This window comes from Mustela nigripes, chromosome 1 (assembly GCF_022355385.1).
Source record: "Mustela nigripes isolate SB6536 chromosome 1, MUSNIG.SB6536, whole genome shotgun sequence".
Taxonomy (NCBI): domain Eukaryota; kingdom Metazoa; phylum Chordata; class Mammalia; order Carnivora; family Mustelidae; genus Mustela; species Mustela nigripes.
In genome coordinates, this window is record NC_081557.1 from 202,113,412 (window position 1) to 202,184,612 (window position 71,201).

Here is a 71,201-nt window from a genome sequence, read left to right on the forward strand (position 1 = left end):
CAGGCACTACATCTAAGTAAGGGACAGGCACACATATACACCCAGATGGCATGGGTCAGATCATTAGCAGCAAATTGAGGCCCAGAAAGTGAGGACACAAGCCAGACATGAAGCAGTGGGAGAGAAGAATGATCATAGGCTGAGGGCACAGCAAATAGAAAGACTTGGCATTGAGCTTGAGGCATAGATAAGACAACCACACCCCACAGAGGGCAGGGCACAGAAGGAGAGGTAAGGCTAGAAAGGATGGACAGGAGGGGAACAGACCACAGAAAGGCCCAAAGGAAATGTTCCAAAAAGATCACTCCAGTTACTGGAGGAGAATGGGCTCTGTGCAAAAGAGGACAGGGAGAACCTAATCCTAACCCAACCCTAACCCTAACCTTAACCCCTAACCCTCATCCTAATCACTAACCCAACCCCATTGAAATCATCACAAAATCAGCAAAACACATTCCTATACCTTTCTTAAAACAGATGTAAGAAGCCGCCTCAGGAAAAGTTAAAACCAAGAGCTCTTTTGTGCACCATAAATGTAAATATATTGTGCCCTATAAGCAAGTGTGTCTTCACAAACATCTCAAACATTGTTCAATAGAGTGATACCAAGCAATGTTATCCACCATAGTAAGTTTTCAAGTAAAAACATGTGTTCATATCAACTGATGCAGAAAATGTTCTAACCAAAATCCAACATCTGTTGCTGATATAAACACTCATGAAAGCAGGAACAAGGGGTAATTTTTTTTTTTTTCAAGAAATCTATAGGAAACACCATGCTCGGGTCTTAAGATTGACAGCTCTACTCTGAAATCAGGAACAAGGACAGGATGCTGGTTTTCGCAGAAGGACAGATACTGTATGATTCCACTTGGATGAGGTGTCTGGAGACACAAAGTTGGATGTGGCTGTAGGGGCTGAGGGGAAGGGGAATGGGGAGTTGGTGTTTCATGCATACAGTCTCCCTCAGGGAGAATGAAAAAGGTCTGGAGAATGATGTACAACCATGGGAACTCAGCTAAGGCCAGAGAACTGTACCTGAAATATTTGAAGTGGTCAATGTTATTATGTTTAACCATAAACATATTAGTGAAAAAATGAAGGACTGGTGCATGTCACAACATGGAGACACTGAAAACAGTGCAAGTGACATAAGCCATATAGAAAATACCATTCAGATGGTGCTGAAGCCTTGGAACACCTGCCAGCGCGCCAGAGAAAGCGGCCTGAGCGCAAGCCCCACAAAGGTAGTGAGCGGGAGTCGGGCGCCCCCCTGCGGGCGGTGGGAGCGGCGCAGCATGCGGTGCGGTGACTCAGGCGACCCCTGAGAAGGCGGTGGGGGCGGTGCAGGATGCAGTGCACTCAGTTCAGGGGAGGCACCTGTTCCTTCCGGGGTCCAGCTGAATCCATTACATTTTGGAAATTGAAAATGAGACGGAATCCAATTGCCCCCTGACTTCTCCAGAAATAGAAACAATTAATTAGAAATCATACGGAATTAAGTGAAATGCAGACACAAGCTTTACAACTTACACCAAAATTGATTCAAAATTGTAGATAACTTTAAAATGTAAACCTATCAAAGTATCAAAAATAAAACATAAAAGAATATCCACATGACCTTGAGTTCGGTGGTGAGTTTTAACTCACAAAACCACAAAGAAAAAATCCACAAAAGAAAAAAATTGGTAACATGAACTTCCTAAAATTAAAACTTCTACTCTGTGAAAGACCTTGCTCAGGAAACCAAAAGACAAGCCCCAAAATGGGAGGAGATGTTTGCAAAACACATACTTGGCAAAATATTTGCATTCAAAATACACAAAAAACTGGGGCGCCTGGGTGGCTCAGTGGGTTAGGCCGCTGCCTTCGGCTCAGGTCATGATCTCAGCGTCCTGGGATCGAGTCCCGCATCGGGCTCTCTGCTCAGCAGGGAGCCTGCTTCCCTTCCTCTCTCTCTACCTGCCTCTCTGTCTACTTGTGATTTCTCTCTGTCAAATAAATAAATAAAATCTTTTAAAAAAAAATACACAAAAAACTATCAGAACTCAACAATAAGGAAACAAACGTCGTAATCGATAACAGGTAAGGATCTGAAAATGCTTAGACAAAGAAGACATACAAATACAAAATAAGCATACAAAAATACGCTCTACCTCATTACTAGGAAAGTGCAAATAGCAATAGGTACAAATAGGTGTGCAGTACTGCATGTGCACACCTATTACAAATTATAAGCTCTAAAAACAAGAATATTAATTGCTAGAAGGTGAAGGATGGCAGAAACTGTCCCTTCAGAAGACAGGCTATTTTTTCCAAACCTAAGTAAGTCTCATATTAAGATCCAACAATTACACTTCTAGTATTTAGAAAACTGCTTTGAAAAATCATTTCCAAACAAAAATTCACATGCAGTTATGCACAGTAGCTCTATTCATAATGGTTACAAACTTAAAGAAACCAGAATGTCCTTCCATGAATGAAGCAAACTGAGTGCATCCATGGGAAGGAAGCAGAATATGCCACCCATAATATGCCTCTTTAGCACAAGGGTCATTTGGGCTGATTAATTTTAAGAAACAGCAGACACGAGAGAATCTTTGAAAACTTTGCCATTTGGTGAGTGAAATGTACACTCATAAAGGAACGCTCCATTTGTAAGCCTGTTTACTTCTGTATCATGAACATAATGACTAAATCTCAAGGAACTCTTACCAAAAGAGAAGGCACAGACTTAAGTCTGTGTAACAACCATTCCCTCATTTACAGGGCTCACTGATAACATCTCTTAACTGGACTTCCCACCACCCAAAAATCTTTTGGTCTTTAGTTGAAGATAGCATTATGCTGAGGGCTGGGCCACCTCACAGAGTTATTCCGTTTACTTGTTTTTCTCCTGTTAATCTACCCAACAATAAAAAGAAATGAACCATCACCCTATACAAGGACATGGAAGAACTTTACATGTATTTTTCTAAGTGAAAGAATCCAGTCTGAAAAGGCTACATGCTTGAGTGACCCCATTTGTAGGAGATTCTGGAAAAGGCAAAACTGGAGATGATAAAAGGATCAGGGGGTGAATTGCATGATATTTTAATGATTTGTACCTGCCACTATGCATTTGTCAAGACCCAAACACTTTGGTGCACCTGACTGGCTCAGTTGGTGGAACATGTAACTCTTGATCTTGGAGTTGTGAATGCAAGGCCCATGTTGGGTGTGGTGATGACTTAAAAGTAAAATCTTTTAAAAACATAAACATTTTTATATCCCAAAGAGTAAATCACAATCTACTGAAATTAAGTTATTTGAGATGTGGGAGTGTCACAGGATGGTATAGGGGCCAAGGGCAGGCTGCCCCAAATCTGCCACTTTAACATATAGATCACTTTAATAAAAGTTACTTAAGAGACAGACTATGCAATGAGGACACCTAGACCCTCCTCTTCCCCCCTGGAAGCAGGAAATCTGTCTCCCATGTGAAGATGTCCTTGTACCAGAAGGTAGAGGATTTCAACATCATCAGAGATGGGAGATCTGGAGTCCATAAGGCTGTATAAACAACCCTTGTTACTTCTCACTAATTTACTACCCCAGCCCAAATTCTGTTTAGAATCCCCCAGTGATTGAAGCTCCCAAGGTTAAGTTTTCTTTGTCCTGTGATTTAATCACAGTTTTATTTTCTCTTTGATCAAAAAGTATGAACCTGGCTTCCTGGATCATTTCTTTAGACCTCAGTTTCATTATTGGGTCTCTAGGCGCACATCATTACACTTCGGTTTTTTTCCTCCTATTAATCTGTCTCATGTCAATTTCATTCTTAGCCCCAAGGTTAGAAACTTGGACCAAGGAAAAATTCTTCCTCCCCTTCAATGGAATACAGAACGTGTCATATAATCTAACTGTATTAGAAACATATGGGGAAAAAAGACCCTCACTGTAGATTGCATAACAAAAAATGCTGACCTAAGTAACTTTGGAAATGAGTGGAATCTTTAGAGTAAAGAAAAATGTACTGTACGTACACAGTGGGCTCTATGTGATAAAGTTCTTTCCCTGAGGAGTGGTAGCTATCAGTTCTGAAGACGTCACATCTGTAATCTGGAATGGAGCAATGAATTAAATCAATGGCAGGTGGGGAGAGCCAGGTTTGTTCATGTTAGAGTAGGAAGTTACAGATCAGCAAAGGGAGAAGATTACTATCTCCTCATGGTGATGGACCATGTTGGAGACATCAGTGTAAACTCGTCTTTAGCTTGATATGGACACAGACAGTTGCACATAGAAACCTTTATAACTAGGTGTGTCAGCGTAGGTGGGAATACATGCATATATTGCCTTGCATTGTCCGCTGAGCACATTTAGACTTTTATACCATCCTCTACTAACCAGGGCTCCTTAAAGAAATTGCTGACACTAGAACTGAGACAGGAAGTATAGGAGCCAGGATAATCGGGAAGTATCAGAAAGTAAAGAAGTTCCAGGAAAAGAGCCACAGAGATGGAAAGATGTCAACAGAAAACAATAACCAGTGGAAAGTGCTCCCAATCCCAAAGCAGGAATGAGACAGCGACCAAACACTGTAGTGCTGGAGCATAACCTGCCCTGGTGTCCACACTGGTAAAAATAAATGATTCTTTAAAGATTTCATTTATTTATTTGAGATAAAGTGCATGAGCAGAAGGGAGAGGCAAAGGGAGAGGGAGAAGTAGGTTCCCCGAGGAGTAGGGAGCCCAACATGGAGATTGATCCCAGGACCATGAGATCATGACCTGAGCTGAAGGCAGCTACTTAACTGAGCCACCTAGGTGCACCAAAATAAATGACTTTTTTAAAAGAAACCACAGGCCCAAAATGGAGTCACTTGTGTCAAGAGATGCAAGCCAGCAAACCAAGACTTATTACCTGATCTAACTGCAGTTTCACACACTCTCACCTCTGTGTAAATTTTAACCAGTCAGGCTGGAAAATGAACTGAATGGCCCCTTCTGCTGCCCTTTGGAAGGAGACATTGCCTGAAATAGACTGCATCCTTTTCTAGTAATTTCTTTTTTTTTCAATCCCTTCTCTGCCTTTAAATCCCTTCCCTTCCCTGCAGCTAAAAGGAGCTCCTTTCCATTTGCTAAATGGGATGCTGCCCAATTAATGAACTATTCAGTGAAGCCATTGGGATCATTTAAATTACTCAGTTGCATTTCTACCAACAGATTATATAGTTGTTGTTTTTTACAAATGGAATTGAATAGACCTCTCCTATAAGAATTCCAAATAGTAGATGTAGGCACTCAGCCATCCATTAAGGAAATGGAGCTAACTCCCTTCTCCTAAAATTTGGGCTCAGTGCAGTGTTTTCCTACTTATGAAGACACGCTGTATGCTCATGGAAAAGAGTAACTTCATGGTGGGGAACCCTGACCATCACTGCTTCAGCCAGGTGACCAACATTAACATGGACAGTGACAAGCGTTCCCTTATTATAAAATGATGACAGAGCACTTCCACTTGCTGAAAAAACAACTTTGCTCTTGGTGGGACTCAAGGCTCCTGCATCTCAGAGATGGGAAGGCACACGGACCTCACCTGTGTCCCTGTTGGGCTCCATGCTGGTGGAGCCTACTTTAAAAAAAAATAAAATCAATTAAATAAAAATAGAACAACCTCTTCCATGTTTGCTATAACTTGCTGGTCTTGCATTACAATTCTCTGCATTGCAGGTAAAATAACGGGCAGTTTTATTTTTAAAGTTAATACCTTATTTTTACTTACGTCTTTAAAAGGTATCTTTGAATACAATCAGATTCTGAAGTACTGAGGTTTAGGGTGTCAACATAATGAATTTTTGGAAGGATAAAACTCAGCCCATAACAAAGACCCCTGTAAGGGAGGATGTAATCTTTGGTTTTGTTTTGTTTTTTGGGTTTTTTAAAGATTTCATTTATTTATTTGAGAGAGAGAAAGCATGAGCAAGGAGAAGGTCAGAGGAGAAGCAGACCCTCAGCAAAGCTGGGAGCCCCATGCGGGACTTGATCCCAGGACTCTGGGATCATAACCTGAGCTAAGGCGGTTGCTTAACCAATTGAGGCACACAGGCGCCCTTTGTTTTTCTTTTAAAAGTCAACAAAGTGTGGAGATTCAAAGCACAGGCTGTCAGACTGTGGGCTCTAAATCTTTGTCCTGTGCCTCTTTAGCTGTGTCACTTTAGACACGTTACTTCATTTCTGGGTTTGCAATGAAGAATAATGACTACTTTAAAGGGTTCTTGTGATCAAATAAAATAACTTCAAGGGCTTGACCGGGTGCCTGGCAGGTGATAACTAGAAAGTCCAGCTGTTGTTCAGAGGCTGTTATTAACACTCAGGGTGAGTGAGTACTGGGAGGTGGTGGAAACCAATAACCGCCACAGCCTGAAGTCGCAGACTTGTCCTAGGGCCACATTTAAGGCCTGCAGACACCCCTTCGAGCCCGCCTCGGCCTGGGAACGGGGCTCGGGTCCAAGAAAGGTGCGGAGGGAAGGCTGGTGGAAGACGGGCGTGACCCCAGCTGCTGTCCCACGGCATGACAGCAGCGGAGCTGCGAGCACAGAGCACCGGCCAGCCCTGGAGCGGGAAACCGCGGGCTTCTCTATTGCAACCGGTCAGTCCCGGGCTCCGGAGTGCGGCGGGCAGCCGCCTCCACAGCTCAGCCCGGCGCGTCAGCCTCCCGCGAATTCCTGGTCCCAGCACAAGTCGAGGCCGGGGACAGAGGAGGCGTTCAGGGAAGGGGTCGCACGAGATCCCAACACGGTACTGGCGTCTGGTCTGCATACGGACGCCTTGACCTTCTCTAGGTCACCCCGCAATGGGACAGCGGCGCAGCTTAAAGGGTCCGCGGCACACACCTGCCCACGACAGGTGAGCGCTCGGAGGCGACGGCACCTTACACAGCAGGCCGATGCTACACAGCTGAGAGCTCCTAGCAGGAGGTATGGCACAAGACAGCCTCCCACCTCCCGAACCAGACCCGGCGGGACCCACTGGGACGCGAGGGAGGGGCCTCGCGGGCGGGAGGGAGATCGCCCGTGCACGCGCCGGAAGTATTGGCAAGGGGTTCGGGGACTGTGGGGACTGCCGGCGCCGGCAAGCGCTGCCCTTTGCGTATTTCCGGCGCGACGGCGGACGTGATGACACACTGAGCCGGCACCAGTTATGCGGGCCAGTTCACGCTTGTTCGGCGGCAGCTCCCGGAAGCCGCCCGTCGGGGCGAGGCTCGTACTGGGGTCAGGGACCCGGGATCCGCGCCCAGCGGTTAGGCACGATGCGGCTGGGCTCCGGGACCTTTGCCGCCTGCTGCGTGGTGATCCAGGTGCTCGGGGTCGCGCTTTTCCTTCGGGGATTCTTCCCGGCTCCGATTCGTTCCTCCTCCAGGACGGAGCACCAAGCAGAGCCTCCAGCGCCCGAGCCCTCAGCTGGTACGGACCCCTCCCCGGCCGTCTCCGCTCCTCCCCACCCCTTTCTCCAAAGGAGCCTCCTATGAGCATCGCCTCTCGCATTTCTCGGGACTTCCGAGTGCTCTCCTCGTTGGGAGGAGAGGACTCCACGCCCAGGAGTCCTCTCTCCACCGCCCCAGCCCCTTTCTGTACGCCACAGCGTGTGGCATCCACCACTACCAGCCACGCTGCAGTCTCCTCCCTGGTCGCCGCAGAGAAAGCTCTGCACACCTGCTCTAACTCGTCTCCTGACGTCGCTCGTCCCGTCACAGCCCCGCCCCCTGCCCGAACAGTCCGTTGTGTCACTCCCTTTCCCAGGCACCCTTTCTGCTCAATAAGACACAGCATATAAGATTCCGCTGACCCCAAGCACTGCGTTTTCTTCTGTGACATTCTTTCAGTGAATGTCCCCCTTTTCCTGCCAGTGGCCCTCACTTACCCAGTAGTACGCACTAGGTAAAGGCTCTCCCGTGTTTGACTAGGTCCCCACAATACCAGCCACTGACCGTGTAGACAGTTTGTAGACGTTTGCCCATCCCCTACCCGCTGCACTGTGTTTTGAATCAAGCTCCGCAAACGTCAGATATCCAGGGTTCTCACGAAGGAACTCTCCTTCCCCAGTACACACCATGCATTGGGCAATTCATGGTTAATACGGGGGCTCCTTCAGCTTCCTCAGTATCCTCGCACTGTCCAGTAACCGGTCCTTTTCTTTGGCTTGGGTTAGGTAGATATGACAGCATATGTGCTAGAGAAGTGGGCCAGAAGCAGATTATAAGGTGCTTGGGGGCTAAATACAGTTTAAAAACTTAATTTCCTTTTTCCTTTCATTTTTAGGAGACCGTTCCAACTGGACCAAGCTCCCACCACCTCTATTCAGAAAAGTTGTTATTATGCTGATAGATGGCTTGAGAGATGATTTTGTGTTTGGGTCAAAGGGTGTGAAATTTATGCCCTACACAACTTATCTTGTGGAGAAAGGAGCATCTCATAGTTTTGTGGCTGAAGCCACGCTGCCTACAGTTACTATGCCTCGAATCAAGGTAAACAGTTTGACTTAATGTGTTGTAAGTCATGATTTGGCTCTTTGGGAGGTTTGGAGGGGCTCTCTGTACTCTTTTACCTAGAGTCCCAATTTTAACTTGGTGGAAATTAGTTGAGTGCTGTCCACTTGGCTGGGGCAATAAAATGCTGACGAAGCCGCACAAGATAGGGTAGAACTGAGACCCATGATTTGTGTCTCTTGTCAAGTAGCCCCAAGTTCGCACTTCATGGAGGGCATAAGGTGTTTAGATCCAGATCAGTCAGGTTAGCCTAATCCTGAAGATAGTGTCCTCCTTGCTAATCTGGTCTCTTCTTTAATCATCAGTGGGTCACTTACATTCCAGCCTTTCACGTTAATCTAGTTCAGTCTCTTGACTTTTAGATCAGAAACTAACTCAGGTAAGTTAGATGGCTTGTCCACAACTATGATATAAATAATGACCAAACCTGCATGATCTGGCCTCAATAATTATCACTGTTTTTACTATATAACTCACCTTTGAGGTGCTCAGCCTAGTGAGTGTGGCTTTAAAGTACATAGTGCTTTACCCATGAACTATGAGTTTAAAAAAAGAAGAAGAAGAAAGGGTAAAGCTGTATTGATTGGCTCAAGAACTATTTATTACGCAACTACTGTAAAGGGTTTGCAGTTAGGGCAACATAGTATCTGCTTTCATGGAGCTTTTCGTCACCTGTGAGAGACATAGCCATTAAGCAAATGAGCAGACAAACTGATTTATAGTTTAAAGTGTGATTAATACATGATGATGAGAAAGAGCAGGATGTGATGCTCATTACTGGGGGGGTTGGGAGGCCTCAGTGTAGATCGAGGGTCAGAAAAGCCTGCCTGAAGAAATGACAAGTTGAAACGGAAAGGGTGAGTAAAGGAGAGGAGGCAGAAAGAGACAGAGGAGCTTAAAAGTTTGTGACTATGTGGCTGGTACGGTAAGATAGTCTCTGGTTGGAGCCTTCCATCTATGGCTGATCATGTGACACCTTGTTATTTGGTGAGAAGGAGCCACTACTTGATTCAGTATTTGGTAGGTATTCAGTAATTGTTTACTGGATGAATGAAACCTTCTGGGATTGAAAGGGTTAATACCACATATCTCTCTCTCTCTCTTTTTTTTTTTTTTTAAGATTTTATTTATTTGACAGACAGAGCTCACAAGTAGACAGAGAGGCAGGCAGAGAGCGAGAGGAGGAAGCAGGCTCCCTTCGAAGCAGAGAGCCCAATGTGGGGCCCGATCCCAGGACCCTGGGATCATGACCTGAGCCGAAGGCAGAGGCTTAACCCACTGAGCCACCCAGGTGCCCCACCACATCTCTTCTTGACCTATTTTCTTGCGTTTCCCACTTTCTGCAACTTTGGGATGTAGTGTGTCCTTCACTCAGCAGTATTTCCTGAACATCTTTTGTGTATCACACAGTTTTAATTAAGAGAGATTCAATGAAGAACAAGTGTCCTATCGTCATGGAGCTTAATTTCTAATTGAGGGGAGAAAAGATATGTAATTATATAAATAAATAATTGGGATAGTTTCAAAAAGTGATAAGTGCTGTGGAAGGAATCAGGGAGGAGAGTATGACACTGATGAGAAACGGAGAGAGTGGGGCACCTTCAGTCAAGAAGCTCAGGGATGGCCTCTCAAGAATGTTCATTCTGCTGAGGCCAGTCTTGTTAAAGCTGGAAGAAAGGCATCCAGGCTCCTCACCATCAGGAGCACTGATTTCTTCATCTGTTCTATTGAAGGTGTGGAAGGAACCCATTCCTTCCCCCCTGGTAAGGAATCTGAGTAGGTTTATAAGAAAGCATGTAAGTGGGTGTGCAGGCTTCAGACTGTGTCCAGACTGCATGTCAGCTACTGTGGTTCTTGGGGCCTCCCGTTTCCAGCCTGTTTGTGTCATTTCATGGAACCAGTCTTGTGCTTCATTTTATTTGCTTTCAGGCCTTTGCAGGTTCTTGCCTCTCATTTCCCAGGAATGGAGAGCTAGAACCAGAAATACATATTGGAGTTAGGGTTCACAGCTCTAGAATTTGGTAGGATTGGGTAGTAATTGGCTAAGGAGTGTGTCCCCTACCCTGCCTCCTGTTAGGGAAGGGATATATTAATCTTGAGGTATTGATGCAGTTGTCACAAAATGCTGATCTTAGTGATTCAGACTAATAGCACTTTCCTAGCACTTTCTCGTGTTAACTAATTTGTGAATGCTTTTCCTTTCTTCAGCGAATTTATAGTCATCATAAGGAGCAGGTACTGACCAATTGACTGCAGTGAGCACAAAGCACAGATGTTATGTCATGTGCTGTCACAACAGCCCCATGACCTAGGCTCCGTGAGGCAGACACTGCCGTCTTCTTCATTTTCCTGATGAGGAAACAGGCTTGAAGTGGTAGAACCACACAGCTGGCATCAGAAACCAACCCTAGCCTATGTGTGTCTAGTTCCAGAGCCTCTGTTGGTCACTGCTGAATAGGGTGACCAGGCCACATCTTCTTCCAGTAGTTTCTGCAGAGCTCTCCTTCATTCTCAGAAGGGAAGAAACTACTGTTCTCAAGGTCACAACAACTGCAGGATGACCTCCAAGGTGATGGCAGACATGGGCTCTCACTTAGACTTCCTAGGGCTCCCAACTGCCTGCATGCTTCCTGGGGTGAAGTGTACCAAGTAGTCCCTGCCCTCCTCAAAAATGTCAGTGGGAACACAGTCTAATATGAGAAGGAGGCAAATACCTTATAAAATCCCCTGGGAAAAGGATGGACAGATTAGACCACATGGAAACCAAAAACATTTATGTGGTGAAAGACACAAAAACCAAGTCAACTGACAAATGATAAACTGGAAAAATTATTGACAGTTGACATCACAAACAAGATATTAAGCCCATGATGTGTAAAGAGAATCTGACCAAGGACAACAATCCAATGGCAAAGGATATAAAGAAATCCACAAAGGAAGACATTGAAATGGCAAGTAAACATATGAAAAGATTCTGTACTAGTAATCAGGGAAAGGCAAACTAAAGCAATTTATAAGCCCAGTTTTTGTCTGTCACACTGTAAAAATGTAAAGATTGATGATGACCTCTTCTTTATACGAAACAAGGTAGACAGTACTGTCAACACTGAGCCAGCCCCTGCACTCTTGCTACCCTGGTCCAGTCTGCTGTGGTCTCCAGCCAGGACTGTAGAAGTCTCAGCACCTCCTAGTGCCCAAGCCCCTGCAAACAAAGCAGGTCGTGGTGCTCTTCTTCAAACCCTGCACTCGTTTATATCTGCCTACTAACCCAGGCCTCGAGTCTGCATGGTCCTGTTCCCATTTACCTCATTCTCATCTGAGCTGCTTTCCCTCTTCCTGTGTCATTCATCCACATAGATCACACATACCCCAAGCATGCCGCCGTCTCTCAGCCTTGGGGCTTTCACAGTTTGCTGTGTTCCGCCTGGGAAGCCCCACTGTACCTCCCTTCCCCTCCCCTAGACAACAACATGTCAGCCTTCAGGTCTCAGCTCAAATGGCACTTGCATTGCAAGCTTGTTAAAATGCATGTCCATTAAAATGGTCTTGGTCCAAATACTGAGTACTTTGTAGCTGAGTTTTAAATAAATAAATAAATAAAGTAACTGTGAGTTTTCTGGGGAGAGAAGTTAGGGATATGTTATTAATTGAAAAATAAAAGCAAGTTGCAGAATTGTTTATATAGTTTATTACCATTGTATATTTGTGATTGTACACATACAGGAAAATATATGAAAGAGTACTTACCCAAAGTAACTGGTTGCCTATAAATAGTAAAATTCTGGGGTGAAAGAGAGGCTCACGTTTTTAAAAAATAATTTCATTGAGGCAGAATTTTCATACAGTGCAGTGCAGACATTCTTATGTGTACGGTCTGGTGAGATTTAACAAATGTGGTCTGTCCGTGCAACCCTCACCTCAACTCTGGATCCTCATCCTCCCCCCCCGGGAGTGGTGGTTCTTGCTATCATTTTGCTGGTTTGTCAGTGAGTTACTTGCCTAAACTCATTCTGTAGAGTCTTTCTCCTGGAGTGCACAGTAACTGGCATCTGCTTGTTTTTGTTTTAAATTCTTGTTTTTATTTTAAGCTGGTCTTCCAAAAGGTCACCCCTGAATGAACATAGTTAGTGGTTAGCCAGTGACTGGTCGCAGGTTGTGCTTAAACAAGTAGGCCTTCCCCCCTTCCCAGGGGTCTATGTGTGGTTCGTACTCTCTGTTCAGGCACCTAATAAGCCTGCCCTGTCACTTTCTGTGTAGGGTCTCCTGTTCCGCTAAAAGGAGTGGATTATAAGGCATTATCTGTTCTCTCCTGAGTGCACAATCAGCCCCATGTGTGCACGCAGCTCAGTGGGCACTTACAGAAATCTGCTATACCTGTCTCATTCCCTAACCCCCTTTTTTTTTTTAATTTCAATTTTTTTTTTTAAGTAGACTCCATGCCCAGCATGGAACCCAATGTGGGGCTTTAACTTATGACCCTGAGATCAAGATCTGAGCTGAGATCAAGAGTCAGACGCTTAACTGACTGAGCCACCCAGGCACCCCAACCTAGATCCCGTTTTTTAAAGATTTTTTTTTTTATTTGAGAGAGAGCACATGCGTGCGCACACAAGCTGGAAGAGAGGCAGAGGGAGAGAGAGAAGCTCTCTCCTGGCAATGTGGGGCTCAATCCCAGGACCCCAAGATCATGACCTGAGCTGAAGGCAGAGGCTTAACCCACTGAGCCACCCGGGTTCCCCCCAGATCCCATTTCTGAGTGTTGGGCTTGTCTGTTACCAAAAACAGCACTGAAGGCTTTGGCAGCTGTGATGTTGGCCTTCCCTGTTTTCAACACATCCCTAGCGTGGGACTTCTCCGTGCAGTTCCAGGTCAGATGGACCCATCCAGGTCCATGGCCACGACATGGTGGGAGTAGGGGAAGAGGAGCAGCCTATGTTAAAACACCACAGGTTACTCACAGCTCTTATTGAGATTCTGTAGTTTGTCTTAGATAAGAACTTCTCAATTTGTTATAAATCCTTGGTAAGTTTTCTAAGTCTTAAAATGGTTGTTTTGGGCAGTTCTGTCCCATTTTGTCATTACTCTTAGGGGAGAGGATTTGCTGAGTTCCTCTGGCATTCCAGAAATCAGGTTAATTCATATTTGGTTTGTTTGGTTGGTTGGTTTTTTGCTGTTAAAGACCTGGCAAAATTGGGCCTATTGTCATTATCCAGATTTCTGTTTATTTTCATTGCACAGGTAGGTCCCTAAATGCCAGGGCATGGGTTGTTGGATAACTCCAGATCACAGGAGACACGTGACCCATTACTATGGCCTCTGAGACTGTGCTGAAGTGAGGGAAATTGTTGACATAATTCTGCATCAGAAAGGTATGGGGATATGTGACACCCACCCTTTCCTTCCAGAAATGATGGTGCTGTGTGTGTGTGTGTGTGTGTGTGTGTGTGTGTGTGTGTTTGGAGCAGGGGTGTCCCACCAGCACCCCTGGGCCAGTTTACTATGATAATTTCTGAGAGTTCTTGCACAGAGACTGTGGGAGAGGCTGCTTGTACACATGGCATGGTCATTAGAATGGCTAGGTTGTAAGGTGAGTACACAGAGTTTGCTTATCACACAGGGCAGATTTGAAGCTTAGGTGGGGACCTGATAGGCAGTTGAGTATACAGCTTTATGTTTTCAGTGTATACCATGCTTTGCCGTTTTCTTCAGTTGCTCTAACCTGCAGCTTTTCTGTCTACCACGGTGGTCCAGCTGCCCCAGCCTCCTCCTCCATCCTCTCATTGGCTGAAAGACAGTCAAGTCTTTGAGAGCAGGTTTGCTAGTTTTGCCAAAATCTGTATGCAGCTTTCCCCTCTGACCCAGCTTCCAGTATTGGGGATGTCCTAGTTTCAAGCTCTCCTCTTTCATCCATAACGTGATCTGCGGCGCTCCTTCCTATGCTGTGCTTTGGATTCCATAGTCTAACTTCATGAACGTTTCCTTCTGCAGGCAATGATGACAGGGAGCCTCCCCGGCTTCATCGATGTTGTCAGGAACCTCAATTCCCCCGCACTTGTGGAAGACAACGTGATCACACAGGCAAAAGCAGCTGGGAAAAGAATTATTTTTTATGGAGATGAAACATGGGTGAAACTATTCCCAAAGCATTTTGTGGAGTATGATGGAACAACCTCATTTTTCGTGTCAGATTATACGGAGGTCAGTTTTTAGAATAAGAACCCTTTATCACACTGGAGTCTGATACCCTGTCGGGGAGAGGCAACACTGTTTTGTATGTGGCCTTTGTTGGTGTGCTGGGAGAGGTATGGAGAGATTATAGACACCATTCATCCACATGATCAGGTTCAACCCAGGGACATAAACCCTGATGGAGATGTGAAAAAAGCTCTCTTAGAACAGCTGAGCACCTGTTGATGGGGTATAGATGACTAGGAAGGGCTTCCCAGCAAGGAGCCATTTAAGCTGTTTTGAGAAGTGAGTGGCAGCTTCCCATGTGGACAGAATGGGGGGTGGCAGCATCGGTACAAGACAAGGCAGAGGACTCCATGGCCTCCCTGGGATCCTTGAGGCTACTGGTTCTCCTGTTAGTGCAGCTGTGTCCCCAGTGGGGAGGTAGAAGGACAGATGGTGAGCTGGGTGGAGCCTGGTCCTAAGGGACACTGTCCTGTGCTGGACAGGCTCCAACAAGGAAAAAAGACCTGTAGTTAGAAAGCTGACCCTGAAGCAGAAGGAAGCCACACAGAACAAAGACAAACCCATACCAGCTCAGTTTTCTGGGCCTGATAGAGCATTTGTACTTTTACTTACATTAATACTCTTTCCTAAAGTTGACTTCTGTACATGCAGCAGTTGCTTTCAGAAGTGAGTTTCCCTGTCCTCTGTCTCATCACTCAGAGATCCTTCCCTTTGTAGAGACTTTTCAGTGGGCGGGAGGTGGACCAGCTGAATGGTCTAGACTGACCAGGCTCATGGCTCTGTCGGGGGATGCTCAACCGCTAGTTGCTCAGAGCTGTGTCTCTTTCTTCCCAGAACAGCCTTTGCACAGGACACACTTAGATGCCCTCACCTTCACCACCCCCCACCCCACCCCGGTCACCTGTGTCACCTGGTCATCAGCTAGTATTAGTTAATTCTCAGGAGGGATCCCACAGAATGTTTTTTTATTTTTTTAAGGATTTTTTATTTATTTATTCAAAAGACGGAGATCACAACTAGGCATAGAGGCTCCCTGCTGAACAGAGAGCCCGATGTGGGGCTTGATCTCAGGACCCTGAGATCATGACCTGAGCTGAAGGCAGAGGCTTAACCTGAGCCACCCAAGTGCCCCCCACAGAATGTTTTTGTCAGAACAACACTTCTCATTTAAATTACCTATATAGTATATTCTATCTATACCTTAGAAATGTGAAGACAGTATTAGTGAAAGTTTAATCTAATGCTAATATTTGTTTAACTTTCTTATGACAGATTTTTCTGTTTGTGTTTGGGGTTTTTTTGGTGTTTTCAGACTCTGAGTCCTAGATTTTCTTTTTGTTTAAAGATTTTGTTGATTTAACAGAGAGGGACAGCAAGAGAGGGAACACAAGAAGGGGCTTGTATGAGTGGGAGAAGCAAGCTTCCCACTGAGCAGGGAGCCCAATGCGGGCTCCATCACAGAGTCCTAGGATCAGGACCCAAGCCAAAAGAAGACACTTAACCAACTGGGCCACCAGGTGCCCCAAATGCCTAGATTCTATTTTTTTTTCCATTTTTATTAACATATAATGTATTATTTGCCCCAGAAGTACAGATCTGTAAATCATTAGGCTTACACATTTCATGGCACTTACCGTAGCACATACTCTCCCCAATGTCCATAACCAGCCACCCTATCCCTACCCCCCACCTCCCAGCAACCCTGTTTGTTTTATAAGATTAAGAATCTCTTATGGTTTATCTTCCTCCCAATCCCATCTTGTTTATTTTTTTCCTCCCTACCCTCCACGACCCCCTGCCCTGCCTCTCATAGATGGCTTTGATGATATCAAGGTACCCTACACTGTGAAGAGTTTTGATCAAGAAAGGATGCTGTACTTTGTCAAATGCTTTTTCAGCATCTATTGAGAGTATCATATGGTTCTTGTTCTTTGTTTTATTAATATTATATCACATTGATTGATTTGCAGATGTTGAACCAAACTTGCAGCCCAGGAATAAATCCCACTTAGCTGTGGTGAATAATCCTTTTAATGTACTGTTGAATCCTATTGGCTAGTATTTTGGTGAGAATTTTTGCATCCATGTTAATCAAGGATATTGGTCTGTAATTCTACTTTTTGATGGGGTCTTGTCTTGTTTTGGGATCGGTAATGCTGGCCTCATAAAATGAGTTTGGAAGTTTTCCTTCCATTTCTATTTTTTGGAACAGTTTCTGGAGAATAGGTAGTAATTCTTCTTTAAATGTTCAGTAGAACTCCCCGGGAAGCTGTCTGGCCCTGGGCTTTTGTTTGTTGGGAGATTTTTGATGCCTGCTTCAATCTCCTTACTGGTTATGGATCTGTTCAGGTTTTTGTTTCTTCCTGGTTCAGTTTTGGTAGTTTATATGTTTCTCTATTGTCAAATTTGCTGGTGTATAGTTGCTCATAGTATGTTTTGTAGTTGTTTGAATTTCTTTGGTATTGGTTGTGATCTCTCCTCTTTCATGATTTTATTAATCTGGGTCCTTTCTCTTCTTTTGGATAAGTCTGGCCAGGGGTTTATCAACCTTATTAATTATTTCAAAGAACCAGCTCTTAGTTTTGTTGATCTGTTCACTGTTCTTTTGGTTTCTATTTTATTGATTTCTGCTCTGATCTTTATTATTTCTCTTCTGCTGAGTTTAGGCTTTTTTTGCCGTTCTGTCTCCAGCTCCTTTAGATGTAGGGTTAGTCTGTGTACTTGACACCTTTCTTGTTTCTTGGGAAAGGCTTGTATCACTATATACTTTCCTCTCAGGACCGCCTTTGTGTCCCAAAGATTTTGAACAGTTGGGTTCAAACAGTTGGTTTCCATGAATTGTTTAAGTTCTTCATTGATTTCTGGGTCGACCCATTCATTGTTTAGTAGGATGCTCTTTAGCCTCCATATATTCGAGTTCTTTCCAACTTTCCTCTTCTGATTGAGTTCTAGTTTCAGAGCATTGTGGTCTGAAAATATGCAGGGAATGATCCCAGTCTTTTGGAACTGGTGGAGACCTGATTTGTGACCCAGGATATGATCTATTCTAGAGAATGTTCCATGTGCACTAGAGAAGAATGTATTCTGTTGTTTTGGAATGGAATGTTCTAAATTTATCTTTGATGTCCATCTGGTCCAGTGTGTCATTTAAAGCCTTTAGTTCAGTAAGGGGGGGTGTTAAAGTTCCCTGCCATTATTGTATTATTGTTGATGTGTTTCTTTGATTTTTTTATTAATTGGTTTATATAATTGGCTGCTCCCATGTTAGAGGCATAGATATTTAAAATTGTTAGATCTTCAGGTTGGACAGACCCTTCAAGTATGATATAGTGTCCTTCCTCATCTCTTATTATAGTCTTTGGCTTAAAGTCTAATTTATCTGATATAAGGATTGCCACCCCAGCCTTTTTTTGATGTCCATTAGCGTGGTAAATTGTTTTCCACCCCCTCACTTTAAATCTGGATGTGTCTTTGGGTCTAAAATTAGTTTCTTATAGACAGCATATTGATGGGTCTTGTTGTTTTTATCTATTCTGATACCCTGTATCTTTTAATTGAGATAGCCCATTTACATTCAGGGTAACTATTGAAAGATATGAATTTAGTGCCATTGTATTGCCTGTAAGGTGACTGTTATCATATATCGTGTCTGTTCCTTTCTGGTCTGTTACTTTTAGGCTCTCTCTTTGCTTAGAGGACCCCTTTCAATATTTCCTGTAGGGTTGGTTTGGTGTTTGCAAATTCTTTTCATTTTTGTTAGTCCTGGAAGTTTTTAATCTCTCCTCCTATTTTCAATGACAGTGTAGCTGGATGTAATATTCTTTGGCTGCATTATTTTTCTTGTTTAGCATCCTGAATATATCATGTCTGTCCTTTCTGGCCTGCCAGATCTCTGTGGATAAGTCTGCTGCCAATCTAATATTTCTGCCATTGTGTGTTACAGACCTCTTGTCCCAAGCTTCTTTCAGGATTTTCACTTTGTCACTAAGACTTATAGGTTTTACTATTAGATGATGGAGTATGGACCTATTTTTATTGAATTGAGTGGGGTTCTCTGTGCCTCCTGGATTTTGATGCTTTTTCCCTTCCCCAAATTAGGGAAATTGTCTACTATAGTTTGCTCCAATATATCTTCTGCCCCTCTCTCTCTCCTTCTGGGATCCCAATTATTCTCATATTGTTTCATCTTACGGAATCTCTTATATCTAGGATTCTCCCCATGTGGTCCAGTAGTTGTTTGGTCTTGGTAGATATTCTTGGCTAATATTCTGGGGAAGGGGTATGCCATAGTGATTCACAAATGTCTTTGCCCAAGGCAGAATTACACCACCCTTGCCAGGGGCCAGGCTAAGTCATCTGCTCCAGTTTGTGCTCGGGAGCTTTTGTTCCCTGAACGCTTTCTGTAGAACTTTGGAGGACGGGAATGAAGATGGCAGCCACCTAATCTCTGGCCCTATAGGAGCCAAGAACTTGGGGCCCCACTCCTCAGAGCACCCTCAGAGAAAATTAGTCAATCCCTCCTGTCTCCCTGGTCTCTGGCATGCTCCGAGCTCAACCAGTCTGTGACTGATAGCGTTTCTATCTCTGGTGCATGGCCCCATTTGGAGTCTCCAAACCCAGCAGATCCTGCCACTTGCTTCCATGCCATTCCTCCCAGAGGAGGAAGGGTGGGCTTTTTCTGGATCTGCCACTTATGGGGTCCTTGCTCGAAGAGCAGTCACCCAGCTGTGCCTTGGATCATGGTTTATGGTAACCCTGAGCTGAGAGCCCCCTCCTTGGCTGTCTCTGCAGGTGGCATCACTGCTTCGATACCTGGGAGCACTGCCACACTCAGACACTGCTGGTCTTTCTGTGACCCCATGGATCCTGAGACCACACTGTCCCCACGAGGGCTCCACCCCCACTTAGCCTCTGGAGCAACATCCCTCAGTGGAGCCGACTTCTAAAAGTCAAATTTGTGCTCCACTGGTCTTTTGCTTGCCAGGAGCTGGCCTCTCCCATCGTGGTCTGTCTTCCCACCACTTCAGATTTACTTCTCCACAAGTCCTACCTTCTGGAAAGCAGTCGATTTTCTCTTCCTAGAATTGCTGCTCTTCTTCTCTTCTATCTCCTGTTGAGTTTGTAGATGTACAGAATGGTTTGATAACTCTAGCTGAACTCCTGGAACCTGATGATATTTCAGTCTCCTACTCCTCTGCCATCTTGCTCCTTCCTCCAAAATGCCTAGATTTTAAAAGAACTGTATCCTTTTCCTTGGAGAGTGTAGATCAAGGGAAATAAAGGAAGCTATTCATACGTACCTTTCCCCCTTTACAGGTGGATAATAATGTTACAAGGCATTTGGATAAAGTATTAAAAAGAGGAGATTGGGATGTGTTAATCCTCCACTACCTCGGGCTGGACCACATCGGCCATGTCTCTGGGCCCAGTAGCCCTCTGATCGGGCACAAACTCCGGGAGATGGACAGTGTCCTGATGAAGATCCACACCTCACTGCTGTCCGAGGTGAGGCTTACTGTGGTGCGCTGGGCTGCACGAGTGTCAACTGTGCCAGCAACTCCTAAGAGATACCGAGTTCCTGAAGTGGACTCGAGACCTATGTAAATGCCACGCCCACCATCACACAGTTTGCCTGTAAGCACAGAGCATGGGCTCAGCCTCCCAGCAGCTCTGACTGTGTCTACCATTGACCCATTCATCCCCCTCCTAGTTCTTGAATGCCTGTCTGGGCATCTGTAGAGCTTATACTGTAGCCAGGGAGGACAAGTGAGGATAATCAACGAGTACATAAGTATTCTAGGAAAACGTGGGGCAGGAGGAGGGACCAGCATCTGAGAGAAGAGTTGCAATTTGAGGCAGAATTGTGAGAGCAGCTGTCCTTCAGGATGGAGTAAGAGACTGGAGCAGAGCCTTGAAGGGAGGGAGGGGGCAAATGCGCCGTCTGTGAAAGTGCATTCCAGGTGAAGTAAGTAGCAAAAGCAAGAAAGAGCCTCCCCTGCACCTCAAGGAGCAGCAGAGGCCCTTGGCTGGAGCCGTAGGCTGAGGGGCAATCCCATGTGACACATAACATGGGTATGATAAGGCATGCGCCTAGGCTCTCACGGTCAGTAGAAACCAGGCCCAAATCCTCTACCCTGAGAGGTCCTAAATAGAACCATGCTGTGCTTCATGACCTCCATATGATTCTGTTTGTTATATTTGTGATATTACTTGTTTTTGACCCTTTGATCTAGCTGTAAGTTCATAGGTTAAGGAAAAAAAGTCTAACTCATTTATAAAGAGTTATTATTTTAAAGTAAAGGTAAAATCTGAAGTTGTTTCCTTAACAAGATCATGTGTTCTCCTCAGTCTGAATGCAATTGAAATATTTTTTTTCTTTGCCTTATAGGAGAGAGACACTCTTGTACCCAATTTGCTAGTTCTTTGTGGTGATCATGGCATGTCGGAAGCAGGAGGTCACGGGGCCTCTTCCATGGAGGAGCTTAACACCGCCCTGATCTTAATCAGTTCTGCATTTGAAAGAAAACCTGGTGAGGATTTAGGAATGTTTACTATTTTAAAACTGTATTCTGTGTATCTGTCTGGAAACTGTGTAAGTTTGAAATATCCCAAGCAATGTGAAGATGAAAATGGGGCAAAGGGCAGCCAGTATTTGGAGTTTACATTTCTTGCCCCAATTTTTAAAATATAAATGTTCTTTTTAGGAATTTTGTTTTATGAAGGTCATGGCCTGGGTATCTGAAACTTTAACAAAAATTACCAGTAGTTTTGGGACATCTGAACACATGTGAACTGAAAGAAAAAAACATTAATAATTTTAAAAAATTTTAAGATTGTATTTATCTTTTTGAGAGAGAGAAAGAGAGAGAACACAAGCAGGGAAGGGGACAGAGGGAGAGGCACAAGCTGTCTCTCCTCTAAGCAAGGAACCCAGTCTGAGGCTTGATCCCAGGTCCCTGGGATCACAACCTGAGCCAAAGGCACACACCCAAACGACTGAGCCACCCAGATGCCCCAATAATCAAAATTTTTACAATCTTTTTTTTTTTTAAGATTTTTTAATTTATTTGACAGAGAGAGAGATCACAAGCAGGTAGAGAGGCAGGCAGAAAGAGAGGGGGAAGCAGGCCCTGCTGAGCAGAGAGCCCAATGCAGGGCTCGATCCTAAAACCCTGGGATCATGACCTGAGCCGAAGGCAGAGGCTTAACCCACTGAGCCACCCGGGTGTCCCCAAAATTTTTATAATCTTTTGAAACTCGAGGAGTCAGGATCAGTCAGAGCAGGACTAACTGAGGGCCTGTATGTCAGCATTAAGACAGCCCAGCTGTCCACCCCAAACACACATAGGCCGGCTTGCCTCATGGCCACGTGCCCTGTCTCTTCTTCACCCTGCACTTCCTCTGCTGCCTCAAGTTTACAACACGCCTACCCTCACTCACCAGTTATTTCTGAGTTGGACACTCTCTGGCTTCCTCTTACGTGATCCTTCAGTACCATTTGGCATTTCTGACCCCCCGTTCTGGTAGCTCCCATTTGCCTGGTTTTCTTTGCACCTCACTTTGCTATCTAGTCTTTGTTAGCTTAGCTCCTGGCCCTGGCACTCTTTCTGGATTGCCTCCTGGTTTCACTCTATATTCAATTCTAAGATGATCTTATCCGCGCCCACAGTTTTAAGTCCCATGAATAGGTTTGTCAGATTTATCCCACTGGCTGTCTCCTCTTTTCCAGTCTCCAGACTGTCTACTCAGCTGCCTGTCTGACACCTCCACTTGGGTCTCCCAAAGGTAAAGCAACTGTGACAGCCTCATGTCTAATCTGCCCTCTCATATTCCCCTCCCAACAAATGGCACCTTCATGTGATTCTTCCAGGTAGAAATGTGGGCGTCCCCCCTTCACCATCCTTCTCCCTCGCTCCTCACGTTCCAGACCATCCCTGATCTCCAGTACATAAAACCTTTCAGTAGCTGAACTTTGGATCAATTAACAATCCTACGTGAGGCTTCTTTCCTACCTTGCAGCTTCATCCTAAACCATATTCACCATTACTCACTGTGTCCTGGCCTCTGCCCTTCGCACAGTCCTTCAGGTGACGAGCTCTTCCCCAGGTGCCCAGCTCTGTCATCATCAGCCCCTCAGCCTGCTTGTCCACTCATCCCTGGTTTCAGCTGACATCTCTCGCTCATCCATGAAACCAAATTGCCCTCGCTGTGCTTGTCATTCACAGCAGTCCACGCTTGGTGCCCTCTTTCTTCGCTTAGATTGTAATTACAGACTTGCCCGTGTGATGCATGTAACAGCCGCCTGCTCTCTGCACTTCAGCCTGCAGTCGGGCAGGGCCAAATCTGTTTTGTTCATTGTACATGCCTACCATGGGCCTAAACATCACCTGGTATGTGATGGGTGCCAAAAAGGATTGTCGAAGGAATGAGTCTCCCGCTTGAGCGAGGATTATTTGGGGAAGAATCTCCATTGATTTCTTTCAATCATTTTGCAACACTTCCTCCTCTCGGACATCTAATCTCCTAAGATGTAAGTCCTTAGCTCTTGGGACCTGAGCCTTCCTAGTCTAGGTGTCTTAATGAAGCCTATCCTCCAGTGAGCACACACACTAGCCACCAGAACACCTGCCTTCTACACCTGGCTTTCCCCCACTGTGTACCCAAAGAAGGGTTCCATGTGGCTCCCCTATGTGAGCAAGAGCCCCATGCCAAAAATGCCCTTTCCACTCAGCCATCCAGCAGAGGTGGGCCAGGCACTGTGCTGGACACTGTGGGCAGCCTCCATCCTCAGGGAGCTTATAGTCTGCAGAGCAAAAGAGAGAACTAAGCCAGTGACTTTTATTACAGGGATGTGAGGGTCATTGTTGATGTTTCATCTCAAAGGAAGGTTGTCCTCCATGGAAGGCCTGACTGCATCTTCACTTCCAGGAACAGCCAGGGGGGCTAATTGTGCAGGACACCTGAGAGGGTGGTTCAGGCCACTGACCTCAGTGCCAACAGTGGATTCCAAGTTTTTCTTCTTTTATTGACTCCTATAAAGAGTGGTTGTGTTCAGTTGTCTCATTATGCTTATTTTATGAGCCAGGACTGCCTTGCAGGTAGCCTGCTGAGAGGAGGTATTAATTTCAGGAAAGTGTACCCCCAATTACCGCCTTTCCCTCAGCTGCCAGCAACTGTGGATCTTTTTTCCATCTCTGTAGATTTGCCTCTTTTGGACATTTCCCTTGAATGGGCCCTGTATTACATGGCCTTGTGTGACGGCTGCTTTCACTTGGCAGAGTGCTTTCAAAGGTCACCCAGGTTGTAGTGGCATGAGGACTTCTTTCTTTCTTTGGCTGAGTTATGTTCCACATGACAGATAGACCACATCATGTATCCATTCATTAGTTGATAAATATATGGGTTGTTTCCACTTTTCAGCTGTTACAGATAATGTTGCTATGAACATTTGGGAAGTTTTTTGTGTGGATAGATGTTTTCTTTCTTTTTTTTTTTTAATATTTATCATTTATTTATTTGTGAGAGCGAGAGCGAGACAGTGTGTGCAAGCAAGGGGAGGGGCACAGAGAGTGGGAGACAAGCAGACTCCACAGTGAGCGGGGAGCCCAAAGCAAGGCTTGATCCCCAGACCCTGACATCATGACGTGAGCTGAAATCAAGAGTTGGACACTTAACTGTCTGACCCATGCAGGCGCCGTTGGACAGATATTTTCATGAGGTATTGTGCCTTTATTTTTAAAAGATAGTTTTGCTGGGTAGAACATTCTGAGCCGACCATTTCTCTCTCTTTCAGGACTTCAGGTGCGCTGTCCCACTGCCTTGTGGCCTACATGGCTTCTGATGGGACTTCCTCTGTCTGCCTGGGCTTCCCTTGTCTTGTCTGTCAGCATTTTCATTATAATATGTCTTTGTGTTTTGTGTTTATCCAACTGGGAGGTCATTGAGCCTCTTGGATATGTAGATTAATGGTTTTCGTCAAATTTGGGAAAGTTTCTGTTTTTCAGATTGTATACTTTTTATCACTCTGCCTTTAAATTTGGTGATTCTTCTGCCAGTTCAGTGCAACTATAGTGAGTGAGTTTTTCATTTCAGTTATTATGTTTCTCATCTTCATGGTTTCCATTGATTCTTTTCTTTATAATTTCTATCTCCTTGTTGATAATCTCAACTTGATGACACATTGTCATCAGACCTTCCTTTACTTGTCTATGCATGGTTTCCTGGAGCTCTTTGAACGTGTTTGCCATGGTTCCTTGGAAGTCCATCTATTACCTCTAATGTCTGGGTCCTTTACTGAAAGGTTCTCTTGCTTTTTCTTCTGTTTGAGTCATTGTTTCCTGTTTCTTTGCTTAATTCTTAATAGTTTTCGGTGTGAAAACTGACCATTTCAAATCATATGTTGCAGCAACTCTGGATGCTGACCCACCCCCAACCCACCCCACAGCCGTCGTCATTGTTGTTCCCTTGTTTGCCAAGCAGCATGGCTAGGCCGCTCCAGTGGCTCCCTCTCTCTCCCGCAGTGTGGAGTCAGCTGTGGCTCCCAGGCTGGTACAGCCACCCTGGGGTGCCAGCAGTCTCGCTGACACCCTGTGCCTCTCTCTATCTCTGTGACAGCTGTGCCAGGCTATTGCCTCTATTGCTGTCACACCCAGCTTCAGGCTGCACTCATTGCCAGCTGACTGCCTTATTTTTGACAATTTATAATAAATGTGCTGCATAATCTGATCCCGTGTTTGAGCCCCTTTGCAGGGTCATTTTCGAGGCCATTCTGTGAGGTGGTTCTGACCCTTCTCTCCTGGCCCTCTCTGTGAGAGCCCAGCTAGTTTGTGGTTTTAGCTTGTGGCTGTCATGAAACTACCAGCCTCCACTTACCTGCACACCTCCAAAATCTCCATTGTTTTCAAGAGCATTCCTAGGCTTGAATTCACTATCTTCTGTTTCAGACAAAGTCAGTTCTTTTGTGGGGAGCTTTGCTCTGTTCTGTGGCCTGCCACAGGAAAAGCCTGTGGTCTTTTCCACTAGCCTCTTCTGGGGGCAGCCTCTACCCTGGAAACAAACTGGGGCAGAAGAAGAGAGAACCCAGACACTCAGCTGGGATTGAGCCTCTACACCACACAGCTGAGGAGGACGGGTGATGCTGGCAGCGTGTTCTCCCCGGAAGAGCTCAGAGCCCTCACGGGGACCCAGTGGGGAGGGGGCCCCGTGTTCTTTGCTGCACCCTCTCAGCACGGAGTCTGTCCCACGGAGCTATGGGAGGAGGGAGGAAGTCATGGTTCCTCCGGTGCCTCACACTGCTCTGTTCTTACCAAGCTTTAGGAGATTTTCTGGAACAAAGATTTCTTTATTTACTGTATGCCCAGATGGGTATATCATGGTGGTGGTGGTGCTTTTTATAATTTTTACCAGTTGCGCTTTTTTCCTGGCAAGCCAATCCACAGAGCTCCTCAAGCCACCATTCCTGATAGGTCTTTAAAGGCTTATTTTTATCCTACAGGTTTATGTCAATTTTTGTTGCTTATTCTAATAAAAATTAATCTTAAGATGTTTGTTATTCTGAAAAATAAGCAGTTTTGAATTGTGTACCATGTGATTTCAGGTGCCCCAGCCTGCTACTGTCCACCCCCGAGCTCTGGCCTCATGCCTCTGTTCCACCTTCACACAGGGCAGAGCTAAGATATTTTATGGTCCTCTTCCTGCTCACAGGATGTGAGCTCCGTGAAGGGAGGGACTTGGCCTTTTCTTTTATATTCTAGCCCTCAAGCCCAGAATCGTGGCATGTACTGTCTGTGTCCTCAGTATTTGTTGATGGAAGGTGTGAAAGGTGGCTGAGCTGTACAGAGCACATTGCAGGGGTCAGTGGAGAGGAGACAGGTGGGAGAAGGGCTGGGTGCTGAATGGGGATAATGGTTTTCTGAAATGCTTTCCTTCTTCTACAGGATAAAACCCACTGTGTAATGTGGCCTCCCTTGTAGTAGTATTACAGAATTACCATTCTCAAAATACTGCTGGTAAGAGCTAGTCATACTAATCAGTAGAGCAAAGTCAGGAGGCCAAAAATAGACCCCGGTAGATTTGGGCATTTGGTGACGAAAGGTGGCATTTCCCATTAATAGAGAAAAGACATCTGGAAGTGATGTCAGGACCTTCTGGGAAAAAATCATGCTGAGAATCTACCTTTTCTCTGAACCTGTATAACTCACAGATCAAAACATTTAAGTGTTTCTTAAAGACTCCTTATTATGTAAATTTTCAGATATACAAAAGTATTCAAAACAGTGTAATAAAGTGCACCACCCAGCCAATGTTTTTTTTTTTCTTTTTTTTAAGATTTTTATTTATTTATTTGAAAGAGAGACAAAGTGTGGAGAGAGCGTGGAATCTGGGATCATGACCTGAGCCAAAGACAGCCGCTCAACTGACTGAGCCTCCCAGGCGCCCGTTATGCCCATTCTTTTTTTTTTTTTTTAAATATTTTATTTATTTATTTGACAGAGAGAGATCGCAAGTGGGCAGAGAGGCAGACAGAGAGGGGGAGGCAGGCTCCCTGCTGAACAGAGCCCAATGCAGGGCTCAATCCCAGGACCCTGAGATCATGATCTGAGCGGAAGGCAGAGGCTTTAACCCACTGAGCCACCCAGATGCCCCCTGTTATGCCCATTCTTATATCTTATGTCCTCTAGCTTTTTTTCCTCTTCTGTTTTATTTGGAAGCAAGTCTCTAGAAGTTATGTCCTTTTTTTACTTTCTTATTCTTACTTTCTGGAGTAGCACATTTGAAATATGGTATTCATTCCTTTATTCATCAGTGGTGGTCAGTGTTCAGATTTCCAAAGTCTGTCTCCCTCATTAGTTGTTTGAGTTAAGATCCAATAAGATCCATGCGTTTAGATTAGCTGATATGTCTTCTTATGTGTCCTCCGTCTGTAGGGCCCCACTCCATCCTCTTCTATTTCACCACAGTTTATTTGTTGAAGAAACCTGCTTATTTGCCCTGGGGAGTCTTCCTCTGCACTGTCTGCTGACCTACCCTCTGTTCCTCTGTGAATCCTCTCTGATCAGGAGGCAGATTCAGATCCCATTGGTTTGGTTGGTTTTCCTAAGGCTGTTTCCAGCAGGATGCACACAGTGTCTGACTGTTTGATGAAGCCAATAGCCATTGATGACCAACTAGTAATTCACTGGAGGTTGCAAATAGTGATATTTTAATTACCTAATTCTGTTTTTCATTAACTAGCCAGAACAATTCTGTAAGGAGAATCTTCCCTAATTTACTTTTTGTTACCTAACTACCATTTTTTAACATGAGATAGGAGTAAAGATGAATTATTCTTCCCACTTAATTTCCAGTTCCAGATCAGTGAATTAGTTCACTGTGAGTTCGCTAGCATGCTTCAGCTATAACCAACTAGTGTTTTGTGTTGCTGGTGTTCAGTAGCATTGTGAATTCATGGATTTAAGCATAGTTTGTTTCAATTCACCATAAAAATTACCCTTATTAATATTCAGATTGTCCCATCTTTGGCCAGTAGGAGCCTCTGATTCAGATTAGCTCTTGAGTCCTTCTAACCTGAAAGTCCCAAACACCTTAGTTTCTCTGAGGGCTCTGTCGCTGCCTCATCTAAAAAGTTGTATCAGCTTCTCGTGCACAGATCCTTGCCTAAACCTGGAATCAGCTGCTTTTCCCAGATTCCTTGGTCCCTTTCAGTGCAAAGGGATCTTTGAGGGCCACCGTCTCAGAACTAGCAGTACTTGTGGATACTTGTGTAGTTATCATTTCTGGACAAAGCAAGGAAATCTTTTTAAGATAAAGTAGGTCTTGAGTTTGTACTGATACTTGCAATCCACATTCACTACTGTAAAATGAAATTCATGGATCTTACATCTGTTCTCTCTGCCTCCCAAGCTTAGAATACTGGTTGTCACCAGCCTTGGATATGAGTGTCACATAATGACCTACAATAGTCCCAGAATAACACCAGCACCACCACCTTTATCCGTGTCAAAAGCAGTTTAAGGTGGGCTTTCTGTTTTGGGTTTTGTTTTATTTCAAATCAGTGCACTTAGTATAAGAAAATACTAGAAGAAAACAAATGATAATTCTGGAGTAGAAGGTTCTTTCTAAACATAACCCAGAAGCCGTCAGTGGAGGGTTGGTCAAGAAAAGGTTAATATACTTGACCAAATTAAAAAGAAAAAAAAAATTCTATACAACCAAAAAGTACCATAATCAATACATTGTCCTGGCATGGTTAGGCTGGGTGTTCCCTTTGCAAATGAGAACAGTCTGACAAAGTTGCGTTCTTGTCCAAGGCATGAGCTAGATGGTGGCAAAGCAGGAGTGTGAGCCCAGTGTCCTGCTGTGGAACCCATTCTCCTTGGGAGGGGCAGTAGGACGGCCAACCATTGCTAGGACTTGAAGTCCTTCAGTTGCTTGGGCCATCAGTAGGCAGATGTCTTGTTTGTTGGAGTTGGTTATAGGACTTGGCCCAGCTGAATCCAGCCTCATTCTACTCTCCCCAGTTAGAGGTACCTTCTACTGCCCAGGAGCTGCTGAGATGCCTGTGTCCGGTTCTCAGCACTGTGTAGACCTCTCTGAACCCACGGGGTAGGGACCGCCAGAGATCCCACCGGCACCCTGGTTCAGGGAAGGCCCCATGCCCACACAGAATGAATGTTTGGTAAATTTGTTGACATAAACGCCAGTGAGGTGATTTCTGAATGAATATTCATGGAATGCTTTGAAGAGATAGGTAATTGGTTATAGCAGGTTGATGGAAGGACCACCATTGTACACACTTGAGAGCCTGTTGCTTAAAACACTTTCCTTTCTCTAGGTGACATCAGACGTCCAAAGCATGTTCAACAGACTGACTTGGCTGCAACCCTTGCAATAGGGCTTGGTCTGCCTATCCCAGGGAACAGTGTTGGCAGCCTGCTGTTCCCCACCGTGGAAGGGAGACCCGTGAGAGAACAGCTGAGGTTTTTACATTTAAATGCAGTGCAGCTCAGCAAATTACTGCAAGAGAATGTGCCATCCTACACAAAAGGTAACTCCGTTAATGACAATGTTTCCACTGCGCCTGGTGTTTTCCTGTTTGTTCGTGGTGTGCACGACTGTGCTTCTGTTTTGTTACAACCATGATGGTCACCATTAGCAGCACCGACAGATACAGTTATCTACATCAAGCTCTTTCATAAATGTACTCATTCAACAAATATGGACTTTTTTAATAAGCTCCTGATTGGCTGAGGACTGTTAAAAGCTCCTGAAACACCAAGGCTCTGCCCTCATGGAGCTTACCTTACAGAGATGGAGAAGGAGTAGCAGCTGTCAGATGGTGATGAGTACCTCAGAAAAAGGGTGTACTGGGGAAAGGATGGGGGACGCAGGTAGGTGAGGGATGTCGGGGCAGAGGCCCGGCCTTTGAGATGCAGAAGGAACGTGTGGCAGATGCAGGATCCTACAGAGGAGATGTGTCTGCACCTTCAAAGGATGACCAGGGGACAGAGTGGCTGGAACAGGGTGAACTGGAGCAAGGCAGAAGGAGACAAGGTCAGAGGGATATGGAGGCCGTTCAGGCCTTGGAAGGGCTCTTAATTCCATCATGAGCTGGGGGGGATCTCGTGCAGAGTCTGAGGTCTTCGAGTTGCAGTTTCAGAGGCCATCTCAGGTACCTATGTGAAAGGTTCTGCCTTGTGTTGTAGGAGAGTCTGAAGGCTGCTGCATGTCCCAATGAGAGGTGAGATGAGGGCCCAGGCAGTGGCGGTGCTGTGTCCAGGACAGACGATGGCATTCCAGATATATTTTGAAGCTGGTACAGGCAGGACTTACTGATGGTGAACCAGAGGCATAAGGAGCAAGCTGCCGTGTTCAGCAGAACAGTAGAAGAATGGGATGACCATTACTGAAGTGGGAAGTAGGGTGCTTGCAGGATGAGGGGATTAGTGTTGAGGAAGCCAAGTAAGGAAAGAATTTTAGGAAGGGAGGAGTGAGCACCCAAGTTGAATCCTGTTCAAGGTAAGATAAAATGAGGAACTGAGACTTGACCATTCACCTGGCAGGTGAGGTTACCAGCGACTTCGTCAGGACACACAGAGTGCTGGGAGAAGGCGGAACTGGAGTCGGGGCAGGGAAGGAGGTGGGGTGTGGAGATGGCTGTATTATGAGGTGAACAGAGACCAACAAAGGATATGTTTATATTTTTAAGCCAGGAGAAACTAAGGGGTAGGAATGATCCAGAACAAGAGAGCGTATCTCCCCCAAGACCATCTTTTCAAACAATTTATCTGACCGTCAAGTTGCATCAATGACCGCATGTTTGGTGCAGGGACTGGGGCTGGTTTGGGAATCTGGAAACAGTCAACTCCTGGTCTGAGGTGCATTTAACATGTTGTTGGCAGCTTTTCCTACTTGAGAAAGGGAGTACTAGTTAGTAGAGTGAATGCCTGAGTTGTAGGCTGGCCCTGACTTGCCTGTGGAAGATCAACAAGGACTAACGGGGCGCTGAGTATCCTGAATGGTGGGAGAGCTTAGGGGGCCAGCCCCTTGTCCATGAGGTGGCCCCAGTGAACAACTGTGTGAAAAGTGAGGCCAGCCCAGGTGCATATTTCAGTCCAGAGGAGAGTCAATATTTGTTTTCAAAAGTAACTTTTGAGTTTAGTGGCTTTTGAAAATTTGCTGTTGGTAATATGTGTCCTTTTTCCTCTACTAACATCTAATAAAGCACCAAACAAAAGGGACGCCTGAGGGGCTCAGTCGGGTAAGCGTCTGCCTTCGGTTCGGGTCATGATGTCAGGACCCTGGAATCAAGTCCTGGGTTAGGCTCCCTGCTTGGTGTGGAACCTGCTTCTCCCTCTCCCTCTGCCCCTCCCACTGCTTATGCTTTCTCTCTCCTCTCTCTCTGTCAGGTAAATAAATAAAATCTTTAAAAAAGTAAAAAACAAAACAAAGCCACAGTGAGGGTTGTTTGCTTATTTCAGGAGGAGCAAGTAGGGAGAATTAAGCAGTGGGTGTGGCCAGAAAGAAGCCCATGAGTTGAGCATAGGCCAATCCCTGGCATGAGAAAGCATTCAGGGGGCCTTAGGCTCCTAGGATGCCCCTTATCTATACCATCAGTGATCCTGTTTCCTGAGACAAAACTAAGTATGTGTTTGACACTAATCGATTTCAAGGCCTCCGCTAATATCCAGCCCAATCTGATACAACTCTCCCATCACTCCACTGACTTTCATTCCAGTGGGACCAACTTTTCTCACCTCAGGATCTTTGCATGTGCTACTCACATAGACTGGATGCTCTTCCTAGTTGTCACCTGGTGGATTCCTGGGCCAGCTTCCACTTCAGCTTCAGTGTCGTACCTTCTTATCCCCGACCCTCCACCCTAGATTTCAGTCCATTTCTTCAGTGTTACCAAAAGTCTCCCACATTCCCCTACTTAAACCTCCATAGCATTTTTCACAATTTGTACTACATGCACATGTGAGAACCCAGCTAGATCACAGACCCAAGCAGGCAGGAACTACACGTTTGCACGTACCATGTCGTCAGTGCTCAGTAAATACTTGTCTGGATACATACACAGGTTTCCACTTCTCTGTGATTCTAGGTGATTGGGTATAGACACAGGTATCCCCATGTCTGTGTGACTTCAGGGTGGTGGGGTATAACAATAAAGGTTTCCATCCTAGATCCAGACTAATGGCGTTTAGATCCCAGCTATCACCTGCCAGCCCATGAGCTGGTGTCTGTGTGCCTCTTCTCTGGAGTGGGCTTGGTCATCGTGCAGGGCTGTCACACTGGTCACCAGCTGGTCACGCTGGTCACCAGCGCTTTGTCACCCAGTATCCACAGCAGTGGCAGGACTTCCAGCATTTGGGCTGTGCTCAGGGTTATACAGCAACCCTAACCCTAATCCTGAAGGACAGGGCCTAGACCACCTTAGAATAGCTCTGCTGGAGGTTGGAAGAGCACAGTAAACACCAGGGAGTCTCTGAAAGGCAGTTCTTGCTTTGCAGACTAGTTGAGTCACCAGTAAGTCTGGTCCAGCTCCAGAGGGAAGCAGCTTCCTGATGCTGAGCTGCCTGCCAGTGCCGTTCCAGAGTGGGAGCCGGTGGCGTTTGGGGCTGGGCTTCAATCCAGGTGCTGTTCTGCCAGCCCTAGCTGTGTGTTGGGATGTATCTTCTAGCTCAGCATCATGGCAGGAGGGGTCGGGATGTGTGAAGAAGGGAAACAGGTTAGAGATGGATGCAGTCAGTCCACAGTGGGAAGTGGATGTGGTGGAAGAGGCCACTGCCTGCATGATCCTCACAGTGTGTAAGCGTCAGAAAGATTTGTAACACCAACGGCATGGTAATGTAATGCCTTTCTGGGCTGTTTTTGGTTTTGTTTTTTAAAGATTTTATTTATTTATTTGTCAGAGAGGGAGAGAGAGCATGCACTAGCAGGGGAGTCTCAGAGGGAGAAGCAGACCTCCCACTGAGCAGGGAGCCCGATGGGGAGCTCCATCCCAGGACCCTGGGATCATGACCTGAGCTGGAGGCAGAGGCTTAACCCACTGAGCCACCTGGTTCCCCTGGGTGTTTCTGTATTGCACATTAAAGAAGAAGAAAAACTTGGAGAGAGACTGAGAGAGAAGGAGGAGGCAAGGCCAGGGGTGGGAGGGAGAGAATGGGCAGCAGAGCAGAGGGCACACACATCTATCCATGTTGTGTGCTGCGTTGTGCCTCGGGCCATGGCAGGCTGGCAGGTGGGCAGGATGTCCCAGGACTCATGAGCATCATCGGCTGTTTTACTGAGGCACTGGAGACCACTCCCCAAGATACCAGGCTTTATGCTCATACCACGTGCTGCGAATAACTGAATATGTTGAAGTGATAAATGTGTGTGACTCTCTGTGATTTCTGCATGTAACCCTGTCCTCTTCTTGTTAGAGCCTGGATTTGAGCAGTTTAAAATGTCAGAGAGGTTGCATGGGAACTGGATCAGACTGTACTTGGAGGAAAATAACTCAGAAGTCCTTTTCAACCTGGGAGCCAAGGTTCGCAGGCAGTACTTGGAGGCCCTGAGGACCCTGAGCCTGTCCCTGAGCAGACAAGTGGCCCAGTACGACATCTACTCGATGCTGGTGGGGACTGTCATGGTTCTGGAGGTACGGGTGCTGTGTGCAGTTATGGCTCAGCTGTTAGACTGATTTCATACCTCAGCCAGAAAATTGTAGTTTAAAGCATATAAAATACTATTTTTTTCTGAAAAGGGGATAATTCCAGTTTCCGTGTTTGAAGTCTCTCATTGTGTGTCCTCATGCCCGAGGTATCCTCAGGTGTCAGGCGGCTGTGCTCCACATGGCTGCATGCATACGTTCTTGGCAGGTCATCAGAAATCGTGTTTATTGGGCTTTCTTCTGTTTCCAGCATTCGAACAGCTGGCATAAGGTCAGGAGATAGACTTTTTCTGAACAGTTCTCTCCAAGCCCAGCAGTCATGGACACAACTGTTTTTTTCCCATTCCAGGTTCTAGTGCTGCTCCTACTCAGCATGCCACAGGCTCTGAGCAACAAGGCTGAACTGGAGGTCCCTCTATGGTCGCCTGTGTTTTCTCTGCTGTTTTATTTGGTGTTCCTGGTTCTTTCTGCTCTTCACGTCATTGTGTGCACCTCGGCCGAGAGTTCGTGCTATTTCTGTGGCCTCTCGTGGCTGACGGCAGGTGGAGTGATGGCACTGATTTCTGCACTGCTCTGTGCCGTCGTGTCTGCTCTTGCCAAGGTGTTTGCTGATGGGAGACTCCTGAGGAAGGTAAGACTCATTTTTCCATGTAGGACACTGGCCATTGTCTCTTACTTTGCTGTTCTTTGTCAGACGCTGGTAAACCCCAGGTCTGTATATCAGGCCGAGTCAAGGAGCCAAGGAGAGGAGCCCATACTTCAGAGGGGCCAACATGTGAGCATCCTGACTTCTGACACTCAGATCTGTGTTGTCAGGTCACATGCCCCTTTCCTTTATGGGAAAGACAGGGTCCCCGTGAGTGTAAACATGGCAAGCACTGCATAGAGCTGTTGGTCACACATGAATAGGCAGTTGTCTGATAGGGCAGTGTGTGAATCAGACATTTCTCTGCCAGTGTTTGAACTGCAGCCAAGGGAAGAACACTTCAGAGAGAAAAGAGTCAACTTGTTAGACCTTCCAGGAAGGTAAGCAGGAGGCTGGGACCCTGTCCTCATCCTGCCCTCCTTGGGAGTCCATCCTGCCTTTTCTTTTCAAGACTGACATTTTCTTTGAGATTTCTTAGAATCTTTGGCCTCTGACACCTTTATTCATGGTTGTGCTGGCAGGCCAGTGAAGCAGAGGGGGACAGCCACAGTTGCTCCATAGTACCTGGAGCCCAAGGAACTCAGGGAAGTGATTCCAGCTCCTCCTTACCACCCCCAACCCCTGCCCAGTGCAGCTGCCTCATCTCGAAGCCATCTAATACCCTTCCCTGCGTGCATGTGTCCAAGGAGCTCATAGGTTGTTGTTCATAGTGCATTTTTATTTCCCATCAGAGCATAGGTTTCCCTAAAGCCATTTGATTCCCCGGGACCTAAATAAATTCATGGCATCTCTCCTTTCTTACACAAGCTGTACATGATAGATAGAGTAAATATTAAGTAGTTATCAACTGATAGCATTAAATTCTCATCTTTAATTGTAAATGCTTTCAGTTAGTGTATTTAAAGGGTAGTGCTAGGATGCCAACTTTGTTGTTTCAATAGAATTGACCATTTTAATGAAAACTTGTCTGGATTTCTGGAAAATACATAGTGAAATTAGATGTCTGCTTTGGTAGAATATATCCTGGGAATGCTTTGGTTTGAAATAGCAGGAGCTGACTTTAGACCACCCCTGAAGACCTCAGGCTCCCAGGGAGAGGGTGAGGGTTCCAGGAGGGCTGGTAGGTGAGCTCTCTGAGCTGCAGCACTGCCCAGATGGTATGGGTCACTCAGCTTAGGACTTGGAGTCCAGGGTGACAACTGGCTGTACCTCAGGAGAGTAGGCAGTCCCATCAGAGCAGAAGATGGGTGTGGGGCATGAGGGGCAGCAGGTACCTGTCATAGCAGGTGATGCTCTGTGAGCAAGAACTTTTACATGCACATGGGATTTGTGTCATTTTTATATTTTTCCCTCACGAAATGCATTTTCCTTTTATAGAATCCAGCTCATCCAAAGGCACGATGGTCGGAGTTAGATGTCCTTATCTTACTGGGGACCCTGGGCCACGTGCTGAGTCTGGGTGCGAGCAGCTTCATTGAGGAGGAGCATCAGACCTGGTATTTCCTCGTCAACACCCTGTGTCTGGCTCTGTGTCATGAGCTCTACAAAAACTGCTTTCTGAGTGATGACTGTGAGCCCCAGCCGTGCTCACACGTGGAGCAGGGACTCGTCAGCAGTGAGCCAGCATTATGGGACAGGAACATCCACTGTAACGTGTCCAAGCCCCACAGAGTGTCTAAGAGCCCTACTTCCCTTGACACGCTCAGAGGCTATGAGAAGTGGATGGTGTTAGCAAGCCCATGGGTGATACTTACCTGCTGTCGTCTGCTGCGGTCACTCAACCAGACAGGTGTGCAGTGGGCCCACCGGCCTGACCTGGGGCATTGGCTCACCAGGTGAGAGCAGGAGCCATGGCCTTAGCAGACCTTTTATGGTTGTCTGGCCACACACAGAGTCTTTTTCAAAATGTAGGCCTGTTTTTTGTATTCAAAACAGAAGTGGTATTTGAGATCTGAGGAAATGGGGAAAAAAGACCGTAAGCCATGAATTAATGTTGAAAGATGGATTTGTTTTTTTTTTAATTGCTGAATCACTGTATTTGTTTATGTTTGAAAACCTTCGAGTTTTAAAATGACAACTGCAGCAAGCATGTAGTTTGGTCACTTGCTGCCACCTCTCTGACAAGGTAGGGCTGGGGCCAGGGTCATGCTCCCTCCGGCCACCCACTCCTCTCTCCACCCTAAAGCCAGTGGCTGGACAGCCTCATCCAAAGTATAACAGAGGGGGAGCACCAAAGTAAAGAGAGGGAACTGGGGCAGAAAAGGTCAAGATTTGGCTGTATTGGGGTGTCTGGGTGGCACAGTCAGTTAAGTGTCTGCCTCTAGATTTCAGCTCAGATCATGGTCTCGTATCTGGCTCCACACTTAGCATGGAGTCTGCTTTGATATTCTCTCTCCCTCTGCTTCTGCCTCTACCCTTACCCCTGTGCATTCTCTCTCCCCCCTACCAAAAAAAATATATATATGTGCTATATTGTGTGTATATATATATTTTTATTTTTAGGATTTCTTATTTACTTATTTGACAGAGAGAGAGAATACACACAGGCAGGGGGAGTGGCAGAGTGGAGCCCAATGTGGGGCTTGATCCCAGGACCCCAGGATCATGACCTGAGCCAAAGACAAACACTTAACTGGCTGAGCCAACCAGGCACCCCAGTATTATACCTCTTAATTGTCAGTGAAAACTTAGAAACTAAAGTAGAAGGAAGAGAACAGAATGGACATTTGTTTCCTGTTGCTGTGAAGAACTTGGATGAAAATCACCAGCAGGAGGGGTGCTGGGGACAGTGCCAGACATGTTCCTAAAGAAGGGAATGCCAACGGAAAGAGAAAGGACATGCTCATCCTCCTGGGGATCGGGAAGCTTCAGGTCAAACAACAAGGCATGATTTTACTCAGTCAGGTAGACACACAGAAGGAAGTAATAGAACCCAGTCCGGGTATGGAGCAGAAGACCCCTGACCACATGCTGCCATGGTCCTTTGGAAAGATACCTGGAATTACCCATCAAAAGCTATAAAAATCATTCCTCTGGCCAAATAATTCTGGTGGGAAATTTTTCCCAGGTGTTAGTAACTCTGTTAGCAAACCCCTGGCAACCACCGGAGTCACAGGCAGCTTTTTCCGGGTGCCTGCCATGTGCCTGCTCATTTCATTTTCACAGCAAACCTGCACAGAGCTCACTGGCCTGTCCTACCTCAGGAGAGGAAGCAGAAGGAAGCTAAGGCACGTGCCCAAGCATGTGATTTTGGCAGCCCAGTGGCCTCACTTCTTATTTTTTCTGGAGAGTTGAAGCAGTGCAGGAGAATGTCCTGATTGCCAGCCCAGATGCCTTGCCCCCCACTCCTCAGTCTGGACCCTCCTCCAGCAGACAGGGTATGGCCTCTTCCTATCAGGATGCTCACCTCCTGAATCACCAGTCTTCCCTGTGCTGCTGAATTCTTCCTGTCTATGAAGAGGCGGCTGTGCGGTCCTGTTTCTCCCCATAGCAGAGCTTCTGGGGAGGCGTATAAACTCACCTTCCTTATTGCTGTTTTCAGTTGTTATAATTAACAGTCCAGGAGAGTGCACAAAACACGTTTTATTTTATTTTTTTCTCTACAAGACTTCATTCTTTTTTTATTTTTAATTTCTTTGCAGCTTAACAGTATTCATTGTTTTTGCACCACACCCAGTGCTCCATGCAATCCGTGCCTTCCCTAATACCCACCACCTTGTTCCCCCAACCTCCCACCCCCCTACCCCTTCAAGACCCTCAGGTTGTTTTTCAGAGTCCATAGTCTCTCATGGTTCACCTCCCCTTCCAGTTTCCCTCAACTCCCTTCTCCTCTCCATCTCCCCATGTCCTCCATGTTGTTTTGCTCCACAAATAAGTGAAACTATATGATAATTGACATTCTCTGCTTGACTTATTTCACTCAGCATAATCTCTTCCAGTCCCATCCATGTTACTACAAAAGTTGGGTATTCATCCTTTCTGATGGAGGCACGATACTCCATAGTGTATATGGACCACATCTTCCTTATCCATTCGTCCATTGAAGGGCATCTTGGTTCTTTCCACAGTTTGGCGACCGTGGCCATTGCTGCTATAAACATTGGAATACAGATGGCCCTTCTTTTCACTACATCTGTATCGTTGGGGTAAATACCCAGTAGTGCAATTGAGGGTCATAGGGAAGCTCTATTTTTAATTTCTTAAGGAATCTCCACACTGTTCTCCAAAGTGGCTGCACCAACTTGCATTCCCACCAACAGTGTAAGAGGGTTCCCCTTTCTCCACATCCTCTCCAACACATGTTGTTTCCTGCCTTGCTAATTTTGGCCATTCTAACTGGTGTAAGGTGGTATCTCAATGTGGTTTTAAATTGAATCTCCCTGATGGCTAATGACAGTGAACATTTTTTCATGTGTCTGATAGCCATTTGTATGTCTTCATTGGAGAAGTGTCTGTTCATATCTTCTGCCCATTTTTTGATATGATTATCTCACAAAACACATTTTTTTTAAAGATTTTATTTGTTTATTTGACAGACAGAGACCACAAGCAGGCAGAGAGAGAGAGGGAAGCAGGTTCCCTGCTGAGCAGAGAGCCCAATGCAGGACTCGATCCCAGGACCCTGAGACCATGACCTGAGCTGAAGGCAGCGGCTTAACCCACTGAGCCACCCAGGCGCCCACAAAACACATTTTAAAGGGCAACAGTAAATGGACACCCAGGTGACCGCCTCCCAGAGCAAGGACAAGGGCAGGGCCAGGCCCCAGCATGACCCCTGTCACCACCTGCTCTCCCTGGCCACAGGGACACTGGCCACATCTTTCCTCTGAGTCTTTCCTGAGTAATTTTTCCACTGATGTTTATTCACTTGGCAAGATAGTCACTCATCCACTTAATTCTGAGCATCTAGGTTTTGTGAGCAAGAACTGTGGTGAGTGACACAGAAGAGAACCCTGCTGTCCAGCGCAGCACTCCACAAGGTAGCAGGATGGTGGCAAGGGCCAGGCAGAGGGGGGGCCCGGCTCTGCCATGACAGCTCCGTGCTCCAAATGGTGACATCCAGCCCCTCTGCAAACTCTCCCCACCTGACAGCGGGCAGACTCTCCAGTGAGTCAGTGTGTGCCAGTGAGTGAGCAAGAGAGGGCCACACTGGCAAGTGCTAGCCTCCCTGCGCAGCATGTGCCCTGGTAAATCCAGTGAGCCCAGAATCTCCTCACCTTTAGGTGGGGAAAGGGGGGCTGCCAGGGGAGCCAGGGGGTGGCATTTTGTACAGGGAAGGCCTGGCAGCAGGGGTTGTTTGTGAATGGAAACAAGTTTGGGGTAGCCATCCTTCATTTGTTGTATTTTAAGAACCTTTGAGTTTAAATCACCAATGATTTTCTTTTCTTTTTTGCTTTTCAGAAAAATCAGCTATTTTTAATACAGTTCTTAGAAAGCCACTCAGCGTAGACCCATGACATCAATGGTTATACTTGTTGGTAATTTGGGGCTCTTCCATTTTCATTTCAGCTCTGATCACAAAGCTGAACTCTCTGTTCTGGCTGCCCTTTCGCTCTTTGTGATTTTCGTGCTAGTTCAGAGGAGGTGCTCCCTGACGTCAAAAGTAGCCATGGCACTTGGCCTGCTGGGCGTCTATTGCTACCGGGCAGCCATTGGAAATGTCCTGTTCCCATGGCAACGAGACAGCAAAGACATTTCAAAGTAAGTGCACTGGCAAATCAATGTCATGTTTTATGTAGTAAAGCCAGCCATGAAGTCTTGAGAACTTTGGAGTGGTTCCTGTGAAGTGTGATCTCAGCAGCTACTAGACCTGACAAGAAGAACCTCAGCGAACAGGTTCTTCTAGCCTCTTTGCTTTGGTAGGAGGGAGACAAGTAATGCACTAAGGTCACTGAGCTTTCCTTTTTAAAAAAGGGATTCTCTTAAAATAGGGAGTTTAAAGGATTTACTTTTGCTCAGTTAAAGACATAGTAACAGGAATTACAAAGAATGGATGCTTGCTAGCAGCTGGGAAACAAAGCACACCAGAAAAATCAGTTTTCTCATAATTTACAGTGAACTCCAGGGGTGGGGAGTGTTCCCCCCATTCTGAGTCATGAAGGCCATTTTTTGTCACAAAGTGGCAGCTTTTCTTTCTTTAATGGTGATTGTGGGATAGAGTGAGCAGAACCACCCTGGAGGCTGTTTGCACAATGTTTTAAGAGCCTTGAGTGTGTCCAGCCTCTGACCGGGGCACCATCTTACGGAATGTACCTCAGGAATCCAACCAGAGAGGAGGCCTGAAACCAGGACACAGGCAGGCTCTCTGGAAACTGGAAATAGGTGCATGTAGTACAGAACAAGGTAATTGGCCACCAGCAGTGGGATGAGCCTCTAAATGCACTTTGTGCTGACTAGTGTGTTTTCATAAAAGATGTGAAGATGTGGGTCAACTGCATCTATGAAACTGTGGTATGACCCCAGCTTGTGAAGTAGGTGCATATTGTTTTATGTTCATATGAAAGGCTAAAATAGGTAATTGGTTTTAAGTATATTTAGGACATTGGAATATTTTGGACATGTATATTTTGGACAAGTATATTTTGGACATGGAATCATAGGTGGCTTGTTGTCTTCCTTTTCATGCATTTTTTTTTTTTATTGCTTTTCTAATCAGAGAAAGAAAAGCAAATGTCATCTCTGAAAAGGTCAAGGTGTTAGCTGAAGGCTGTGACCAGGCTGTGTGGGTGTCCAGGAGCCATGGGGCACATCTGGAAGCCAGACCCACCAATGGTAGAGGCAGTTGAGGTGACAGCAGGATGGCAAGCCTTCTCCTGAGGCAGTTAAGTCAGGTAGGGGGAGGTAGGGGGAGACATCTCAATGACTGTCCACTTCGGAGTCCTGACTCTAGGCAGATGCCAAGGCTGGGCGTCACGTTTGATGGTGTTCAAGTGTGAAACATGAATAAATTCCTCATTTCCTCTCAGATCAATGCACCTAATTTCATCATCACTCATCTCAAGACTTGGACCACTTGCCGTTTGTGGATGCCACAGTGTACACCTTATTGGTGTCTAGAGCATAGGCCACCGAAGCCTTTCATTAACTTGCACTGCTTGGCTCGCATTCTTCCTGGAAAATGCTTCCTTCCCCACCCCCATCTACCCTGGTTCTAGATCCCTCTCCCTTCTAGGTCTACTCCAGTACTAAAGCCATCTCAAGTCTAGCTCCCTCTGCTTCCAGCTCTACCCACATTCTAGAGCTGTCCAGGTTCTAGATGGCCCTAACTGCTGCTTCTCACTGTGTAGTCTGTAGCTGTCCGTCAGTAATAAAAATCTTCCTTTACTTCTGACTTTCTTCACCACTCTGAAGCCCAGGCTTGGCTGGAGTGGAAGGTCAGATTGCCATTATCCTAGACGTGTGGGAATGGCATTGGATGGTTTAGGGCAAGGAGGTGGACCCCTTGAAGGCATTTGCTGGTGCTCTCATTTCATGTTCACCACAAATACTGCCCTGGCATTCCTCCGCCCTGATGACTTAGGGCCTTGGCTGATTACTCCTTTAACTCTTGTGGGTCAGTCATCAGCGTTCTGTTTAGCACATGCCTTGGTGACAGGGTTGCACCTGACCCCAGCTTCTAGGCCAGAGTATGACCCCCTGGGCAAGTGTCTGCACATGGGAGGAGGCATGCAGCAGACAGTGGTCTGAGTGTTTGGAGTAAACTACACTTTAAGAAAAGGGATTTTTGTAAGTGCATAAACCTCCCTAAGAAAATCTAAGATAGGAAGATTTAGTTTTTCCAAACAAATACATTATTATGGTAATGATTTCATTTAAAATTTTATTTACTTAGCATTACTTTAAGTGATCAGCTTTTCTTATATATAGAAAATATTTGATTTATGAAATTTATTTAAAATATGGGTTAGAGATACCTATGTTTTATAAGGTGAAATTTTTTGATAGAGCATCATAAATTATATCCTTTACAAATAATTGGAAATGAAGTGCTAAATTCTCTTTTTTTAAAGATTTTATTTATTAATTCGAAAGAGAGAGAGATAGGGAGAGAGGACACAGGCAGGGGGAGGGGCAGAGACAGAGGGAGGGGGCAGACCCCCTGCTGAGCAAAGAGCCCGGTATAGGGCTTGACTCCAGGACCCTGGGATCATGATCTGAGCCAAAGGCAGATGCTTCACCAACTGAGCCCCTTAGGCACCCCTCAAATACTTCTTAATAATCCTTAATACTTGTGTGCCACACGCTTTTCCTGTGTTCTCTTGCTTAATTCCCAGGACAGCTTATGAAGTATATGTACCATTTCTCTTCATTTTAGGAATGATGAAGTGAGCTTCAGAAGCCTTAACTAACTTGCCCCAGCAACAGAGCCAGGAAGCGGCAGAGCCCAGAATTAACGTGGCCCTGTCCTTCTCCAGGCCCCACAGTGTGCACTACACTGTTTTGTGTGTATGAGTGCTTGGTTGTAAACATGCCCAAATGTATCTTAACATTATGAATTTAGGGACATTTCTGACAGAGCTTGACCTTGTCCTGTTGCAGTGGTCTTTCCGATTCACCGTGAAGCAGGTGGATGGTTTTTCCGGCAGATGATGGCTCTCATCCTGCACCAGGCCATGCTCGGGCCAAATGAGCGCAGTTTCCCAGAATCCAATTCCATTGGATAAGTGCACAGAGAGAACAGGCCTGCCAGCCTCTGGGCGAGGGTGTCCTGGGGGGCTGATATGCAGAAGCAGACACCTGCCCCTTCCACAGAGTTACCCACGTGGGCGGGAGCTGTGGCTTGTTTAGTCAGCTAAGTAGACACACGGTTTTCATGGGAAGAATATATATGAGTTTTTCAAGCTGGTGCTAACAAACCAAACTTGTTTTGCTTTTTTTTTTTAGGGGTGTTATTGAAGCTCGTTTTGTTCATGTCTTTGTCCTTGGCATTCTGTTCACGGGCACCAAAGACTTGCTTAAATCTCAAGTCATTGCTGCAGACTTCACAATCAAGACTGTGGGTTTATGGGAGATATATAGTGGATTAGTTCTTCTGGCCGCTTTGCTTTTCAGGCCACATAATCTGCCAGTCTTAGTGTTGAGCCTCTTGATTCAGACACTAATGACTAAATTCATCTGGAAGCCTCTGAGGCATGATGCAGCTGAGATCACTATAATGCATTATTGGTTCGGTCAAGCATTCTTCTATTTCCAGGTAGGTTTTCACTATTATTGTGGAAAGTCTGTTAACTTTTTGTATGTCACTTATCTTTTTTCTTTGAGAAAAGCTTACCATAGTTTGGGACGTTGAAAAGGTTGTTTGGTGAAGGAACTGTCAATGTGGTGTGGGGAATGATGCTTAAATCCTGTGTGCATTTTATAGGATAAAATATGCTTAGTTATTTAAGATGGACACCCTCGGTATGGATCCAGGAGTGCTTAAGACAGCATGTGGTTGTGTACTGGTCTGTTTACCATGACCCGTTCGGGACACACATCACAGTTCCATTGCTTTCCCTCATGAGGCAATGACTGAACTCTCTGCCCTTCCCCCTGGCCATCAGTGCTGGATGCTGTTGGGTGTCCTCACTCAGTTGTCAGTCCTGTGGAGCCCCGTGGTCATCATGTCTTCTCCCCAGTGTTAAAGGGCCCACCAGAGGAAAGTCTAAGCCACCTCCAGGATGGACCTTAGTATTCGCTTATATGCTTGGAGTGGCACCTGGACAAGTGGACAAAGGGACCAGCTCCTAGTCTTGGAGGGACTCATTTCCAACCCAGCCTTCCTGCATCTCTGCCCTGGTTCAGAGGGCCCCACCCTCCATCTAGTGGCTGCTTCTGGTACCCTCGAGGGTAGGCACAGCTCCCCACACTCCCCGACTTCACACCCTCTGGTGGAGGAACTGTGTGGAAGGCCCTGAGCACTCTGTTGTGTTTTGCCATCTTGAAAGTGAGGTTCTGCACTGTCTCTGCGCACCCTCTTCATTCAGTCCTTAGGAGCACGTGTGGTGTGTTTGTCCCAACAGGTGGGCCTGGGGCTTCTTCCATGCTTTGCTGGTACTCCTGGTGTCACCCACAGAGCACCTCCCTCACTGTTCTCTGTCTGTTCCCGGAAGCCCAAAGGGGGTGAGGGGGAAGTTCTAGAAATCCGTAAGTCCTAGAGAATGTGACCTGACCCTCAGACCCTCCTTACCATCCATCTTTCCTAGAGGACCCCTATACTCTGTCCAGCCCTGCACATGGGTAGCTGTAGCCCCTAACACTGGTGTCTGGCACCAGTGAAGAAGAAGAAGCCAGGCGGCCTCTGGCAGGCACCTGCTGTGCCCTAGTGTCATCTATAAAATGGGCCACTCAACAGCTTATCTCCTCCTTGGCTGCTGTGAGGACCAAGTAGTGACAAACAGGAGGTAGGTATCCTGCGTAGTTGCTCTCTGCTTGCCGATGTTCCTCAGGACCTGTAGAGGAGGCCTGACTGGGGTCTGTAGGACCTAGAAAGTAATCGGACCTCCCTGGAGTCGCTGCCCATCCCAGGAAGTGTTGGTGACCGAAGACCACACTGACGACCAGCATGCAGCGCCTGGAGAAGTGCTGGTCAATTCCACCCCGTGCAGGCTGGCCTCCGCTGAGCCACACAGTGGTTCAGCTGTGTGTGTCTCCGTGGTGTCCAGTAGCCCCATCTCAGACACCACAAGCTTTTCTTACCAATCAGAAGAAATGTAAAAGGTTACCAGCCTTGTGGATGTGAGGGAGTGCAGTTTGCCCAGGAATTCCAACTCAGAAGGGGAGGAGGATGAAGGAGGGCTATTGTAAATACTGGCACAAGTCGCAGAGGAGAGAGACCGGGTCTGGAGTCAGCCTCTGGGGGAGATCTGCTTGGCCTTGTCAGCGGCTCTTTCACGCTTAGCCATTCACTGTAGCTGATGTGTTGCTGTAGAAGGACTTCAGGCTTTGCTAAGCTTTCCAGAAGTTTCTAGACGGCCTGTCCATCTCACAGTCCTCTCTTTGAAAGTCACACACAGGCCTCATCCTGGTGGTCGCCTCCATCCAGGAGTTCTGTGTCTCTGATCACAAGTGCCTTGGTGGGGAATGGGAATGCCATCACCATGGAAAATCGCCAAGCCCCCTCCCTTATCCAGTTCCTGGGAACTGTGCTGGACAGCAAGCATGTCCAGTGAGCACAGAACGCTCCTGCCCCAGAGGTGCGTGGATAGCCAGGGCTCCATGTAGGAGTGGCAACTGGTCACATGGTAGACCCTGTGGGCACAGATGGCGAGATTCTGGTGGTTTCCCTCTTAGCTCAGAAGAAGAAGGTGTCTGCTGGTTAGGCCCTCTGGCCTGTGCCAAGGCTTTGGTGTCAGGAAGAGTGATGGAGCCACTGTCATGCCCCCAGTGAGGAGACCACCTCACGTTCAGTATCCTCCTCGTTGGCCACATTCCATGGGGAGTGACGATAACGGCACCATGGTGCTGGTGCTTGGCAGTGGAACTCATGTGTCCAAGAGCCCCGGTGCCCCTGCAGCAGCACTGTGGTCTGTGCTGGGGGTCTGTCAGCATGCAGAATGAGCATAGACCCTGGTGCATCAGGCAGTGACCAATAGCAAGGCGGACCTCCCTAGTCTCAACGCTCCCCCTTGCCCTTCCCTCGTGGTCAGGTTTCCTAGGAGACCTACAGGCTTGCTTGTAGGTCTCAGCGCTTGCTTGTCTCAGCGCGGGGACTCCTGATAGCACAGGGGTTGGGAGTGTGGTGCCCAGCTAGCCTCCTCTGGCATGTTCTGCCTGTTTCCCACCAGTTCCCTGAGAGTCACAATGGCACCACATCAGAACAGTTGAGGATTAAATGAGTTAAGGCAAGTAAAGCCTCAGAGCAGGCAGTCTGGACCATAATGGTCTGTGGCCAATTCTCTTTCCACGACTGAGGCAGCTTTGGTGGGACCTCCATCGGCTTTCCAGTGCTGGAGCCACGAGTCTGTCGTCATCACGCCTCCCCTTGCTGCAGCACTTGGGGTTCTTGCTCTTCCCTCCTCTCAGCAGCTCTGGGAGTTCCTCAGTCTACAGTGAGGGGCTTCTAGGTAGGAATTAGGTCATCAGGAGAGAGCCTCGGCAGCCAGGGGCAAAGTGGATGAAGGGGAAGCTGCACAGTGGAGCTTGCTGTCAGGGAAGGGGCCTGCTGTAAGAGGGGTGTGAGGACAGGAGTGAATGCCTGTCTTTGAGATATTTCGGAGATCTGCCAGCATGACCCGGTGGCCACCTGAAGTGACACGGCAAAGGAGGCGGCAGTGGAGTTCCACTGTCACATTTGTGAAGCCAAAAACCCCCGCTGGAGTTGTGTCCTGGGTCATTGAGAAGTGGTTCCAGGAGGGGACTTGGATGGACCAAGGCAGACAATGTCAGACTTAAAAATGTCCTGAATAGTTGAGGAAAGGACACCAGCAGTGATAAAGACTGCATGTGGAGAGAAGAGCTGAATCTTGGGAGAGGTTTCCCTTGGATGCAAACCCCACCTTCCTGGGCAGGGTGAGCTGTACATCCCCCACCCCACTACCCCACCCCTAACCCAGGGCTGGGCTGTGACTCAGCAAGGTCTCGGGTCTCACACGTCAGCTAGACACCTAGTGGCCAAGCCCTCCCAGTGACTAGCATGCCCTGTCCTGCCTACCAGCCGTGTCTACCTGTTGCAGAGGCCATATGGCAACACCGCCCTCAGCCTCTCCTTGGCCACTTTGCCCCCCAGAGCCAGCCAGGTACAGCCCTCAGACAGGTCCTTACGCAGGGAGGTCAGCGTGTCTATCTCAGGTAGATAGAGCTGAAAAGAGTTTGGAATTTGCCATAGTGCATCAGCAGACTTACATTTTTTGAGTTTCTTAAAGGTAGAATACATTTCACTTGCTCCTCCTGACCTGGAGCGAGGTAGGACAGGAGAGGGCAGAGGCTGGGGCTCCTGTGTGTCCATATCGCCATGACCGCACGAAACTTTTTGTGGTTGCTGGTGGCCGTGTCAGTGCTGTTTCTCCTTGTGTTCCAGGGAAACTCCAACAACATAGCCACAGTGGACGTCTCAGCAGGCTTCGTGGGCCTGGACACCTACATGGAGGTCCCAGCTGCGTTCCTGACCGCATTTGCCACGTTCGCAGGGCCTGTGCTATGGGCCAGCCACTTAGTGAGCTTCCTGAGCTCAGAAACCCGCAGGTGAAGTTCCTCCTTTGTCTTTCAGCACAAAATCTGATGGCAGGTTGACAGTTTGAAGAGAGAACTTTATTCCACATACGGGGTTCTCAACCCCAAGGGCCTAATGGCCTTCATCAGTTTTCTCTCCACAGCATGTGGGTCAGAGGCTAGTGCAAGAGCAGGTCTGTGGCCACCCTGTGTCAGGATGGCTGGGAGGCTATGGGAGTATCCAGCTTCAGCTGCTCTCTTCCAGGTCACACCAGCATGTGATTTCCTGGGGCACAGGAAGGAAAATCCCTTCTCGGCTTCTCTGCTTGCTGGTGGCCTGGTTGAGTGGTGTGGGCAGGGAGGGGTCTTCCATTTGGGGCATGAAGATAAAATATGCTCGTTCTCACCTCCAGGGGCCCTGCTGCAAAGAGGAGCCTGCACAGGCCTGAAGGGCTTCTCACTCGGTGGCCATGCCCTGTCCTGTCCCAAGAGGCCCCCTCAGGCTCCACATGGTACCGCAGACCGATGGGACAGCCCACCCCACCCTCCTGCCCATCATGCTCCTTGGTGCTTTATTATTTGTTTATGCATTGGCCCTCCCAGAAGGGGGTTTCCTAAGGCGGGGACTTGGTGGTGTTTGGGCACCATGATAACTTCAGTGCCTGGGTCCATCCTGGCAGAGTGTGGCCTGAGTGGTATGTGGGCTGTTTCTGCACTTTCCTTTGTAAAATGGGGAGATGGTATTGCCTCCGGGGTTGTGGGGCCTACACGAGGAGTCCCACGGGTGCTGCAGGTAGCATGAGCAGCCATGCCGTGTCTGTCTTCCCCAGTGCCCCCCTCCCAGAAGCCCCTGTGCATTTCTTTTCTTTTTTTTTTTTTAAGATTTATTTATTTATTTATTTAACAGAGAGAGAGAGAGAGAGAGAGAGAGATCACAAGTAGGCATAGAGGCAGGCAGAGAGAGAGGAAGGGAAGCAGTCTCCCTGCCGAGCAGAGAGCCCGATATGGGACTCGATCCCAGGACCCTGAGATCATGACCTGAGCCGAAGGCAGTGGCCCAACCCACTAAGCTACCCAGGCGCCTGCCCCTGTGCATTTCTTAAGCTACACAGTCAACCCACAGGCATGCCCCACCACCACTGCACACCCAGATGCCAGCATCTTGCTCAGGAGCCGGGCCATCCTTGTGCTGAGTGGGCCGCAGGACATGTAGATCACAGTCAGTTAGGGAGACCCCAGGAGGACACTGTTCCTGCCTAATGTCCCACTGTCTCCTGTCTTCCCCAGGGGTATCACCTAGGGGAAGTGAAGGCTCCTGTTCCTATTACCCCTTTAACCCCCACTTCTCTGCCCCCTATTAAAAATGCAGCCCTTTTAAAAAATGCAGCCCTTGTTGTGGTGACTGTTAACCCCATGTTTGAAGCTCCAGGGACATGTTCAGGCCCCACCTCTCAGGATAGCACTTGGGGGTCCCCACATACTTCATGGGATTCCTCTCATTCTCGCCCCAGACTGGCTCCTGGGACCCAAACCATGGTGACCCTTGACTTCTGCCCTGAAGTTCCTGTCCACAAGCCACCATCTCTTGCCGTTGCCCAGTTACATATGGGGTGAAAGGGAGTGTAGGTGTGAGTAGGGTGACACTCTCAAGTCAAAGTTTAGAGCAAGAAAGCTAGTAACAGCTTCAGCTGTGGAGAGCAGGCTTCCTGTTCTAGAGACCTTCTAGCCTCCCCTCTAAATTGCCACAGTTAACACTCAGCTTTTCCAAACGTGGGACTCTGTTTCCTCCAGCTGGTTTTCCTGAGGACAAGGAAGATGCCTACAAGCCACCGTGTCTTCCTCGTATACACACTTTGGGATCATCCATAATAGAGTCCTCTTAGAGGCACTGCGGGGCTGGTGGTCAGCACTTGCAAGCCAAGGTGCTGCTGGCCGAGCAGAGGGGTGTTCAGGCTTTCATTCTGTCTTTGAACCCACGGAGCCATTGGTTCTCTCCCTAGCAGGCTCCTTGATGTCTCTGTGCCTAGGATTAGGTCAGGTTGGGAGGCCTCAATCCTTGTCAGTACCATCATGTGTGGGGGACTTAGGGGGCCACGAGTTGGCCTAGGAGAACTTATCTGCCACAGTGCATGTGGCTCCGGAGGAGGGCCAGACAGTGAGAGTCTGGTCTTCTATGAAGGACAGCTTCCTTGGCGCTGAAATCACAGTTTGACTTTCTTGCATTTTCATCTGTTTATACTGGGGAGACAAAAAGACAAAGCATTTTTTATAAGTAAGCTGAAAGCATTTTAATTGGCCTAGGAGTATTATATGATATTTTCCCTAATTAAGGAATGTTTCTTTTATTTTAGTAAAGGGTTTTCCTTTTCCTTTTTTAAAAGCTTAAAACATCAAAATTTACCCATTGGTTTTGGGGTGGGAGTGATTCAAAGTCAAGAAAACTAGAGCCAGAGGGCACCTGGGTGGCTCAGTGGGTTAAGCCGCTGCCTTCGGCTCAGGTCATGATCTCAGGGTCCTGGGATCGAGTCCCGCATCGGGCTCTCTGCTCAGCAGGGAGCCTGCTTCCTCCTCTCTCTCTCTCTGCCTGCCTCTCTGCCTACTTGTGATCTCTCTCTGTCAAATAAATAAATAAAATCTTTAAAAAAAAAAAAAAAAAAGAATTTCTTTTAAAAAAAAAAAAAAAAGAAAAAAAAAGAAAACTAGAGCCAGATTAAAATGGTAGGAAAAAAATATTTCTCATGGCTCAAAAATTGGGTCTTGGGTGGTCCGTGATGCTTGGCTTCAGGAACTGGCTTCTGGTCTGGAGCCTGGTGGACAGCCGTGATGAGCCAGGCTGCAAGGCCTTCACCTATTACCCTTAGGTGCACATGGTTCTTTGCTGAAATTCTGTGAATGGTGACCCTACTGGGTGTTGCTATGGCAGGAAGAAGGCAGAGTCTTCTGAATAAGTCAGTGTTTGCTTTGTGTGACATTGAAATGCCAGGAGGGGCAGGTTCCTGGGAGCCCCATCACCCTCACTGTCCGGTCAGTAGGCTCTTATCTGAGCACAGACTCCATGGCACTTCCCAGGAGAGGGTAGCAGGGCCATGAGCCGCAAGCTTCCTTCATGAAGCTTTTCCCAAGAGTTTCCCTCAGCAGGTGTTGGTGCAGTGGCCCTCGAAGGAGTTAATGAAGTAATGCCACAGGGCCCAGCTCCCTTGAGATCTCTGCCTAAGGGACTGGATCTTGAGTAGGACCCAAGGTGCAGGCGCAAGGGTTCCCCCGAGGAGTTCATGGTCTGGCAGCAGTAGCAGAAAGATGAGTCAGTCATCTCCTGAGCATGTCATAGAGATGAGGTCAGAATGGCTGAGCCCCTGAGTCTGCTGGTTTTGGTCAGGAGGGCCTCCCAAAGAAGAGCATATGGGTAAAAGTAATCACAACCAATCAAGGGAGGGAGGAGGAGTACATGCACAGGGATGAGGCCACAGGATGGTGGCAAGTAGAAGCAAACAGACTGTCCCCTGCCAGGGGTCGAGGCAACAGCTAGAGAACCCAACAGGAAGAAAGGATTGGCACCAAGGCCCAAGATGGGGAGCCCGTCAGGTTTGGTGAGGGCACAGCGGAGGGCAAGAGCTGTGAGCGTGAGGGGCCAGGCATCCTTTGGCCCGAGTGGCTGTTGGCATCTTTTGTCAGACATTGAGCCTGCCGAGGTGATCTGAGTGGCACAGGTAGTGGCGCTGAGTCGCTAGGCCTAGGAACTCCTTTGCAGAGCACATACGTGCACACACATAAAGGCACACTTGTACACACTCGCTTCTCCGCCTCAGGGTCTTTGCTCCCCCTACACAGAACTCCTCATTGTTCACCCTTCGTGCCCAGACCCTTCCCAGTGTGATCATGGTGCCCCCCCGAGGTCCCCTAGAGCATAAAGACCATCTGCTCCCCACCTGGGACTCCAGTAATCCCACATCCCTATCCCTGTGCATGGCCGTGGTGATGAGAGTCCTACACAGTGAGAGTGGCTGTGTGTGTAATGGGGGTCATATTTCAGGAAGGGGAGGGCAGTGGTGATGTGCGGCATTTACCAGCCCCAGAAAGGCCACCTGTAGTCATCGTGGTGTTTGCGGGAGATGTCAGACCTGGAACTGGGCTTTAACAAGAGCCTGGAAATCCTGGCCTCTGAGGATCTGTGAGGTGTTGTGAGTGTGTGATGGAACTCTCATTTTAGAAGAAGCAGTCTCAGCAAGTTGCCTTCAAGAATACATTAGATTTCTGTAATGATTGTGTGATGGTTTGACAAGAAAGGGAGGACAGACGTATGCTTTGAGGGTGTGCACATGTTTGAGAATGCTCTTCTTTGCTCTTAATTTGCTTAGCATGCCCTCTCAGGCCAGTGTCCCCAGACCAGACCCACCAGATGCCTCACTGAGCAGCACAAAGCAGAGCTCAAAACATGTTTCTCATCCTGTGTGATTTTCATTTCATCATGTTTCATAGCGTTTGTGATGTATTTTACAGTAGTACATGCACACAATTCTTAAACATAACTATTGCAAAATTGGGGGATACACTTTTCACAAATATTTTGCAGGTTGAGTCACTAGAAAGTGACAAGGCCACCACCTGCAGCTGTTGTTCCCTTGGATGGGCCCACCAGACTGACCAGATTGGGCAGGGGGTATACCAGGAATAAGAGTTACCACGGCCATTTTCACAATAAAAATACTGATTACGTATGTGTTCATACCTTATGTGATGCAAAAAAGCCATATACTAATACACATTCCCTTTGTATTAACAGTGGTTCTGCACTGAGTCACGCTTGCTTCTGCTACGCACTGACCTGTTCTTTTCCAGTCTCCGCATATATCATTTTGGTGACATCCCTGCGTCACCATTTGTTTATATGGAGTGTGTTTTCTCCAAAACTTCTTTATGAGGGAATGCACGTCCTCATCACAGCTGCCATCTGTGTGTTCTTCACGGCCATGGATCAAACCAACACAAAGTCTTAGCCACTGCAAAAACAATATGTTTTTAAAGTCTACTATTCACTTCATGCATTTGGGTAATGAAATAAAGATCTGCCTAAACACAAGAACGTTCTAAAGAAAATTGTGAATTCTACAAAGTTGTTGAATAGTTTCAGTTTCTTTCTCTGATGTACTTGAATATAGATTAAATAACGGTTTAAAGGGTCACTTTTAAAATCATTTAGTTGGAATATGAATCATATTCCCCTGTTGACAATCACTCCATAAAGTTCTGAACTTTTAATTTCCTCTCAATAAGTTAAGATTTCACTCAAATGTGTGTGTTTTAATTGGTGAATAAAAAGGTCTCGGGTTTATTATGGTGTTTGTGGACTTCCAAGAGCCTGGGAACTCTGTCCGTGTTAACATACCTGCTGCCGGGGTTTATTCACAGAGCCCAGACCCCTTAATAACTCTAGAAACCACTGGAGGTCTCAAGGAGCATTAGTGTGTGTTACATCTTTCAACATTAAGACATTTCAAAACCTATTCATTGAAAGTATAAAGATACAAACTCATTCCATCTTAACATAGAATATTTTTAAGGAAAATAACTTTTCCAAGCCAAGAATATCTACTGTGGAGAGTGGTGGTGTTTTACCTTTTTGCACATCTCTTTAGTGTCTTAGTTGAAGATTAAGTTATTCCGTTAGACTGGGTTAGAGTTTGCATTCTGTCTGTGGTCATGTGTGTGTTTGATTGAAGTAGTCACACAGATACATAGTTGGGAAAGAGAGGAATGTCTTTTTTTATTTAAATTTAATTAACAGTATATTATTAGTTTCAGAGGTAGAGCTCAGTGACTCATCAGTGGAATATAATACCCAATGCTCATTACATCACATGCCCTCCTTAATGCCCATCACCCAGTTACCCCATTACTCTCCCACCTCCCCTCCAGCAGCCCTCAGTTTGTTTCCTATGATTAAGAGTCTCTTATGGTTTGTCTACCTCCCTGATGAAAGGGAGGAATATTTTTAAATCCTTTTTGTAGTCACTGTAGATGTTCTTTTTGACACTACTCTAAAACTTGACAGACACTGGTTCCTTAATGGTTAATTGGAGGAAAAGCAAGTGCCGGCAAAACAGGTAAAGCCCCATTGAGGTCTGCACCTGAGGTAACAGGACTGCCTGGTTGACAGGTTCTCTGTCCGTGTTAACATGCCATTGCAGGGAGCTGGGTGAACCGTACATGGATCTTTCTGTATGATTTTTTCTTATGAGATTTAAACTACTTGAAAATAAAAGTTATTTTAAAAAGGAAAATAATAGTTGCAGTGTGGACTCTGAAACTGTGTCAGTGTACTTTGTGTTCTGCTCTATTAAAGTTCACTGTCTGTGTTGCTTCCTGAGTGGGTCTGTTGCCCCGATAGGATTCTGTAGGATCATGTGGAAACAACACCTGTGTAGACGTTGACACCATACAGTATTCACGCCAGAAATCAGTCATTATTGCCAGCAGTCTCCTCAGAAAAGTCTTCCAGCGTTGGACACTCACAGAGGCAGATGCAAGTTTTCCAAAACTCTCTAGCTTACAGCTTTAACTTACACAATGATTTGATATTTGTATGCAAAATGGTCACCATGACCAATCTAGTTAACACCTCTCACCACAGAGTTACCATTTTTTCTTGTGATAAGGACTTTTAAGACCTACTTTCTTTCAGATATATAGTACAGCATCTTGAACAATCACCACCATGCTGCAAGTTATATTCCCAGGACTTTGTTTCTAACTGGAAGTTTATATCTTTTGACCCCCATCACCCATTTCACCCACTCTCCACCCTGCCTCTGATGACCACCAGTCAGTTTTCTGTATCAACGAGCTTAGTTTTTTGTTGTTTAGATTCCACATATATGTGAGATCATACAGTATTTGTCTTTCTCTGTCTGACTTACTTCACTTAGCAGAATCCCCTCAGGATCCATCTGTGTTGTCACAATTGGCAAGATTTTCTTCTTTTTCGTGTCTGAGTGAGTGTGTGTGTGTGTGTGTGTGTATCTATGTCGTGTTTTCTTTATCCATTCATCCGTCAGTGGACACTGAGCTTGTCTTCACATCTTGGCTATTATAAATAATGCTGCTATGAATGCAGAGATGCAGACATCTTTTTGAGTTACTGTTTTTGTTTCCTCAGGTAAATACCCGGAAGTGCAATTACTGTATCAGATGGCGGTTCTATTTTTAACTTTCTAAGGAACCTCCATATCATCTCCACAGTGGCTACACCGATTTACATTCCCACCAACAGTGCACAAGTGTTACCTTTCTCCACATCCTCAACACCATTATTTCTTGTCATTTTGATGGGAGAGTGTTTCTTAATGTACAGATATCTAGTATTTACAAATATTTAAAATTTTTTATCACTTTCTAAAATTGTTTTTTCTAGTTATAGGACATCTCCAACTTAATGATCCATTCTGAAAATCCGTTGTTTCATGCTAAAACACTAACTGGGGATCTATTTTCCATTATTTTAAATAGAAAACCATGAGACTACAATTCATGTCATAACAAAGGACCCAGCCAGTTCCCTAAAGTAAAGCTACACATAGCAAAACGTCTACATGTAAGTACCACGCTATCACGTTAGGGAGTAAAATGCTTAAAACTCGTTCCTGGCCACCGAATAGTTAATATGGTTATTAATTGGTGTCTTTTTCCCTAGCTTTTTAAAATAGAAACAGGGGTGCCTTGGTGGCTCAGTGGGTTAAAGCCTCTGCCTTCGGCTCAGGTCATGAACCCAGGGTCCTGGGATTAAGCCCAGCATCAGGCTCTCTGCTCAGAGGGGAGCCTGCTTCCCTTCCTCTCTCTGCCTGCCTCTCTGCCTACTTGTGATCTATCTGTCAAATAAATAAATAAATAAAATCTTAAAAAAAAAAAAGAAGAAGAAGAAGAAGGACAGTCCCTGGGACCAAGGATAATCCTATAAAATAAAATAAAATAAAATAAAATAAAATAGAAACTTAAAATCATTTTAAGTCATTTTTCCTCTCCAATATAAGCATTTAAAGCTATAAATTTACCTTTTTTATTTTCACTATATTTATAAATTTTCATACGCTGCATTTTTTATTATCATTCAGTTTGAAATATTTCCTGCTTCACTTTTATGGCCTAGCAATTGGCTTGTCTTGATGAACAGTCCATGTGCAATGGTCAAAAAAAAGGATTCAGCAATTGTTTGATATGATGTCCTATAGCTATTAGGCCAAAGTACTTGTCAACTAGACCTTCTACATTCTTACTGGTTCGTTTTCTACTTATTCTTTCAATTGCCAAGAAGATAGCTAAAATTTCCAACTATAATTGTGAATTTATGTGTTTCTCTTCTAAATCTGTTAGTTTTTGCTTCATGTATTTTGCATTTCTATACACTAACAATAAGTAGCAAAAAGCTAAATTAAGAAAACAAATCTGATTCCAATCGCACCAAAATAAAATGAAATACCTACAAGTAAATTTAACCAGGGAGGTGAAAAACCACTATTCTAAGAACTATAAGACATTGATAAAGACAACACAAACAAATGGAAAGCTATACTATGCTCATGAATGAAAGTAATATTGTTAAAAATGTCCATATTCCACTCCCCCCGCAATTCTACAGATTTAGTGCAATTCCTAACAACATACCAATTGTGTTTTTCACAAAACTAGAACAAATATTCCTCAGATTTGTATAGGACCACAAAAGACCTTGACTTGAATAGCCAAAGCATTTCTTTTGTCTTTGAGAGAGCTGCTTTATTAATACAAAACATACAAGCTACTAAGTGCTAAGAAATTTAAATATGTAAGGCATAGCAAACAGGTGGCAATTCAACATCCAAGGTCCACAGAATGCTTGGAAGACTGCAACAGATTAGACTCCCAGGGTGGAGAGGACATCAGAGGTAAAGGGGGCCCCAGTTTTAACAGCTTTTCAAGTTCCCTCTCCTCATCAAGGATCATGAGAGGCACTCCAATCAAGGGTAGGTGTGCAATCTGGTGCTCTTCAGGCAGGTCAAAACTCTCAAAATCTAAAGGATTGAAGGGAAATAATTTTTCTATTTCTGGAAAGGTGTCATCCTAGGCAAGAATGGAGCTTTTTGCTTTGACAGTCTTCTCAGTCACCTTTTAGGCAGAAAAGGTTGGCCGCTTCTGACTGTGAGGCCCATTAGTCTTTACTGAATTTTCTGTGGCTCTGTTGACAGTTCCCAAAGACTTTGTGTCAACTCTAGCTAAGGCTGCTTGAGCATCAAACATTTTGCCTACACCTGGTACTGAAACGTGAGATCTCCCATCTAAAGCTTTGGCTGGAGTCCTAGACCCTGGCTTCAGCCTGTCCTTGGGAGCCACAGGTGCCTGGTTCTCCACCTTCCTTATTAACAAGGATCAGAGTAGCCATTCTGGACTGGGTTGGGATTGACAGCCAAACTCATCCAAGACTTGGCCTAACCAAAGCAATTTTAAGGGAGGGGTGTGGGAGGTTGGGTAAGCTTGGTGATTGGTATTAAGGAGGGCATGTATTGCATGGACCACTAGGTGTGATGCATAAACAATGAATCTTGGAACACTGAAAAATTAAAGTTAAAAAAAAAAAGCTGGAGGTATCTCAATCCCAGATTTCCAGATATATTGTGAAGCTATAATTAAAAGAGTATGGTACTGGCACAGAAATAGGCCTGTAGACCAATGGAATAGGATAGGCCAGAAACAATTCAAGGTGTGTTTTGGTTTTTTTTTTTAAGATTTATTTATTTAGGGTGCCTGGGTGGCTCAGTGGGTTAAGCCGCTGCCTTTGGCTCAGGTCAGGATCTCAGGATCCTGGGATCAAGTCCCGCATCATGCTCTCTGCTCAGCGGGGAGTCTGCTTCCTCCTCTGTCTCTCTGCCTGCCTCTTTGCCTACTTGTGATCTCTCTCTGTCAAATAAATAAATAAAATCTTCAAAAAAAAAAAAAGATTTATTTATTTATTTGACAGCGATCACAAGTAGGCAGAGAGGCAGGCAGAGAGAAAGGAGGAAGCAGGCTCCCTGCCGAGCAGAGAGCCCGATGTGGGGCTCGGTCCTGGGACCCTGGGATCCTGACCTGAGCCAAAGGCAGAGGCTTTAACCCACTGAGCCACCCAGGCACCCCAAATTCAAGTTTATATGGTCAATTAATCTATCACAAAGGAGGCAAGAATATACAACGGTAAAAAGACATCTGTTGTCTCTTCAATAGATGGTGTTGGGAAAACCAGTGACATACAGAAGAATGAAGCAGGACCTCTTCCTTACACAATACACAAAAATAAACCCAAAATGGATTAAAAACCTAAATGTGAGACCTAAAACCATAAAACTCCCAGAGAAGAACATAGGCAGTAATTTCTTTACCAGCAGTAGCATAATTTCTGTGGCTGTCTTCTCAGGCAAAAATAAAATAAAATAAAAAATAAACTATGAAGACTGTACCAAACTAAAAAGCTTTTGTACAGTGAAGGAAACCAACAACAAACAAAAAGGCAAGCTACTGAATGGGAGAAGATATTTGTAAATGATATATCTGCTAAGGGATTAGTATCCAAAATATATATAAAGAACTCCTACAACGCAATACCAAAAAAAGATTCTATTTTATTCTTTTTTAAAGATTTGTTATTTGGGGGGCGCCTGGGTGGCTCAGTGGGTTAAAGCCTCTGCCTTTAGCCCAAGACATGATCTGAGGGTCCTGGGATCGAGACCCGCAATGGGCGGGTTCAGCAGAGAGCCTGCTTCCTCCTCTCTCTTTGCTTGCTTCTCTGCGTACTTGTGATCTCCATCTGTCAAATAAATAAATAAAATCTTTAAAAAAAAAAAAAAGATTTGTAATTTGAAAGAGAGTTTGGGGGGTTGCAGGGGAGGTGGGAAGAGAGTTCAGATCCTGTCATGGCTCAATCTCACAACCCTGAGATAACAACCAGAACCAAAACCAAGAGTTGGACACCTAACCCACCGTGTCACACAAGTGCTCCCCCAAAAAAGAATTTTAAATGAGCAGACATTTTTGCAAAGCAGAAATATGGATGGCCAACAGATACATGAAAAGATGCTCAACATTGCTAATCACAGGGAAATGCAAATGAAAACCACAATAAGTCACCTTACACCAGTCGGAATGGTTAAAATAAAAAAGAAATAGAAAGTGCTGGTGAGGATGTGGAGAAAAGAGAACTCTCATGTACTATTGCTGGAATTAATAACTGAAGCAACCACTATGGAAAATATGGAGTTTCCTCAAAAAATTAAAAACAGAAATACCACACAATCCAGTAATTCCATTCCTGGGAATTTACCCAAAGAAACAAGAAACTAATCCAAAAAGTTATATGCATCCCTATGTTTATTGCAGCATTATTTGTAATAGCCAATACATGGAATCAACCTAAATGTCCATTGGTAGGTGAATGGATAAAGAAGATGTGGTATATATATGCATTAGAATATTACTCAGACATAAAAAAATGAAATTCTCTTTGTTATTGTTTTGTTTTTTAGATTCCATATGACTTCACTTACATGTGGAATCTAAAAAACAAAACAACAACAAAAACAGAAACAGACCCATAAACACAAAGAACAAACTGGTTGCCAGGGTGGGGTGTATAGGAACAGGCCAAATAGGGAAAGGAGATTAAGAGTACAAATTTCCAGTTATAAAATAAATAAGTCAAAAGGATGAAAAGTACAGCATAGGGAGTATAGTCAATAATATTATAATAGTGGCACCTGGGTGGCTCAGTGGGTTAGGGCCTCTGCTTTCGGCTCAAGTCATGATCACAGGGTTCTGGGATCGAGCCCCACATCAGGCTCTCTGCTCATCAGGGAGCCTGCTTCCTCCTCTCTCTCTCTGCCTGCTTGTGATCTCTGTCAAATAAAAAAATACATATAATAATAACAATAATATTTTTATAATAACATTGCCTGGTGACAGATGGTGACTACACTTATTGTGGTGAGCATTGCATAATGCATAAAAGTGTTGAATCACTATGTTGTACATCTGAAGCTAATATAACATTGTATGTAGACTATACTTTAATAATAAAATTTTTAAAAATATTTTTAAAACCTATTATTAGACACATGTACATTGATATTTGTTATGTCTTCCTGATACATTTATTTTATGTCAGTATGAAATCTACTTCTTCATCGCTGGTAATACTCTTTATCTTAAAATCTGTTTTATCTGATATCAATACTGCCACTTCAACTTTCTTTTGATTAGTATTGGTATATAACTTCTCCAGCCTTTCTATTTCAACCTACTATGTCTGTATTTTAAGTGTATTAAAGGCTCTTGTAAACTCAAAACTTAGGTCCTGTTCTTTTATCCACTCTAACAGTCTCTGCCTTTTAGTTGGAATATTTAGTCCCATTTACATTTAATGCAATTATTTGTAGTGCTGGATTTAGACCTGTGACTTCTCTGTTTGTTTCACTTTTTGTCACTGTTTTCATATGTTTCTTTCTTGTCTTCTTTAGATTAATACTTGTTAGCATTATGTTTTATTTTCCTATTGTCTTTTATTCAAAAAAAATGACTGAAATTATCGTTTAGGATAGTTTTAGAGATACAGAAAAATTCATTGGGAAGTACAGGGAGTTCTCATATTACAGTCCCCCCACACACAGTTTCTTTTATTAACATCTTGCATTAGTGAGGTACACTTGATAAAATTGGTGAGCCAATGGTGATACATTAGTATTAGCCAAAGTCTACAGTTTACGTTAAGGTTCACTCTTAGTCTTGAATATTTTATTAGTTCTGAGCAATGTATAATGACATGTATATATCATTATATTATTATATAGAATAATTTTACTGCCCTAAAAAATACCCTCCGCTCCACAGATTCATCCCTCCTTCCCTTGAACCCTTGGAAACCACTGATCTTTTTATTGTCCCCATAGATTTTTCTTTTCCATAATGTCATACAGTTGGAATCATACAGTATCTATGTAACCTTTTTTTTTTTTTTAAGATTTCATTTGCCTATTTGAGAGAGAGAGCAGAAACAGAGGGGAGGGGCAGAGAGAGAGGGAGAAGTAGGGTCCCTGTTTGGAGCCCAATGTGGGGCTCAATTCCAGGACCCTGGGGTACTGACCTGAGCCAAAGGCAGACACTTAACCAACTGAGTCACCCAAGCACCCTGTATGAAGCCTTTTTAGACAGACTGGCTTCTTGCACTTAGCAATATGCATTTAGTTTCTCCGTATCTTCTCATGGTTTAGCTTGTTTTGGGTTGTTTTTGTTTTTTGTTTTTTGTTTGTTTTCTGTTTTGTTTTGTTTTGTTTCGTTTTGTTTTGTTTTAACAAAGATGATCTATGTACCAGGAGGATAAAATGACTGCACATCTGTTTGCCTGGCACTGTCTTGGTTTGTCTTATTCATTCATTCATTCATTCACTCATTCATTCATTCATTTTTGAGAGACAGGAATGGGGAGAGGCAGATGGAGAGGAAGAGAGAGAATCTTTTTTTTTTTTTTGAAGATTTTATTTATTTATTTGACAGAGAGAGATCACAAGTAGGCATAGAGGCAGGCAGAGAGAGAGAGAGGAGGAAGCAGGCTCCCTGCTGAGCAGAGTGCCCGATGCGGAACTCGATCCCAGGACCCTGAGATCATGACCTGAGCCGAAGGCAGCGGCCTAACCCACTGAGCCACCCAGGTGCCCGGAAGAGAGAGAATCTTAAGCAGATGCCATGCCCAGAGCAGAGCCCAGTGTAGATTTCCATCTCACAACCCTGAGATCATGACCTGAGCTGAAATCAAGAGTCAGGTGCTTAACTGACAGAGCAATCCAGATGCCCCTAGCTCATTTCTTTTTAGTACTGATTAATGTTCCATGGTCTGGAAGTACCACAGTTTATTTATCCAGTAACCTATTGAAAGAGCTCTTGGTTGCTTCCAAGTTTGGGCAATTATGAATAAAGCTGCTATAAACATCTGTGACTGGCCAGTGTCACTTAAGAATTCAGCCCCACTTCCTGCCCATGAAGATATTGGGACACGGTGTATAGCTACATGCAGGGACCTAAGAGGAGCAAGGGGGGATCTCCAGTATTGACTTACAGAGACCCACAGAGCCCATGTCGGGAGGGAATGGGGACTTGGGTAGGGAGGCCCATATAAAAAGAAAGCCTGATTTAATTGCCATGTTTGGACACATGGAGATGACGCTTCACTTTTGTCAAAAGTTGGGGATGTATTGTCAGTTTCATGGAAAACATCAGTCAGTTGTTAATTTCAAGGAAAACAAAAAAGACACTGTCTTCATGGAACACTGTATACTTTACCTGTGGACAATGTCTATGATCTTAACAAAGTAGAATACTAATTTGGTGAAAAATGAAAAAAAAAAAAAAAGCCAAAACACTACAGGCAGTGTGGTGAGAAAATGTTGTGTGTCAAGTTGGGGGTGTAAGTTCAATAGTAATAAATCAGTAATCATGCCCAAAATAGAAATAATTAGAATTTCAGTGTAAATCATTGTTTTCTATAAATACAGAAGCATATTACCAAAGAGAGTTGGTGCTCATTAGGGTGGAAATATGGAGTAGGAGGGTGAAAAAATAGTACAACTGACTGAAAATAGATGCATTATTAGCTTGATCTAAAATTGAAAAATATATGAGAGTAATTGACCACAATAACAGATGAATTTGGAGGGAAAATGACCATGTTCATGAGACAAAGACACTGATGGAACTCAGTACCCCTTTATACAATAACAACAAAAAACCTCTTAGCAGACTACAAATAGAAGAAAATACACTTAATGTATTAACGGGTATCTACCAAGATCCCAGGTGAGCCCCATACTTAGTGCCTTCAGTCCTGTCATCCCCACCTATACTCAAGTTTATGTGGGAGATCTTAGGAAGAACACTTGGGCCAGAAAACATGCAGGGGGTTTGGAGAGCAAGAACCAAAACCATCAATAGTCATAGATGATATTGGAAATAGACGAGTTATTAGAACTGAGAAGAAATGTTTGCAACATTGCTGGGGACAAGATCCAAATGCCAGGTCAGCAATTGTCTTTAAACCAAACAAGTAGAAAATGTAGTTTTCAAACAGACAGCATTGACAATAACCACAAAACTTGAAATGTATCTCAGGGATGATCTGAAAAAAGTCATGCAAGTATTTCACAGAGAAAAATATTAAACTTTATTGACAGACATAAAGGAAGACCCAAATAAGTGAAGGGACAGACCTAGTCAAAGAAGGATGGTTGGGCTCACAATTGTCAAGGTAGCATTCCCCCTAAATTAACATACTGATCCAACACAGTTTTTTTTTTTTTTAAGATTTTATTTATTTATTTGACAGAGAGAGATCACAGGTAGGTAGAGAGGCTGGCAGAGAGAGAGAGGGAGGGGAGCAGGCTCCCTGCTGAGCAGAGAGCCCGATGTGGGACTCGATCCCAGGACCCTGAGATCATGACCTGAGCCGAAGGCAGCGGCTTAACCCACTGAGCCACCCAGGCGCCCCCAACACAGTTTTAGCCCACATCTTGGCAAGACTCTGTATGCCACGTGACAGTCTAATGTGTGGAAAGGTCCAAGAACAACACAGAAGACTGAACAAGCAAATACAGATGCCTCCCTAGCAATAGTGGAAATGCAAGTGAGAACAGCGAGATACCATTTCCCCAAGAACAAGAAGCCAAAGCGAGGCAGGTGTGGAGAGATGGGGGCCAGGGCATTTCCTGCCGGGGGTCCTGTGACTCTAGCAACCTGTGTCCACACTGCACAGTACACAGTAACCAGCAGCTCCCAGCAGAGCTGAAATACACATGTCCTACGATCACATCTGGGTGTGGGACCCACAGAAACAAGAGGACAGGTTTTCGCCACTGTGTGGATTATGAAAGTGGAAAGGGGAGTAATCCAGGAGTGTCTCCGTAGGGGAATGTTGAAGGAGCTGCGGTATATCTACACAACAGAATACAATATGTCAGTTTGAGTAAATATGCCAGAGGTACAGGGAAAGCCACAAATCAATCTAAAAAATGTAATGCTGAGGGCAAAACAGCATATTGCATGAAGATTAAACATAGTATGATACCATTATGTGAAGTTTAAAAACATGCAGAAACAGTACTGTATATATGGTGGTGCATGGACACACACATTGTGGCAGAAGCACAAAAATATCCCTGGGAATGACCTGAAACCAACCTGAGATGAGGGTTGGTCCAAAGGACGAGGAGGAACCTCTGGCTGCTCCTGCCATACTTTATATATTTAAAAATAGAAGAGGGGGAGCCTGGGTGGCTTAGTCCTTAAGCACATGCCTTCACCTCAGGTCATGATCCTGGAGTCCTGGGATCCAGCCCCACATCAGGCTCCCTGCTCAGTGGGGAGCCTGCTTCTCCTCCTCTGCTTTTGCCCCACCCCCTGCTTGTGTGCTCTCTCTCTCTCTCTCTCTCTCTCTTTCTCTCTCTCATAAATAAATAAAATCTTTAAAAAATAAATAAAAATAAAAGAGAAATATGGATGAAATATGGAGAATAACATTTTAGACTATTAAAATTTTTAAATTTGAGGTTTTTGTTTTGATGGCAATGCAAACTGAATCCAAGTGGTGGATACATGTGTGTTATTTCTATGCAATACTTCATGTTGAACATTTTCCCTAATCAAAATAAAAGAAGCCTGTACAAGAATAGGCTGTTCTAAGACCAGCAGGCAGCCACTCTCCACATGCAGCTACTGAGCATTTGAAATGCAGCTAGTCGAAACTAAGATGTACTCTATGTGTAAAATACAAGCAGACTTCTGGACTTTGTGTGGGAAAAAAAAAAAAAAGAAAAACCTGAATGTAAAATCTATTTACCCTCTAGTTCTCCCAAGAGCAAGCACCTGCACTTGAATCAGGACAAGTGGCAGGTCAGGGAGTGTGCGGCATGTCTGGAATTAGACATCTGGTCCAGCCAACAGTTGTTGAAGGAAACACTGATAAGCTGAGTTAACAGAGTGCTGAGTTGAAGAGCTGGGAGATGGGTGTGTGCAGGACATGTGGACAAGATTCTAGGGTGGTTGAGGGGGGAGGGGTAGAGCCACTCAGCCCAGAAGGGAAGATGTTGAATTTAGGGGAAAAGCTGAGTTTAGGGTCCTAAGGGACCCTGAAGGGAGTCACAAACAGGCCGTTGGCTGCAAGCACCCAGAGTCTGGAAGGACACAGAGATTGTCATGCTACCCATCCCATACCTGGGGTATGCTGCTTAGAAACAGATCCTTGGTCTTGCCTTGCATCTAGAACAAGGCAGGTGTCTGAGGCACCAGGAGAGACCGAGTTCAGGCCACAGCTCCCACACCGGCTCCCTCCTGGGCAGAATTGAATTCCTGAAGTCTCAGTTTTCCCACCTGTAAAGTCATCGTTCCCAGGATTGAAGGGGCAGAGAGCCTAAAGGGCCTGGCCCAGGCTGAGTGCTCCAGACAAGCTAGCCATTTATCAGGTGAGGCCCACACCACTGACAAAGATGATGGTTTATACGCCAGGTTCCCCGTGGAGCCCCAAGGGCTGGCCTGCAGTCTTCAGAAACCCTTGTTGGATGGGCAAGTGAGGATGAGGCCTCTGCCAGCTGGTAGGGCCTTCCTTCCCCAGCCTCAGGAGTGGGTGGTGTTGGGAGAGCAGTGAGGGAAGGCAGTGATCTCATGGCTGGGGATGACTCCACTACGGAGAACTGGAGTAATGATAGAGGGGGAATAAGGCCAGTTACACCAAAAAGACAAGAGGGACTCTCACTGGCATGCCCACTGGGACAAGGGTAGGAATGAGGGCAGACACTGTCCTGCAGGTGAATTCAAGGGAGGTCCCAGCAAAGGTGATGGCCCAGCTGAGCCAGGACAAGGGGACACAGGGTCAGGGGACAGGGGACAGGCATTCTCACAGAATGAGCAACCATGAACCAAGGCTGGAGCTGAGACAGGAGGCAGAAAGAAAGCTCCTAAGGTGAATAAGACAGAGGCTGACCCAAGGTCCTGCAAATGCCCTGAGGTAAAGAGGCCTAGAGGAATCCCTGTCAGAGGGAGAAGGTCACTTTCCAAAATAGCCTGGGGTCCTGAAGCCTTTGTCTCCCAGCTTTACTGGCAGTCCCCCCAACCTCCCGGGCACTGAGGCCACTCCTGCCCCAAACCTGCATGGAGAGAAGAATGACATATGCCTGTCTGGATTTGCAAATTAATGTAGTTATTATGGCTGTTATCTCAAAATATTTGCAAATAGATCACATATAACTTATTTTCAGAAAGTTTTTCCCCCTTGGGCTATTAATTTTAATGTTTCAGCTTTTTTTAGAATATTCATCTGGACAATCTATTCAGTCTGTAAATACCCATAGTCTGATGAGGGCTCCAGCAGCGTCATTTGCGCACAGCATGTCCCAGGCAAGGAGTGCTGGTCCTCTGAGGTCCTCTGCAGCTAGGCCTGCACAGAAAGGCATAAATGTTTCCTGCAGGAAAGAATGAGCAAACCACAAACCTCAACTGAACTTTGCCCTCAGTATTGTCCTCCCCAAAAGTATGGTCCACCCAGAGCATGGCATTATTTGCATTGGATTCGAGCAGGACCTAAATCCCATGAGAATGTCCTTGTAAGACACAGAGGAGGGCACACGGGGACAGATGAGAAGGCCGCGTGAAGATGGAGGCAGAGACTGGGATACCAAGGATCGCTAGCAGCCTCCAGACGCTGGGAGAAAGGTCTGGAATCTTCTTCCTCAGAGCTTCCAGGAGGAGCCAACTCTGCCAGCACCTTGATCTCAGGCTGCAGACTGTGAGCAAAGCCACCCAGTTTCCGTGCTTTGTGACAGAAGCCACAGGCGATGGATTCAAGCTCCAGGGTACCAGCCCCACACTTTGCTTGAGAGACACACCCTCCTTATTCTCCTGCTCAGCATCACAGCTCCTTCCGCTTTCCCACTGCACACCAAGGATCTGACGTGTGCCCCACTCTTTATTCATAGAGCCCTACCAGATAGGAGCCTCTGCTCAGGTTGTCCCCAGCTCCTGGTAGCTCACAGAGAGGGCCGAAGGGTCAGGCTGGGCCAGGTCCACCAGATTTTGCTTTCCTTCAGGAAAAGGGGAGTTCTTAAAGAGCAGTTTCTGAGTAAGATAGCATGATCTGACCTGTGTTTTAGGGAAATGTTGCAATGGGAATGGAGAAAAGGAAAAGGATTAGGCTGGTGGGTTAGAAAAAGGGTAAGCACCGCCACGTCTGGGGCCTGGGTGTTGAGGAGAAAGGCAGGTGAGGTGGGCACCCCTCCTGGTGCCCTCAGCAAATCCAGGGCAGAGAGAGTGCCAGGTCAGAGCAGTCTCTACCCACCCATCTACCCATCCTGCACGTTGCGGGTAGATCTGGCCACATCCGGCCACAGCCTTCAGGGCCAGGACAAGACCCGGGCAGAGATAAGCAGGAAAGGACTGCTGTGTGTTTAGAGGTGGGTGCTGTGCTTTAACACAGATTTTATTGATCCCAAAGAGACAAGACATTTTATTGACATTCTCTTGATAAATGGCAGGTAAAAAGGCAAAACAGAGATCAGGGCTTCCCTAGATGAAACTCCCATGTATAAACAGATTCCCCTCTAAACATGGAGATTTTAAGACAACTGTTATAAACACAGCTCTGGGAACCACCAGGCTTTTTCCTGCCACCCCAGGAAGTCCTTAGAAAATTCAGATTGGGGGCACAATGATTCATGAATACTCTTTTCCTAAGTTCATTTTTTTTTCCATTTTGTTGGTATTTTGCTCCTGTCAGTCACCGTGTTAAAGAGTGGCAAACCAAGCAGATATTGGATCATCTGGAAAGTCAACCAGTTGGCATTAGACTGCTGCCTCCGTCTCATGTAAGAAATAGGTACGCAGGTATATAAAGTTTATACATATTTATATGCCAGAATTCACTTTTCTTAAGGTTTCTGTCATTTACTAACTTTCTTTCTTGATGAGAAAGCCGTGCTTTGGGGCAGCAATAACCTGGAGGGTACCACAGGACAGCGTGGCAGGCAGGCAGCCCTTGCTCAGAGGGGGAGTTGAGCTGAAGGTGACCCCAGAGGGGTCAGCACCAACAAGCCGTGGCAGGTATCCATGCAACACAGACCCTCCTAAGCAGCAAGGAGCTCAGCTTGCCCCACACCACTGGCACCAAAGCCAGCGCGGCTCACATGTGGCTTGCTGCGTGTGCCGGCAGCTGCTGTGTGTGCCGGCAACTGGGAGAGGGCCCACCCCCCTCTCCTCCCCCTGCATGTGACAGAGTGTGCAAAGCTCTGTGCAGCTCAGCACCCGCCAGGCACCCTCCCAGGCATGCTCCCCATAAGCAAATCCCACCACACTGCAAAGGGGCGAGTCTGCAGCCAGGCTTCTCCAACTCAGACAGGCTATACCTGGAGCCCTGGACACTCCCAGCAGGGCTGCTGCCTGGCCCTCAGACATGTCTCATGAGGCAGTGTGTGCCTCCTTGCATGCATGTCTGTGCAGGTGTGTGCACACATGCGTATGTGTGTCCGTGTGCACATGTCCTGTGTGTACACATGTCCACACGAGCACACACATGCATTTGTGTTTCTGTGCCCTCGTGTGTGCCTGTACTTGTGTGTGCGTTCATGCTGTGTGAGTGTGTGTGCCTGTTCAAGGCCTCTGGCCGTCCTGTGCCATGACACCCACCAGGACTGAAATCTTTCATCGCCAGCTGCATGGTCTTCATCACAAACACTGTCTCACTGCTCTTTAAAATCAAATGATTGTTTAATTGAATTTCAGTCAAAAATCCAATTGAGTGGTTCGGATTTGTGTTGCCAAGGGCAGACCACCCCCTCTGACAAAGGAAAGACGCCTGCAACCCTGGGAGGGCCTACTGATCAATCTAACTGATCAATCTAGGCAAATTCGCTTTGTTTGATGGCTTCCTTATGTGTTGTCTTAGAGTACTCCCTTAAAGACAAACAACCTTGTGTTGGAGACAATAACTTATAAACTCAGCAGTAAGCCACAGAGCAACCCTAAATGTGTTTGTTTCATCACGGTACTTCATCGTAGTCATGAACTCGGTCTGGCCACCAATAGGCCAGCAGCGGTTCATTATTATTCTCAGAAGCAGAGAAAGACCCATTCTAAGAAAGTTCCAGGGACTGGCTTTATTTTCTAAGGAGCATTAGGAATCAATTTTTAAAAACTGAAACTTATAGGAAGTAGGATGGACGGGCCTGAGAGGTGAGTGCCATGAGGCAGGTGCCTGTCCAGGCGTAGGAGTGGCCCAAGGAAGTCAGTTCTAATTCAAAGGAAGCTCAGTAGCTTCATAATTCCCTGCCCATTTCCCTGAGTACTGATCTTTGGAACAAGGTAAGTTTAGAGAGACTTGATTTTATTTCCCGTAATAAACTCTGAAAAAAAAAAAAAAATCCTGGTATCCCACACCATTATATCAGCCTCTATAGGAGTTAACAATGTATGTGGAGTTAGAAACACTCGCACCTTGAAATCTCTCTTCTAGTCTGTTGGTCACATAAAAGTTCGCCAGGGAAAATGCAGCTGTTGGAGCACCCCCAGGTGCTCCCTGCTGCCCCAGCCAGATAACCACACAGATGGCACGAAACTCCGGCCACCTCCTGCACTGGACCCACCCACCTCACCCCCCTTCTGCCTTCTGTTCTAGCTCAAGAAATGTCTGAATCTTTAGAGAGGCCACTGATTCTGATTGCAAATCTCAAAGATTCATAAGGCATATAACATTTTAAGCTGCACAAATTCTGTAAAGATGGAACATTTCAGAAAACCAGAAGGATACTGGGGGGTCTGACAACTTATGTCCTTGCTGTTTGCTTTCTTGGGGTGGTGCCTGCCCAGTGGCCTTCCCACCCTGTGCCCACCAATCTGGGGTTACACTGGCCTAGCAACCTCTGCTGTGTAAGTTCTGGGGGGTCAGCCTGGCAGCTGTCTATGAGAGTTCTGTTCCAGGAGTGGGGCGCATCCCTGCTCAGGAAACAGGAAACATCTGGCAATTCCTTCTTGATTTGACTTAGGTAGATTGGAGAAAGTATCTTAAAAGCCACTTTTGCTGCCACGTATCATATTTTCTGTATAAGGTTAATGGCCAGTGAGCTGGTGACGCAGAGGCATGAGAAGGACCAGGCTATGAGGACCAGCAGTTGGACTAGTTGGGCTGTGCCCTCAACCTGGCTGAATCCAGAGGCTGAATATGGGCCAATATCTGAAGAGAACTGTGGATGAGAACCCACTAAATTGGCTGTGAATCATCCTCTTCCCTCAAGCAGTATCAGCATAACAAGGAGGAAACATTGGCCTGTTGCCTCTGATCATATCCCCCATGTTACAGAGGAATTGCCCGAGCATCAGTGTGATGGGTTTGTCACCCCCACGGATCATGTGCTAACTGGTGACAGATCTCCACTCCTCTGCCTGGTCATGGGACCTCTGCTCTCTAACAGCCTCCAATGCAGCTGGGATGGGGCTTTGGTTGTCTAGGTTAGGGAACTTGGGGTTTGTGCAAGATACCTGGGAGCTAAGAAGTCTCATCCCAGAGCCTGGACCTGGAAACCACCTCCAGCCCTAAAACTGGCTACATTCCCACAATTAGAAGTGAACCCCTATACACTAGAAAGATGTTACACGTGATTCATTTAGCTTTTCTCACCTAGAGTGCTTTGTGTGGTGCTCACCCCTGGCAGAGCACTGGGTGTGCCCACACTCCCTTTGCAGGAGGCACACACTATTCAGGCCAGGATGGGGTTCTGCTCCAAGCACCTTGAGAATTACCAGCATCCCTGTCTGGCTCCACAAATCCAGCACATGCAACAGAACTACCTTTTGCCCCAAGACTCTGAGCCAGCCTGGCTCCCAGCCAGCCCACCAGACCGGATGGAAACATATTTTGCTGTCATCTAGTACACATTTCAATATAATGTGTGTAAGTATGCACACACATGTATATATATCCTAAGGATATAGAAGTATGACCTTCACATCAATTAAGGCTATTTAAGGGGTGTATTTTAAATGAAATGCTATAATATGCAAAATTACCAGATTAATGAATTAATTAACAGGAAAATAATCTTTGCCAGAAAAACTATGACTGTGATTTTCCAAAATAGAATCGGATTGTCCATATATATTAGCCAAAAGTAAGCCCAGCTTTGCAGTAGAAACCCCACTGCCAGTCTGAAAGTTAGCTTTAGGAAGGGGTTGGTTGGATGGAGTCAACCACCAGCAGAATACAGCTGTTCAAAATCAACACTTGACCAAATTCAACCATTTGCCCCAAACTGATTTGTGTGTCGACGCCCCCTAACTCCGATTTTATGAATATCTCAATAACATAGCAATTAATTTAATAAAGGAACTAACCAATTTTAAATTGCAATAAATTTACCAAACATTTTCACTGTTTATGGAGAGCTTTACAGTAAGAAAGTATCAACAAAAGCAGGCACATCCGTGTACAAAGTGTTGCCGCTGGGTGCTGTTTCACTTCGGCCACCC

The 71,201-nt window shown here is 45.8% G+C and overlaps 2 protein-coding genes and 1 pseudogene across 9 annotated transcripts in view; 1 reads left to right on the forward strand and 2 right to left on the reverse strand.

The window, feature by feature from the left end:
* The first annotated feature begins 7,153 nt into the window (after window positions 1-7,153).
* On the forward strand, window positions 7,154-53,938 carry PIGG (phosphatidylinositol glycan anchor biosynthesis class G). Of its 8 annotated transcripts, none has more exons than XM_059378740.1 (14): window positions 7,155-7,447; window positions 8,303-8,508; window positions 14,518-14,727; window positions 20,041-20,229; window positions 21,113-21,254; window positions 29,558-29,770; window positions 33,654-33,871; window positions 34,233-34,514; window positions 35,907-36,364; window positions 40,038-40,229; window positions 43,413-43,722; window positions 47,527-47,690; window positions 48,071-48,169; window positions 52,438-53,938. In XM_059378740.1, exons 1-14 carry the CDS (start codon window positions 7,294-7,296, stop codon window positions 52,649-52,651), a joined length of 3,051 nt encoding a protein of 1,016 aa, XP_059234723.1. In that variant the 5' UTR covers window positions 7,155-7,293; the 3' UTR covers window positions 52,652-53,938. The 8 variants fall into 8 exon arrangements, with proteins under 8 accessions (XP_059234780.1, XP_059234723.1, XP_059234740.1 ...); XM_059378757.1 differs by having other exon boundaries at window positions 43,581-43,722; XM_059378765.1 differs by having other exon boundaries at window positions 35,907-36,025.
* A 2,555-nt stretch (window positions 53,939-56,493) lies between these two features.
* LOC132014882 (securin-like) lies at window positions 56,494-57,066 on the reverse strand (annotated as a pseudogene).
* A 13,919-nt stretch (window positions 57,067-70,985) lies between these two features.
* The window catches only part of TMEM271 (transmembrane protein 271), a 1,776-nt gene continuing 1,560 nt past the window's right edge, over window positions 70,986-71,201 (reverse strand). Inside the window, exon 1 of the mRNA XM_059395592.1 lies at window positions 70,986-71,201. This exon is cut by the window's right edge and continues 1,560 nt beyond it. The gene's annotated coding sequence lies outside the window, so the exon portion shown is untranslated.

Bases quoted from the DNA above. Each gene is read 5' to 3' on its own strand.
- PIGG (XM_059378740.1), top strand. From the start codon at position 7,294: ATGCGGCTGGGCTCCGGGACCTTTGCCGCCTGCTGCGTGGTGATCCAG. The intron at 14,728-20,040 runs GTCAGTTTTTAG...CCCCCTTTACAG, and splicing joins TCGTGTCAGATTATACGGAG to GTGGATAATAATGTTACAAG. The intron at 33,872-34,232 runs GTACGGGTGCTG...TTCCCATTCCAG, and splicing joins GGACTGTCATGGTTCTGGAG to GTTCTAGTGCTGCTCCTACT.